At 36.2% G+C, this 72,089-nt stretch overlaps 1 protein-coding gene across 4 annotated transcripts; it reads left to right on the plus strand.

Moving 5' to 3' along the window:
* The first annotated feature begins 4,208 nt into the window (after window positions 1-4,208).
* Window positions 4,209-54,257, plus strand: LOC121969985 (mechanosensitive ion channel protein 2, chloroplastic-like). 4 transcript variants are annotated; one of them, XM_042520358.1, is made up of 14 exons: window positions 4,210-4,438; window positions 4,888-5,066; window positions 5,145-5,198; window positions 12,451-12,608; window positions 30,659-30,779; window positions 30,885-30,979; window positions 31,052-31,165; window positions 32,025-32,085; window positions 33,366-33,515; window positions 33,645-33,755; window positions 33,869-34,036; window positions 34,157-34,270; window positions 52,904-52,960; window positions 53,246-54,257. In XM_042520358.1, exons 2-14 carry the CDS (start codon window positions 4,992-4,994, stop codon window positions 53,999-54,001), a joined length of 2,034 nt encoding a protein of 677 aa, XP_042376292.1. In that variant the 5' UTR covers window positions 4,210-4,438; window positions 4,888-4,991; the 3' UTR covers window positions 54,002-54,257. The 4 variants fall into 4 exon arrangements, with proteins under 4 accessions (XP_042376289.1, XP_042376292.1, XP_042376290.1 ...); XM_042520355.1 differs by having other exon boundaries at window positions 4,209-4,438; window positions 30,885-31,165; XM_042520356.1 differs by lacking the exon at window positions 4,210-4,438 and adding an exon at window positions 4,587-4,710 and having other exon boundaries at window positions 30,885-31,165.
* The last annotated feature ends 17,832 nt before the right edge of the window (window positions 54,258-72,089 follow it).

The raw sequence follows: 72,089 nt of genomic DNA on the forward strand, positions 1-72,089 counted from the left end.
TTTTCTTGCTACTCTTGATGATATTAACTTAAACTTGTTTGGATGATTTATACTTAAGGTGAACTTATACTTGTTTCCATGAAATCTTGAAATGTTAAGTACTTATTTAATTAGAGAATTGTTAGTTATCATGAAATCTAGAGAATAAGATCCATATTTAATTTCCCTCTTAATTAGTACGCTTTATGCTTTAGCTAAACAAACATGTATCATGTTTCAAGTAATAGATAGTAAATGAATTTTAAATGCGTGAATGCTAGCATGTTCACATGGTTTGTTGTATGATTAAGTTTTGAATAAATAAGTTTTTCTTCCGCTGCAATGATTGCATATGCATGTATGTATGTTCGCGTAGCGCCACCCCTGACCATCAGTAGGGGATGGGCGGGCGTTACAATGTAGGTATGGGACGTACATAATAAAAATCTAACATGGTCATTGTATGAGTATGGATAACTAGGTTTTAATGATTATGCATGATATGGATTTTATGATAATTAATAATTATGCATGTTATGGATCTTTTGATAAATAATGATTGCGCATGTTATGAATTTTATTATGGGTTGAGTTATGCACCAGAGACCTAAGCCCGGGGAGCTCACCAAATCTACGTGGTTGAGTGTGGCTAGTATCCTTAGACTGGGAGCTTACCAAATCTACGTGGTTGAGTGTGACCGGTGTCCATAGCCCGGGTGCTCACCAAAACCTACTCAATTGAGTGTGACCAGTGTCCATAACCCAGGAGCTCACCAAAATCTACGTGATTGAGTGTGATCGGTGTCCATAGTCCGGGAGCTCACCAAAACTATACGATTGAGTGTGACCGGTGTCCATAGCCCTGGAGTTCACTAAAATCTATGCGGTTGAGTGTAACCGGTGTCCATAGTTCGGGAGCTCACCAAAATCTATGTGGTTGAGTGTGACTGGTGTCCATAGCCCGAGAGCTTACCAAATTCCATATGGTTGAGTGAGACCGGTGTCCTTAGCCCTGGAGCTCGCCTATCCCACGTCGTTATGCTTATATTTATGCTTATGTACATGCTCATGATTAAGTCTATTCTTATGTGTATGTTTATGTCATGCAAGTATGCTTATGTCGATGCTTACGGGCATGCTCATGTTCAAGTCTATTATTATGCCAAGTTCATTTACATGCTTATGTTTATGCTTTTATGCTTATGTAAATGTCTATGCTTATGTTCATGGTATGTTAGCAGGAAGGTCCCCAGTTACCTAGAATGTGATTTCCCATAGTACACTAGATTATAGGCGCTAACTATGACATAACACATTTTGAATATATTGAGTCTCTCAACTCACAGATTTTAACTTTTTTACAGACAATCGAGCGAATGAGACAAGAGACAGTGACTAGTGAGCCAGCTCGGGTCAATGGTAGTAAACCTGAAGACCTTCCAGTTTATTTTTCACATTATTATATGTTTTAAGAATCATTTATGCAACTTTGTTGAATTGAGAACCCACTATGAAAGTATGTGCAAGTGATATCCGCAGTTATATTTATATGAATGGTTATGAAAGAAAATGTAAACAAAAAAAAAAACTAGGGATGTTACAGGAAATGTTGGTGCAAAGGAAACCCAACCTATGTATACTGGAGATCCCAAGAACTAGGTTCAAAAGGATAATCTAATTGTACCGACAAAATTGCTCACTGTGGGGGAATGACCTAATGAACCAGTGAAGGATAGAGATTGAACACACGACTCTTAATAATCTAAGAAGAGTAATGTGAAATATTCTTAAGAGATGATCACCTATGTGAGAAAGAAATGGGGTCACTTCAAAGAGAATTGGAGGTACAATTCTCATAGAACCATGAGTGTTTATGACCAATAATGAACACACTCATGAGAACTGAGTTGTATCAGGGAAAGTTTTGGGTGAGATATGTCAATACTTACATAGACGCAGAACAGTTTAAGGACATCGTGTCTATTGTTAGCTAGTAAGCAAACAGATTTACACAAGGGAAGGTTCAAAGGGTAAAATCTACCTGTCCTATACTGTACTCAACTACTGAATGCTATCACATACCCTATCTCCATTCATGTAGGGGATTGTTGGATATATGTGAATGGAGAAGAGGTGGAAGAGGAAAGAAACTCTATTGTGAATATGACTTTAGTCTCACATTGGGAGTTTCAAGACATATATTAGTTGATTTATATTGATTTACATGCATTGATGATATGAACAAATGCATGAGGAGAGACTCTCTCTTCATGTATGGGTGCGTAGGGGGGAGGCTTTAAATCTAGGGCCCAGATTGCGCTGAACTAAGTTGACTCGTGTACGAGCATAACCTGCGTGTGCTGAATACCGGACTGATCGGGACAAAATTTACCCAAGTGGAATAAATAATATTTTGCCACATAAACCTCTTTACTGCTTATTTAAGTATGTAACAAATACATTAAATTAGAGATTAATGCTGAATGTAAACAGCCGAGTGAAACGTTGGCGTTTAACAACTCGGTGAGTAATGATCATTAATCGATCATTAACGCTGCCTATTGGTCTGAGCTCCTATATTAGGAGGTTGTGATCATAGGCTAAGGACACACACAAGGAAAAGTAGAAGCTCTCCACTTGCGTTCCCCCTCCTCCTCTGTAATCATCTCTTGCTTGGCGGAGTACTCGTGATAGCAGTCAGACACCTCTCAGTTTGTCGTGACCACCATTTCTTGGTGTGCATCATGGCTAACCGTTGTATTTTGGAAAACGGATGACCTGAGAAAATCTCGAAGCACAGTAGGAGATGGGGCAAATTTGTTTCAAGGAAACTACGTCCTTTGCATGCCTCAGTCCGCTTCGCCTGCTCCACTGCTTTGCATGCTCAGGCCGCTCTATTGCTAGGGCTGCTCTGCCTTTAGGCAGCCCTATTTTTCTCGCTCAACCGCTAACCCGATCGACTACTCTGCCCGACCGACCACTTGGCCTGGTCTGCTGCTCGACCGTATTACCAGCTCGACCACACTGCTTGGCCAGTTACTCAGTCAGATTTGCGACTCAACCTCACTACCCGCTCGATTGCACTGCATGGTCGGTCACTCGGTCAGACCTGTGACTCGACTGTATTGTCCGGATGGCTGATTTGCCGGCTCGGTCTCACTACCCGATCGGACACTCGACCAGATCTACAACTCGCCCGCACTGCCCACTTGACAGTTCTGCCACTTGGTCTCTCGGCCCGATCAACTGCTTTTCTCGCTCGGCCGATCTGCCCACTCAACCATTCTACTACTAGACTACTTTGCCCGCTCAGTCACTCTGTCAACTCTGCCACTTGACTGTTCTACTCGCTCAATCGCTTTACTTGCTTGGTTGTTGTGAAGTCTCTACTCATGGTAGAAACCAGCTGCAATTGGCAGCATGAGATTATCACTTTAAGTTATTTTAACAGATAAATTAAATTAAATTTAACTAATTCTTTAAAATTTTAACAGATTATTTAACATCATCAATAATGTAACGACTTAAATTTAGAATAAATATGAACTGGGTAAGGTCTTCAATGACTTTTCATTAAAACTGACTTAAAAAACTTAAAATATTAAAAATTATAAATAAATTAAAGATGTTATTAGGAGTGTAATATTAATTTGATATAAATCTAAATTTTTTGGGTTATGAATGACTTTTGTATAAAAGCGTTTGATGAAATAACTAAGCCATGATTATTATTTTTAGCCTTGATTCAGTTCGATTTATATAAGAAAAATGAATTTTTTATTTTAATTTAATCCCAATAGACGGGAATAATATTTTGAAAAAAGAAATCCGGATTAAAATGTGTGTAGTGCATAGGTATCCATAATAGTTTCAATAGCCATCTTGGCTGGAAAAGAAAAAATAGCATCTTTGCTCCAAAAATAGTCATAACAATTTAACATGCTCTAAAAATAAAATTATTATTATTTTTTACCTAGGGTCACCTTCTTAATCCGAATTCATCATCCTTAAAATTATTCAACATAAACTGAATATCCACAAAATTAACATTAATGGACTGGCCACCCCAGTATTTTTTTTAGTAAATCAATTAATACTGATAAATAACAATAATCTCAAGATAATTACAAAATTCCGAAAATTTTAATATTTTAAAAAGTATTAAAATTATTTTTATGAATTTTGAGGCCGTATAATTCACTCGTGCGAAACGGAGTACTCTCACGATCTCCACAAATTCAACGCGTGTCCGACGCAGAGGCAGTCATCGGCTTCGCCGCCCCTTCCCTTCCTTCCCCATTCTTCCAACTCGCAGCTTCTTTTGTCGTTTACCTTCCAGATTCGCCTACTCTTCAGCCCGTCTTCAATTCGCCACATGTTTATGGAGACCAATCGCTTTTGATTTCCTTTGGGAGCCAACCTACCTATTTGGACTCCATTTTTCTTTGATATTGTTCTGGTAAGATCCATCTCCATCTGTGTTTTTTATCTTTCATTTTCTTTGATCTCTCTCTCTCTCTTAAATTCTCTGAATTTGTCGCTACAATTTTTAAGTGTTAGGATGGAATAAACTTACTTCTGTTCAAAGTTTATCCGATGGAGATCTTATCTTTTTTCCTTTGTCATTCACAAGTGGAGATTATTGTGTGCGGCAGATAACTGTGAACCATATGTCGAAGTGATTTAAGATGCAACATTTTATTTAATTTTATGCTGGACACTGAAAAAAAGGTGAAAAACAGCTATGATTACATCTCAAGTAGATTTTATTCCCTATACAACATTCGTGCCCATATTCACTCGAATTTGTATGGATTCCAAATACATATTCCCTCTTTAATGTGTTTGTAAAATGCTTATCTTGATGAATAACATCTTACTATCTTTTTATTCTAATGCTTCTAACAGGGTTGAGGGTTTTAAGATAGATATATTTTGGTGATTCACCCTTTGAGAAGTTTTTGGCAAGTGGGATGAATTTTGTTTGCTAAAAAATTTACGTCCTTTGAAGAATGTCTCTTGGATCACCCTTAAATTTGTACGAGTTGAGCCTTGTCAAAAGATTAAGCCCACCTAAACAATTACTGGTAATATGAAGTTCGTGACATGCTTTATCTGCTTGGCCTTTTATTCTTCTTTGGTTTCTGAAGAACATTCTTCTATAGAGATTAAAAGCAAAGACATTGTGCCAACCAAAGACATTTCCTGGTTCTTCTCTGGTATGTAATAGTCTTTGAAAATATTATGCATGACTTTATTGATTCTGTTTGGCTTCTTCCTTTTTCCAATGACAATTACTTGTTAGATTCAATGCAATGTGAGCAAGGCCTTTCTTCAGACATTCAATTTTTTGTTCTTACCAAGCTGAGTAAGAGAAAAATAGTAGCTCATGAGTTCATGAACAGAACCATTAGTCAAATTAAGAGTTATGCTCATTTAATCGACCACTCATCAAAATTTCACAACATTATTCTATTTATTGGTTTTTTTTTTGTGAATTGATGACTCCTAGAAATTTGCAATTAATAATTTTAATCTAGTTATATAGGTTAATGTTCATGTGAATTATAAATTCATTCATTTGACTCTAGTACAAATTTTATTGACAATTTAGTTCATTGAAAATCTGTTAATTAAATGCTAAATTGTTTATCCACAATTAGGACCTTCTAATCACAACTACTTACACAACAATTGATCTTCTTGATCTCTTTATCTAGTTTCATTTGTTTCTCCAATGTTGTCATCAACTCCTCACAAAGTAATGACCACTTATGTAAAGTTAGACTTCAACATGAAGTGTTTAAACATTTGTCTCACAATTCAATTGTTATTTATCAACAAATATAAATCAAAATAATTAGGGTATCTTTAACATGCAAAATTATGAAAGAATTCTGAGTTTTGCCAATCTAAATTTAGAATCATTATTGCCTATTTCTTTGGAAGTAAAACTAGAAACATGTTGTAGTTCACATAAACATTATATGCCATCTAGTGTTACCTTAGGTATGCCATAGAATACTGATAATTTAGGTTCTCTTTGTTGAATGGGAGTGAAACATCAAGGGGTAAAAGCATGGTTTAGCCGTGTTGAGGTTTCGGTTCTAGATCGGAACAATACTGTTTCGGTATGCTATGCCAACATAATTTTGGTATTTTTTAAATATAAAATATATTAACTAAAAATAAAAATTTAATCTAAATATTTAAAAATAAAAGATATAAAAAATAAAACATAAAATAATTTTATTATATATATATATATTAAATTAATTGAATAATTTTATTAGGTTTTAATTAAGCATATTTAAATTATCTCATTTATAGCTATGAGTTGATTAAATTATTAAAGGCTAAGTTTATTATTAAGGCTAAGTAAAATTGCTTTTGCCGCCCCTATTTTGTGACAACCACGAGCACGCTAGCCCACACGACGCATCTAGACTCATTGTCGGCTCGTGTGACGCATCCAAACTTGTCTCTGCGCTCTCGCGATACATCATGACTAATCGCCAGGCTCGCGTGACGGGTCCAGACGCATCACCAGGCTCGAGCGACGGGTCCAGACGCATCATTAGGCTCGAGCGATGTGTCCGGACACGTCGTTGGGCTCGAGTGACACGTTCGGACGCATCGTTGGGCTCAAGCGACACGTTCGAATATGTCGTTGGGCTTGAGCGGCGTGTTCAGATGTGTCGTCATGCTCAAGCGACACGTTCGGATGCATCGTCGGGCTTGAGCGACATGTTTAAACACGTCATCGAGCTCGCACGAAGCGTTCGGACATGTCATCGGGCTTGTGCAAAGCGTACTGGCTAGGCTCGCTTGAAGCATCCGAAAGCATCGCTGGGCTCGTCTTACGCATCCAAACTCATCATTGGGCTTACACGAGAGTCTAGATGTGTCGTCGGGCTCGCGTGACATATTCGAATGTATTGTTGGGCTTGCGTGACACTTCCGGACTCATAGCCGAGCTCACGCGACGCTTTCGAAAGCGTCATCCGACTTGCATGGTGCTTTCGGACGCGTCATCGAGCTCGCACGACACTTCGAATGCGTCGTTAGGCTTGCGAAATGCTTCCGGACGCGTTGTCAGGCTAGCGCGACGTGTCGTGACATGCCGGCGTTGTGCCAATGCCGGTCTATAGGAACAAGATGTGAAATGAAATGAGATTTGAAACCATGGGTAAAAGATGTGAATAAGAACACTATAAGCCTATAAATAATCACCCTATAGATAAACCCTTTTTTATTTTCATTCTTGATTAACCTAAGGCTTTCACCTTTAGTCATATCCAAAACAATACTACCGAGATTTGTAAGATTAATTATATTGTATTCACAATAAACTGATTCTTAACATATTAGGGTTTTCAATCAACAAATGAGTAGATTAAATTATACTACATAGAACATGTAAGGATCATTTGATATCTAAGTTTAAAACAAAAGTGCATTAATTGCTAACAAGGTTTGAAAATGGATGTTTCTTTTTTGTTGCAATAATAACAACCACCACTAAGCTTTTATTTTACTATGTGAGGTTGGCTATGTAGATCTTCCTACGTTATTGGTTCGATCCCCTATGATACGATCATCTATATTTATCATTGTTAATTAAGTCCTTTTAGTCTTCCTCTTCATTTATTAATGCGTGTATTTATTATGATCTTACATTATCTAACGGGGCATTTATTATACGCAACTTAAATGTCCATATCATTTTAAATGTATCTGTTGGAGTTTTTCCTTAATAGGCACAACTTAAATTTTTTGTCTAATAGTCTCCTTTCTTATTCCTCATATGTCCACACATCCACTTTAACATCTTTATCTCTGCGACTTTCATCTTTTGCTCATGCACTCATTTCATAGCCCAACATTAAACTCTATATAACGTAGCAAGTTTAACTATCGTTTTATAAACCATTCTATTTGTATACTATATAAGACATCTTTATCAACCCCTCTATCATTTTGCAAAAATAATCTTAGATATTTACAGAGGCTGTGTAGATATACGATATACTTTTGTAACTTGCCATCTTTTAACTTAACATTTGCCTTGCTATATCTAATACTACTCAATTTAATTTCGATATATTTTCTCTTTACTTACTAAGCCTAAAATCTTTTACTTCCAATGTCTCTCGCTAAGATTTGAGCTTAGCATTTACATCATCAAGTGTTTTATCGACCAAAACAATATCATCTGCAAACAACTTGCATATGATAATTTATCTTGAATGTGTCCAATGATTCATTAATGACTAGTGTAAAAAGATATAGATTTAGAGTTGATCCTTGATGTAACCTATTTATATAAGAAACATTTCAATTAATCCGTTGGCAGTTTTCACTCTTGTCATTACATCCTCATACATCCCTTGCTTGTTTCAATATATCTACGTTAGCACATTTTTTTTTCTACAATTCTCTATATAATTTCTCTCGAAACTCTATCATTAAGTTTTTACTAGGTCAATGAATACCATGTGTAATTCTTGTTTTTCCCTAATATTATTAATCTAAATTGATTTTAGTCACTTTTGTATCGTTAATTTTTTTTCTACCATTCTTTCCCAAAGTTCATGGTATAGTTTGTTAGCTTCATGCCTATGTAATTCACACAATTTTATACTTTGTTTTTTTGTTAGTAATATAGGGACTAGAGTACTTACTTGGCTAGACATTTTCTTATTTTTTAAATAACTTCCTAATCCATTAATACCCTCCTTTTCCAAACACTTTCATAATCCAATTGCTTTTCTATTTTGTATCCCATTTAACATATGTTCCACTTATGAAGTTTGAATTCTTTAATACAATGACACCAACCAAGTCTTATCCCACTAGGTGGGGTTTCCCATATAGATCCTTTTACGTCATTGTATCCCTTATTATATCATCAACTATATGTAAATAAATTTTATTTTATTTTATTATTGCCAACCAAGTTTTTTTTCCTCTTCCTTGTTTGATGTGTATATTTGCCATAGTTTTATATTGCCTAAGTAGAGCATTTATTAGTTTAAGTACATATCCGCACCATCTTAAACGTATCTCTCTAGTTTTCCCTCGATAGGTGAAATCCTAACTTTCTCTCTAATGTCTCATTATTTCCTGTCCATTTTCATATGTTAACACATCCATCTTAACATCCTCATCAATTCTCATTTTTTGCTCGTGGTGGAGTCATAACCCCATTCAACTTCATATTACATAGCAGGTCTAATCACCGTTTTGTAGAATTTCACTTTAAGTTTTACTTGTACTTTACAATCATATAGAACACCGGATACTCTTCTCTATTTCAACCATTTTGCTTATATTTTATAAAGACATTTCTCTCAATTTTTTCATCATTTTACAAAAAAAAAAAATTATCCTAAATACTTAAACTTCTCAATTATACGTAACTCGTCATCTTTTATCTTTCACTTCCATTTCTGTCAAGCTTCGAGTTTAGCATTTACTCTTTCACGTGTCTCATCTACTAAAACAATATCATTTGAAAAAAATATACACAACAGTATCGTGTCTTGGTTAATGTAAAAATATAAGGACTTAGAGCTGATTCTTAATATAACCTTATATTTATGGGAAATACGTCGTTAGTGCGTCTAAGGCTTCACTCTTGTTATTGTATCCTCATACATATCCCAATATACTCTGTCTCTATGCTAATACCTCTCTTTTCTAGAATTTTTCATATAATTTTCCTTTAGATTCTATTATAAATTTTTTCTAGGTTAATGAATAACATGTGTAAATCTTACTTCTGTTCATGATATTTTCCAATTAGTTATTTCAGAAGGTGTATAAAAACTATTGTTGGCCTTCTAGACATAATCTAAATTGATTTTTCGTTATCGTGGTCTCCTTAGTTTATTTTTGTTACTCTTTCCCAAAATGTGATGGTATGATTTATTGATTTAATACCCCTATAGTTTACATAATTTTATACGTCTCTTTTATTTTTATTATATATGGGAACTAGAGTGCTTATCCTCATTAGATATTTTTTTTAATATCAAATTGAAAAAATTTATAAGCCATTCAATACCTTGCTTTTATATCTCTATCGGAATATCATCGGCTCAATTACTTTTTCATTTTGCATCCCATTTAAAGCTTGATCTACTTCTGAAGTATGGTTTAAATTCTCGTGTTATATTGGGCAACATGGGTGAAACATCATGTTTTGCTCATTGATCGGCATGGCGGTGGCATTGACACACCGTGCGCGAGGCCATGTGGCTATGTGGACTCCTTATACGAGGCTCACGGTCGCGCTGACACCTTGCACGAACACGTCGCGTGAGGCTTGCTGTCGCACAACCACTTAGACACCTTGTGAAATACCATGGTGGCCGCGCGTAGCTGTATTTTTTTTTTTCAATTTAAATTTCTTTACTTTATGTTTTTTTGTTTTAATTTTTTAACTATTAATTTTTTTGTTGTTTAATTCTTTTCCTTTTTAATTCTTTCTTTCTTCTTCCTAATATTTTTTTTTATCCTTAAATATATAATAAATCTTTTTAATTTTTTTTTCTTATTCCTTTTCTTTTTAAATACATAGGAAAAAATTTCCTCAAATCGATGAAAATAAATTAAATTCAATTTAAGTTAAACCTATTTGGTCCTAATCATTATGTCTACACTTTAGTTAATCCTAAATTAATTTTTACTCAATTTTATTTTTTTAAATATTATTTTAACATAATAAGTATTTATAGTAATCAAATATTATAATAATATTTTTAATTAATATATCTTATATGTATAAAAGTACCGTAACGACATTGACACGACATGATACGATCGTATTGTTTTAATCATAAATCGAAACATCGATATGATTCAAAATTTTAAATCATGTTATAAAATTTGAATTTTATGATAAAAATTTAAATTTCTATATTTTTTTGACCTACTTAAATTATCTAAGCTAAATTGGTTACCTAAACCTTCATTGAAAAGTTGATAAAACTACCAATTCCATGCTCTTTTATCTCCTCATCATTCAATAATACCCTATTGCATTCATGTTTAATGCATCTTATTTGGATATATCTCTTGTCTTCCTCTCTCTCATTTTAGCTATTCTCTTCTCCCTTCTTTTATATCCAGTTGACGATATAAGCATTCAAAAGTTTCATTCTTAGTTTTATTCACTCTTTCTTGTCTTTTTTGGCTAAGTGTATAGGTTATTCATTTTTCCTTCACTTACTTCTATATCACCAAGATCTTTTATTTAGTGCACCCCTTTTGACTTACTGAGTATACTCTTGACTATTATTTTTAATTTTAGTATAATTTTATCTCATGTCGTATTCGAGTCGCTAGGTGTTTCTCCTAATACCTATACTTCTACCCTCTCCTTAACTTCTACCATTTAATTCTAGGAGTCGTGCATATTTTTCTTCTATTTAAGACGCATATCAAATACTATTAACATATGTTGGTTAATTAATATATTTTCAGGATTATCTTACAATCTTTATAAATCTTTCAATGCTTCTTCCTAATTATTAGAAAGTCAATTTATGACTTATTATTCTCATTTTTATACGTGACCTAGTGTTCTTTTTTCTTGAAAAATATATTAACTAATATTTATTCTTTTGTGTGTCTCATAAAAAAAAAATAATAAGATTTAAAATATCATTAACAAATGCAAAATAATTCTACAAAATGCCCTTGAATGCAACAATGTGAGTTTTAATGAAGTTCTTTGTCATATGAATAAGCTACATAGCAAAACATATTTCTATAGAACTAATAAAATTAGGGAATATTCCTGAAACTAAATTAAAGAAAAGAAGACCTACTTTTGACAAGCAACCATAGACCTCACACTGAGATGTATGAATTCACTTTTAGATAGCTTTTAATTGAACACCAATGGTTTAGTCATAATTTTTTGTTCCTCATTCTATTAAGGATACCGTGGTGGTTCTAGTTTGCTTTTTGGGTTTCAGTACAGGTAGGGAAATCATAGAAAGAAAAGTCTCAACCTTACTCCCAACAAGTTCTAAAGTAGGTCATGGAAAGTTTTTATTAATCATTCTTTCTGAATCAAGCTGAGTTCAACTAGTCATCTATAGGTTAATCAGGTGTTGGTACTTTGGGGCATGGCTGAATCATTTTGTATTTCTTGTAGCTTTGGCTACTGAACTTATGGAAAGAAGTATCCTTGTTCTGGTTAAGGTAGCTAGGAGGGTACACTCCACGATTTAAATCTTGTGCTACTCGGTAGGGGTGAAACATTTCGTTCCTCCTACCGACCGACACTGACAAGTCCTGAGGCCTCAGGCATTGTGCGGGCCTAGCGGCCACTGCGACTCATGATGTGTGCTTTTGAAAATTTTCTCATTTGGGAAATATAAGTTTTTGTACTCCAAGAAACACTTAGTTCTAAATGTTCAAAGTCTTTTCCAATATCTCCATATCATTTTCATGCAGCGACAAGATGTATGGGATGGTCATGTTTCGTACCAGATATACAAGCCAATATTGCCTATTTCATACAAATTCCATCTCTTCAGATGTCAATCTTCTACACTGCCAAGCTCTGAGCATGTTTTCCCACTTCTGAGAAATGTGACATTAGCTTTTACTAGGTATGGTTTTTTATTGGCACTAAGTTTTTCTAAAAGATAATTTATGTATGAACTTCAGATTTTTTTTAACCTTCTACTTTGTCAACACAAGCTGATGACTTTGAAAAATATTATAGGTGTTTAATCTACACTAGGTAGCTTCTTCATGCACCATAGTTTTCATTTTGAGCAAGAGTCACTTTGCATCTTAGTTCTTTTCCTACAGTGTCAATTATGTGGGAAAACATGCTGTTAGAGTTAGGATTTTTTTATTAGAAAAATCTAATCTATAAAAGAGGTTAAGATCCCATGTATTTGACAATTTTCAATTTCCAACATGGTATCAAACCAAACCCTACCCTTCTCTTCAAACCCTATTCATCACTTCAAATTCTAGCCATTTCTTCTATCACAACCATTGAAGGACTACTAACCCTAGCCTCCTCTGCCCTTGTTGATCAGCATTGACAGTCCTTTCTTGCTATTGTTGCGAGTAAGCTTCCCACTTTTCTCTCATTTTCACCATACATTTTTTGCTCTTGATCGACCATCATTGCCATTTTTTCCCTATTACCCGTCTTTATAACTGGATTTTTTTTTCCTATTGCTCGGCTTTCATTGCTGATTTTCCCTGTCTCTCTCACCAATATTTCTGTAAGTTTTGACTTATAAAAATATTAGAAATTGTAGAAACAACTACTACTGCACTGTTAAAAGCTCTTGATCGTGATAGTTTATGATGCAACTATTGTAAAAAGACATGCCATACTTGTAAATGGAGTTGAAAGCTTCATGGAAAAGCTCCCAACCAATAGTGGAGACCTAAAAGAGAATAGATAAGTATTAATAGTTCGATGCATATGACATACACAACAAAATAAAATAGCACCAAAGGAGTCAGGTGGATTCACCATGAAGAGGTTGAGAAGCTTGAGACATTTATTCATTGGTGCATTTTGGATTGTTTCCATCCTCCATTGGATTATATAACTTTTTTCATTTGGATCATGCATTCAAAAGCTAGCGTTTATATGATCCACTCACTAAGTGTCCTTTCCACATATTCCCTCTCTAATAAGAAAATATCCACAACTTATGGAATACTGTAGCAGATTTAGAAGATGTTAAAATAAGTCCATTATTGATCTTAAGAAATGTTCATACTCTGATTATGCGTAGACCTTATCTCTATCCAAAAATTTACTTGAGATTTATGTTGCAATGGGATTATTTATCATAGTTATTAGTTATTGTTATTGTGAATTTCAGAATAAGGATTCAGGAAAGATGATTGGACTAAAGAAAGGAATGAGTTCTACTATTTTGAAATGTTGGGTTAATCAAACATTACTGTGTAAACATGCTAATTACACATGTGCCTTTTCCATTAAGTAATACAAGTCATTTTCCATTTTATCTCATTCACAGTGATTTGGGTTCTTTTACACTAATGTTTCTGGATAAAATGGTTCGTGTTAATCATTAATGATTGTACTTGTGTTGTTACTTGATTACTTAAATAAATCTGATGTTACTAATGTTCTCTTAATTTCTCCCAATTTTTTGTTCCGTGACCTATTTAGGGTCTTTGTCAAAAGGGTTTAAACAGATAATACTAGGGATTATTTTAATTAGGTCTTAACTCATTATCAAAAAGAAGGGATAGTACTTGAGTCATCTTGTGTACACCATAATAAAACATGGTTATATAAAGAAAAAAAATTGTCTTCTTCTATTGTCAACTTGAGTCCTTTTATTCTAGAAAAGCTACGCAAATCTTGTTTTTGGGGAAGCATTTCTGGCTACCGTTTATATTATAAATCATTTTCCATCCTTAGTTTAAGAGTTCAATGAAAATACTCTCAACATTCTATCCAAACATACACATCACAAAAGATCTCGTCCCTTGAATATATGGGTGTCTGCCATTTGTTAATGTGCAGTCAAAACACAGGGAAACTAATCCAAGGGTGTTATAATATGTATCTGTAAGGTATTCTTCAACTACTAATGTTATCATCTTTCCAAAGAAGTTCTTGTAGGGCCGTTATGTGCGCTAGAGGGCGTGGTGGTGAATCGCTCTTTTAAAAACTTATTTTATCTTTTAGAATTAAAGTAAAATATGCTGCGGAAAAATAAGGTCCTAATGATCCATTAGGTGGATCGCTCTAAAAAATTTACCACTATTGACTATGCAAACTTTTCCGTTTCAGTTCATTTTGCTGACCGGATCTAATAAGTCTCATAGACAAACTTTTGGTCGCTTGATCACCAACCACTTTAGCAAACCGTAGCTTACTTCGGCCACATCAACAATCTGAAACTTATCTTTCTCCACATCTGTTGCCATGTTAGCAATCCGAGACTTATCTCTTGCCATGTCAGCACTTTGAAACTAATATTCCTCCACGCTAGCTGCCAAGTTAGCATTCCGATACTTATCTCTTGCACGTCAATATCTTAAGACTTATCTCCTTACCATGTCAGCTTTTCGAGCCTTATCTACTGCCATATTATCTGTTGGTTGATACTCGGAATATCGTACCGGTTCCTTTATACAAAATTTTTGTACAAGTCTTGAACCATTCCTAATAACCTATTGTGTTCTTTAGAAATTAAATTAGGAATTGCAAGTGGAACTTAACATTATTGATTCCAAATTTAACTTATCTGTTCTTAGAGGTTTAGATTTGGATCGCAAACGATACTTAACATTATTGATCCAAATCCACCCATGTTACAAATTCAATTAAATATTAATTTCAAAGATTGGCTTCCAGGTTAAACATGGCGAGGCACTAGGCCTTCTTGGGTATGGGAGCATCCACCACTTCCTAGACAAAGTCTTTCAACGAAATTTAATATTTAATTTCCTTATAGTAACCCTAGGTTTAACCAAAAGGAACAATCGAATCACAAGATCGAAAAAAAAAACAAAAGAACACAAACTCGAATCACAAATTCGAAACCTAGAATTACTAGCCTTTTGTGTTTGGTATTTCAAGATCTAAACAAAAAGATAAACTAGTTATGATGCGGAAACTAATAACTAATTATACCTTTTATAGCTTATAGACCTCACAATCTTTTGCCGTATTCCTCTTCTTATCTCGGACGTCGTGTGGGCGACGATCTACCGAGACAAGAATTCGCCCAAGCTTCCTTCTTCTCCAAGCAAGTTTCGGCCACCACAAAATCTCCAAGAAAAGATGAGGTCCGACCACCACCACCAAGCTCCAAGGGATGCTAGAAACAAAGCCTCCTATCTCTCCTTCTTCCTCTAACAAAATCCGGCCACAAACCAAAACCCTTGAGATGAAGATACCGCCGGCCAAGGAAGAAGAATAGGAGATGGAGAGGAAGAGAGGGGCCGGCCACCAACCAAGGAATAGAGGAACCAAAGAAGATAGATTGTTATAAGGTGAGACACCTCTACCCTCTCTTTTATATTCCTTGGTCTTGGCAAATAAGGAAAGTTTTATTAAAACTTTCTTATTCTCTTTGCCAATGAAAAGAAGGTTTAATAAAATTTTCCTTTCAAACTATGTATGGCCGACCACCTTAATCCCTCCAAATAAGGAAAGTTTTAAACACAAAATTAAAACTTCCTAATTTATTTCCAGAAATTTTAAATAAAATTTCTCTTTTGAAAATTCCCTTCATGGTTGGTCATAAAAGGAAACTTTTATAAATTAAAATTTCTCTATTAAAACATGTGGATGATTTACAAAAAGGAAAGTTTTCTCTAAAATTAAAATCTTCCTTTCAATCTACAAATAAGGAAAGATATCAAATCTTTTCTTTATCTTTTGTAGAAACTATAAAAGGAAAGATTTAATTTTAAAACTCTCTTTTAAAATCATGAGGATGGTTTCATAAAAGGAAAGTTTTATCAAAAATTAAAATCTTCCTTTTAACTACAAATAAGGAAAGATATCAAACCTTTCTCTTAATTTTTTGTAGAAAGCTATAAAAGGAAAGATTTATAATTTTAAAACTCTCTTTTAAAACCATGAGCATGGTTACAAAAAGGAAAGTTTTATCAAAAATTAAAATCTTCCTTTTAACTACAAATAAGGAAAGATATCAAACCTTTCTCTTAATCCTTTGTAGAAAGCTATAAAAGGAAAGATTTAAATTTTAAACTCTCTTTTAAAATCATGATTTCCACATAAGAAAGATTTTAAAAAATAAAATCCTTTTAATTTATTGTGGCCGACCACACCAAGCTTGGGTTCAATCTAGGGTCGGCCACCTTAAGGTGGGTAAGAAGGTGGGTATGTGTGGGTATAATATTTTTAAATAAGAGGCTATGACAGAGACCGAGAAGAGGAATTGGTTTTGGTCTCCCGATGAACTTGAGCTTCCCGTGTTCGCCCCGAACACACAACTCGAGTTCATCAATAATAACTCATACCACTAAAGAGTTATTATTGAACTACCGCACCAATCCCATATTACTATATGGTCTCTTTCTTATTATGAGTATGTTAATCTCCCTATGTTTAAGATATTGAATGCCCACTAATTAAATGAGTTACTGACAACTCTCTTTAATTAATATCTTAGTCCAAGAGTAGTACCACTCAACCTTATTGTCGTGTCGGACTAAGTCCACCTGTAGGGTTTAACATGACAATCCTTATGAGCTCCTCTTGGGGACATTATCAACCTAGATTACTAGGACATAGTTTCATTCTATAATCAACAACACACTATATAAATAATACCATTTCCCAACTTATTGGGCCTATTGATTTATCGAACTAAATCGCACCCTTTGATAAATCAAAGAAATGAATATTAAGTATATGTGCTTGTTATAATATCATGATTAAGAGCACATACTTTCCTAATAACAAAGGTCTTGTTCTTTTATTCAGTCAGTATAAAAAGAACTTACCTTAAATGGTCCAGCTCAATACACTCTCAGTGTACTAGTGTAATTTTATAGTCAAGATAAACTAATACCAAATTACACTACGACTATTCCAATGGTTTGTTCCTATCCATCTTAGTCGTGAGCAACTGTTTATAATTTATAAAGAACTGATAATATTATCTTACACCACACACAATGTTATCTACAATATAAATTAATTGAACAACTACACTTAGTATAAATGTAGACTATTGACCAATTTGATTCTTTATTTCAAAATAAATGTTTACAAAAAGCTAGGCTTTTAGTATACACTTTAACATCATCATGTTGAGAATTTATTCATGCCACATCAGCAACATTGCCACGTCATTTGCCATGTCAGCAAGTTTGTGTTAATCGAGTCATCCGATTATATTTTCCAATTGCCTCATTATTGTGGTTGACTAAAAATCTTTTTCGATTAATTGAAAATTTTAATTTATTTTTGCATCACAAAGTTAGCACAATAAGTATATGTATCATATAATTGATACTATGATAGTCAAAACTGTCTTTGACTTGACTTCGAAACTCCTATTTATTTCTTGGTCAGGTCAACACTTAGTTGTAAACTACCCATGTCTTAGAAATAAGATGTTTCTTCACCATCTTTTTCGCCAAAAGGTCCTCTCCTAGACTTACCTTGCCTGGAGCTTCTTATCTTTGCCAAATGTTTTGTTTTGCTGACCCATTTGGACTTTTACTTCTAGATGTTGGTTCGTTATTCCATCTCAACTTCCCATGCTTGGTGTTTAGTTCTCCTGACCCATTAGGGCTTCTCTTGTTAAGGGAGTTGCATTTGCACACTTAACACGGAAGTTAGATCTTTCAATGCTTAATTTTAAACCCTTTGTCATATGGCAGAGAATGAAATCTTTAGCCGTGTGGCTTAAAACGGACAATTTTTACTGTTCTGATTTAGTTAGGTAAATTTTCTTTATAAAAAATTACTTTGGTTGTTTCTTCAACTTTTAGAGTATTTTTATTATAGACTCTATAAGCTATATTGGTTGTGGAGTACCCTAAAAAGATTTTTGTTGTTGATTTTGATGAAAATTTATCTAAATAGTCTTTAGTGTTTAGTATATCGACTTTACACCCAAATACCTTTAAATAATTTAAGTTAGGAATTTTATTATAATATATTTCATAGGGGGTTTTATTGTAAAATTTATTAATTAATATTTTATTTTGTATATAACATGTTATGTTTATTGCTTCTGCCCAAAATTGGTTACTTAGCTTATATTCGTTTAACATGGTTCTAGTAGTTTATTGTAATGTTCTATTTTTTAGTTCTACTAGACCATTTTATTAGGGAGTTCTAGGACATAAATTCATGATTATATCCATTAGTTCGACAGAATTCGGTAAACTTATGATTTTCAAATTTCCCTATGATCACTTCTAAGTCTTTTAATTTTTGTATCTTTTTCATTTTCTATTAATTTGCAAAAATTATTAAAGGTTTCATCCTTAGTTTTTAGGAATTTTACTCAAGTAAATCTTGAGTAATCGTTAATTATTACTAAGCAGTATTGGTTTCTACTTAGTAACCGGGCCCATGTGAATCTAATAAGTCTAAGTGTAGGAGCTCAAGTATTGAGTTGGTTCGATTTAGGTTTGTTAGTTTATGAGTTGATTTAGTTTGTTTACCTTGTTGACAAGCATTATAAATTGTATTTTCTAAATTTTTTAATTTAGGTGAATCTTTAACTAAGTCATTTTGACTCATTTTGAAATGAGTCTAATGTGAGTGTGACCCAATCTTCTGTGCCCCAATTTGGTTTCCTCTTATTGTATCAAAAGATATTTTAGTGAGGAGGTTGGTAAGTCAATTGTGTAAATATTAGTTTTCCTAATTCCTTTAAGTATAATTTCAGGATTTTCGATATTTTTAATTATACATTTAGAATCAGAAAATGTTACTAAGTAACCAGAGTCACATAGTTGACTAATATTAAGTAAGTTAAACTTAAATTTCTCAACTAATAAGACCTTTCTAATAATGAAATCGGAATTTAATTCAATATTATCTATTCCGATTACCTTAAGTTTTCCGTTGTTGCCAAATGCAACTGACCTTAAGTTATTGAGTTTTAGCTTGGTGAACTTTAATCGACCTTCAGTCATATGTCTAGAACATCCACTATCCAACATCCATTGGTTTAAATCATTATGTTCCTACGCATAAAGTATTTGATTTGGATTCAATAAAAATGGATTATAAGATAGATAGATTGAATTCAATTCCTTAATTTTTCATCTCACCCTGTTTAAGTTGGCAATCATATTATACCTATGGGTGATCGTGAGATAGTTAATTATTTTTTAGTTTGATTTGATTTAGGTTTAATTTGAGTTTGATTGATTTAGGTTTAATTTTAATTTTAAATTTAATTTGGTTTAGGTCTAATTTTAATTTAAGTTTAATTTTAATTTTAAGTTGAGTTTAATTTTAATTTTACTATTTTAACCTAAATCCATCTCACCCTTTTTTAGATTATCAATCAGGAAACTTATGGGTTTTGTGAGATGATTATTTTAATCTTCAATTTAGATTAAAATCTAAGAATTGATTTACATTTGAGTTAGACTAAGGTTTAACAGTTAGTCAATTAAACATTTATTTCAATAATTGACTTTCAGGCTGTGGCGAGACACTAGTCTTCTTGGATATTGGAATAACAACCACTTCTAAACAAATCCTTTTAAAGAAATTAAATATTTAATTTTCTTTCTGAAAATCCTTGGTCTAACTAAACAAATGTTGATCAAGCCTAAGTTTTTATCTATCCTAATCTATGCAGGTATAAGAAAAATAGTAAATCAAGCATCAATCAGGTTTATCTAATGAAAATGGTCTTTCTATTGGCTCCTCCTGGATTATAGCCTCGATAAGGTCTATCAAGGTAGTAGATTTGATCCTTGGGGATCCAATATTAATTAAGTCCAACTTGATTAATTAAGTTGGACTTGGGGATCCATGCTTGGACTACTTTTCTATTTGTTCGATTAACAAGAGACAAATAGGATTTAAATTTACGTTTGACTTTATATCCAAGTCCGGATCGGTTGTATACGACCCTTTGTTTTCCAAGAATTAGGTCAAGGTTCTTTGAACCAAAGTGAACCGTTCCAATGAGTCTCTAAGTTCCTTAACTTGTCTTTTCACGTTAGAATTTTCTTCCTCAAGGTGTTCGACTTGAGTTGAAGTTCTATCTTGAGCCGATTCAGTCAACGAGCTTGGGTTAGTTACTTCCTTGAGGGCTTTGATCTCCTCTTGAAGTGACTTACCGGAGGTTGGACTTAGCTAACTTTTTCGACAAGTAGGAAATTAAGTTACGCGATCTAATTAAAGAGATACTTACATTGGTTTGGGAACTTTTTGAACCGGATACGGATTCGTGACTTCGCTCGGACTCAACTTTCAATTCTGTCTCGGACTCGGATTCGATGACTTGCTCTCTGGTCGGAAGTGCGAGGAAGATTGTCTGTTCGAGATCTCCATTGGAGTCTTTCGATGTGATTCATCCCATGTTGCTTGTAGCACATTCGTTTTTAGTTGTTTCTTCGGTTCCTTTTGGTTTGGACAATTCGCCTTGATGTGTGCCTTCTTGTTACAACCATAGCAAGTGACTTCAGATTTCGTTTTCGAGTTTGGGCTTGGTTGCGTCGTATTTGACTGGATTACCTTTTTGATCTCGTGTTTTGTGAAATCCTTTTTCTTGTACAATTGTCGTACAAGGTTGACGAGTTCGGCGGTGATCTTGTCGTCGTCTTCGGAGTCTGATTCATCTTCGGGCTCGGGTTTGGTTCGACGCTTGATTTTTGGTTCCCGCTTTCTGCTTATACGTGCAACCAAAGAAATCCTTTCTCTACCGGCAGTGCATTAGTTTGTTTGTGAAGTTCAAATTCCGAAAATAGCTTGTTTAATTTAATTAATGAAAGATCTTTAGATACTTTGTAAGCATTTACCATGGATATCTACAAAGTATTCCTTGGAAAGATATTAAGTTCGTACTTGATAATGTCGTGGTTTTCCATTTTCTGCCCGATCGCGTGAAGTCTGTTGAGTAGATTTTGGATTCGAACGTGTAGTTGACTTGCCGATTCGCCATCATGCATTTTGATGTTATACAATTTATTAAGAATTAAATCTCTTACTTACCTTAGTGTTGGAGGTGCCTTTGTGCAGCTTGATTCGCTTTTGCCATAACTCCTGGGCACTGTTGAAGGGACCGACTCGGTTCAATTCTTCTTTGGTTAATCCACATTGGAGGGTATGGGTTACTTTGGCGTTGACCTTGATCTTCTTCCAGTTTTCGCACGAAATTGGTTTTCCATTGTCGCTGAGTGGAAGCGCGAAGCCGGTTTAGATGATAATCCATCTTTCGACTTGCGTTTTGAGGTGATACTCCATTCGGCTCTTCTAGTAGCTGAAATCCTCACCGGAGAATAGTGGTGGCCATGCAGTGTTGTAGTCTTCTTGGTGGGCCATTTAGAAAAAGTCTCTTGTAAAGAAAAAACAATGAAACTTATTCCAAGACTCAGTCTTGGATTAGTAGTATGGTAGGAAAATAAGGTAACAAATCGGCTCGATGTTGCACCAATTTTGAGAAAATATTCAATGAATCAACAAATTTATTAGGAGAGGTTATTAGACCAATCCTGACTTATAGCAAAAATTTAACGAATGAAAAAGCGACGAAAAAATGCTCGAATGATAGTTGTACCGATTCAAAGCGGCCCCACTCTTATACTAATTGTAGGATTGGGATGTGCTAGGGGTTGAATAGTGTTCGCGGCTTTCACACTTTTTGGAAAACAGATAATAACACGCAGAGGAAATAAAGAGATAAACAAAACGACACAAGTTGGTTTTACTTAGTTCGGAGCACGACTCCTATTTTGAGTGTTTACTTTGGGCAATTCACTATCAATCTGTCAAATTACAAAGACAAGTACAATCAATTACAATGGAATAGATTAAGTGCTATGACAGTAAACTATACCGACGCCTTGAGAGAGTTGTAGATGGGAGCTTTCGGTCGTCGGAGTAGTGTTACGGCTTCGTGAATTTATCTTTGGAGCAGCGCGCAATCGAGAGATCATAAGAATTCGTTTTCTTGAGCATATGGTCGAGGAGTCCTTTTTTGGACTATTGAAGGGGCCTTCAACTCCAATAAAGGCGTCTTGAACTCCAATAAAGGCGCCTTCAACTAGGATAGTTATCTCAAAATACTCGATGTCGAAAACCTCCGTTGTATGCGCTGTTTATCCATCCGAAGGCACCTTTAACTCATGGAAGACACCTTTCATTCAGCATCTAAGGCGCCTTCAAGCGCCTGGAAGGCGCCTTCGCGCCTTTTTGCGTGGGCTTTCGGCCAAGCCTTCGGAGGCGCCTCCAACACCTTCGGAAGCGCCTTGAGCTTCATCCGAGCCTTTTATGTCCTTATTGTTCCCTTAACGGGGAATGCACCCTCACCTACTCCTCTTAGGAGAAATTACCTTTTGCCAGATCGGTCGTCCAGATCGTCTGGACTTTTGCTCAACATCCGAGGTTTCAGGATTTTTTCGCTAGACGTCTGATCCCGGGCCTAGCTAGTCTTCCGCCTGTCCAGGACTTCCACCTAGAATCTGCGATCCTAGGACTTCGCCTGACGTCCTCGACCTGCTAAGACTTCGCCTAGTTCTCGGACTAGGATTTCGTTGTCTAGGACTTTCCTTTGCCTAAGATCACTTAGAACTTTCCTGCACACTTAGTTCAACTTGTTAGATCACAAGACAACTTAACTTTGAACTCCTTTGCCATTATCAAAACACAAGTTCGATCGTTTGGTGCTCCCTGCACCAACAGGTATGATTGAAATACGTGCTTCATGAGATTTATAAAGATCGTTGGGGCATTTGTCACCTCGAATGGCATCACCAGGAACTTATAATGCCCATAACGGGTCCGAAATCTTGTCTTATGCACATCTGCTTCCTTTACCCTCAACTGATGATACCCTGACTGAAGATCTATCTTTGAGAATATCGAAGCTCCTTGCAACTGGTCAAATAAATTTTCGATCCTTGGAAATGGGTATTTATTTTTCACTATCACTATGTTCAGCTCTTGATAGTCGATATAGAGTCTCATGCTTCCTTTTTTCTTCTTTACAAAAAGCACTGGTGCTCCCCTTGGGAAGAAACTGGGGTAAATAAATCCCTTATTTAACAACTTTTGAATTTGATCTTTCAGTTCTTTTATTTCTGTAGGTGCTAGCCGATACAGTACCTTACCTTGCATAAATACAAGAGATAATGTGCGGAATTTGTCTATTCTTGATTGCCTCAAAGGTAAACAGTTTCCCTCCGGGGGGTCAGATCTGTCGGAAATCCGAACATACTCCGCGGCAGATAGGTCTCCTTGTCGGAGACTCATGAACTCCCTCTTCATCTTTGACTGCATGCCTGCTGTGAAGTGTTTCTCGTAGAACATCTTTTTCAACCCCTCCCATGTTAAGGTGTTCAAGTCAACTGACTTCTTTGCTCCTTCTCACCATAATGAAGCATCCTTCTTTAGTAAATAGGTGGTGCAATGCACCTTGTTTGCATCTGTTATATCAATAAACTTGAATATTGCTTCCAGTGCTCTAATCCATCCCTCTGCCTCGAATGGTTATGTAGTGCCAGAGAAATCCTTGGGATCCATCCTCCTGAAGCGTTCGTATATTGTTTCTAGTCAAATCCTGCGAGTAGTTTCAGCGTGTTGCTCTGACAGTCTCACCATACCTTCTAGCATACTGGTGCGCTAGTGTTTGAGGGAGGAGGCGGAGGAGGCAGTGCCTCATGCGTCGCCTCTGATGGAGGCGGAGGCGGTGGCGTCTCCTCATGCCTCCCCTCCTCCGACACTCTAGTCCTCCTCATGTACCACCTAGGGGGCATCTCTGTACATATCCAAACTGAAAAAAGAAACAACACAAAAATCACATGCATAAATGAGGGTCTTATCGTTAAGTTCTTGCATTTCCCAGAGTACTTATTTGAGCATAAAGAAAATATATACACTAAACTTTTAAACATATAAACATTGAGGCTTAACTTCTTGAGCTTCCCGTAACCGGCAGTAGGCACAACCCTTAGTCAGAACCGTTCACTCTGATATCAACTAAAACACACTCAAGTTTTTACCATTCATAACTATCTAGTCAAAATATGTGTCTAAACCGAGATCAGTTTTGACTCCAACCAAATTAAACATACATCATAATAATAGAATGAGGAAAAAGACACTCCAATGTAAAAGAAACAACCCAAATATAAAACAAGTCAGTACATGGACTCAGGACAATAGAAAGAACTTAAACCGTCTTCCTCAACAAAAATAAACAACTTAGGCTAAAGCAAACCAATGTCCTAATGTATATGGAACTTAGTCTTCTAGAAAAGTGTCATCGGGTGTGCACAGCCAAATACGAGCGAGCTCATCCATCAAGTCCCTCCGTCTTCTCATTACCTACACCATAGGATTTAGTGAGTCTAAAGATTCAACAAATTTAAACATTTTAAGAAATAAACATACATTTACATGGTTTTCAATATATATATATTTTTAAGTGAATTATTTGTATCATCCTATCATCTCACATCTATGTTTAGAAAATAGTGAAAGTCATTGTGAGATGAAGTAAGGTAACCTCTACTTAGCCTTCTTTATCATGAATTTCTATCAAGGCTAAGTGCTCCCTCTTAAGGTCTCAAATCAATCATTTTTCAAAGATTTGAATTATGATTTCAATGGTTGACTAACCCAAAATCCTCTAACCCTTGAGGATTGACTTTGACACCCAATAGAAATTCTTTCTAATTGGGTTTACCAAATACTCCTTAGGAATCCATTTCCTATCTATGGTCTTTGTCTTGGGTTGCCCCCTAACAATTAGACAATGATAGACTTTTTCATTGTTGGATTCCTTATACCCTAAACCCTTTTTGTTAAAATTTGCCCTTTGGCTCCCAATAATCATGTTTAGGGTTTTAGAGCCATTTTCAAATTTTTTAAGGGTATTGGTAAGGTATTCTACCTTTTCCCTTAAGGCCTTATTTTCTTCTAATAAACATGAATCATTTGAATTTAAAGAAGAAGCATGCATATCATTGTCCTTAGAACACATGAATTTTAATTTTTCTTCAAGCATGTAAATATCATGTTTCAAAGACTTATTTTTCCTTTTAGCCTTAAACAAATCATCATTTGTACTTGTAATAATTTTAATTAAAACATGAGGAGGTAGATTATGTACCTTACTTACCGAGAAGTCCGAATCAGAAGTTTGAGCTCCCTTCTTCATCTTCACTTGAGCTCCTTCCTTCTTGTCTTTCGGATGAGGTGGAGGTAATGTCATCAACTCCCATTAATGCAAAGTGGGAGACATGATGTTCTTCTTCCTCCGATGATGATGGATCATCCCATGTAGCCTTTAGGTTTTTAACCTTCTTCCCCTTTTCTTTTGACTTCTTCTCTTCCTTCTTATTTTCTTCTTTCTTCTTCAACAGAGGACAATCATCCCTCATGTGTCTTTTTCCTTGGGAATTATAGCAAATGACCTTCCTATTTCTACTCTTGCCCCTTGAACTTCTCCTAGCATGTGATTTGTTTGTAGAAAAAGATTTAAATGTTTTTCTCATCTTCCTTACCTTATATGTCTCTTGATCGCTATCCATTGAGGCACTTGACTCCTCGGAATCGGAAGATGATGGAGATGGAGCTTTCTTCTTCTTCCCCTTTTCTTTGTTTGCCACAAGGGCTACTTCTCTTGATCTTTCTCCATCTAGCCCTTCAACTCGTGTCTCATGAAGCTCCATCGTGGAAAAGAATTCATCTAGAGAGCTCTTCTCTAGGTCCTTTGAAATATAGAATGAGTCTACAATTGAGCTCCATGTTGAGTTTCTTGGGAAAGCATTGATGGCTTTTATTATGATGATTGGTTTGTAAGTGTCTCTCCTACACTTGTTAGTCCATTTAAAATTTCCTTGATTCTAGAATGCAAAATTGATACCTTTTCTCCTTTTTCAAGCTTGATATTGATGAGTTGAGCTCGAAGGAGGTCTCTTCTTGCTAATTTTGCTTCCGATGTTCCTTCATAAAGCTCCACTAGTTTCTCCCACAAGTCCTTTGCGCTTGTGTAGTTTCCAATCCTAGTCACTTCTTGTTGGGGAAGAACAATTTAAAATTTTCTTAATTCTAGAATGTAAAATTGATACCTTTTCTCCTTTTTCAAGCTTGATATTAGTGAGTTGAGTTCGAAGGAGGTCTCTTCTTGCTAATTTTGCTTCCGATGTTCCTTCATAAAGCTCCACTAGTTTCTCCCACAAGTCCTTGGCGCTTGTGTAGTTTCGAATCCTAGTCACTTCTTGTTGGGGAAGAACATTTAGTAGGTGATGCATTGCCTTTGAGTTTGCTAAATGCTCTTCCTTTTGCTTCTTGGTCCATTTTGTTATGTCGATTGTCTCATTGCGTTCATCCTTAAGTGATTCAAAACCACTTCTCATGATTAGCATTATAACAAAATCGGTATCGAAAAATATTTCCATTCTTTTCTTCTACCAAGAGAAATCTCCTTCGAATTTGGGTGGATGAATACTTGAGCTGACCATTTGATGATGTTGCTCTTCTTGGCGATTAGTCTGATCAAGAGCGTCCTCGCTCTGATACCACTTGTAAGTGATCGATGGTCGGCTTGAAAGAGAGTTGGATAGCTAGGTCACCCCCAAATCGATTGCTTCTCCTACAAAGTTAGTGCGCAAGCGGAAATACAATTAACTAATGAAAATAATAACGAAAGAATACCAAATCGCTAACAAGCTCGATGTAACGTGGTTCGGAGATTGCTTGCTCCTACTCCACGACGTATCCTTGAGGTGGACGAACCCTTGATCCTTCGGTGGATCAATCCCCGGCAATCTCCGGCTAGAGCTTTCTCCTTCTCGGTGGAGCAAATCTCTCACAAAGGATCTCTTTCTCTTTACAATGATGAAGTTTAGGTTTGGGAGGAAGAGAGTAGATTTGGAAGCTTTGGGCAAAGACTAGGAGTTATTCAATAAGCATGAGTAACCTTCTTCAAGCCCCAAAACTTCCTATAAATAAAAGGAGAGAGTTGATCATCACATCAACTCAACCCCGACATCAGTCGACTGGTCCATGCACAGTCGACTGATGTAGCCGTTAGACACGGCCAACGACTCTCTGCAGAAGCCATCCTTTGCCAACGGCCATATACCAGTCGACTGGTCATGGGACTAGTCGACTGGTCCCCTTAGCCGAAGAGCACATAAGCATTCTGTGCTTTCTGTGAAATTGGATCAGTCGACTGGTCCATTACATTCTCACACACTCATCCTTTCCGGAGTCACTTTTGAAGTCCTCTTCCTCGGCCTTTGTCCCTCAGATGCACCCGAGCCTGCGGCTCCTCTCTGTGCCATCCTTCACGTTGTCTTGAAGTTCACTTCCCTCGGCTCCACTCCATTGCTTCTCGTCCAGCGGTCACTCGGATGTCTTCCATACCATCCTTCACCGATTCTAGGATCTGAGCCCTTGGATGAGCTTTCCAATCTTGGCCGCACCAAGTTCCTCACGTGTTTCACCAAGTCCTGCAAGACTCAAACACATATCAAACACATATGAAAGCCTAACTTAAACTCTTTGACACACACATCAAAACCATGATCATACCGATCAAACTTGGGTCGATTGCACCAACAGATATTGTATGTGCCAAGTATGATTTTAAATCTTGTACTACGTTGAGCGAAACATGTTATTCAGACAAATTATCGAAACTTGATACTGTTCAACTCAGACAATCCAATATCTTTTTGTTCAAAGACTGAAGCTATGACACAACTCAAAATTTTGAACCTTAGTGTCCAATGGTATAATGATATGTTTCAATTGTTTCGCGTTGTACGGTATGAGATTTCAAATCATGTTGTATAGTAGACTTAGAAATAAGGACTTTACATTTAATTTATCAGCCCAGTAGGTGCAATTTTCATTTTCTATATCTATAATTAGGGGGCACTTTATCATGAAAACCCTTTTTTTATTTATTCACAATATGGAGATCTTGCGATGAGCATATACTTATATTTTCAACAATTCTTATATATACAGCAAATGTTCTATGGTGCCAGATTTGACTGTATTTCAATCCCTTTTTTGATTTTTTGCACAGACAGGCATTACTCAGAAAATATATAGTGTGTCTCCCACATCAAAAAAATCACAAAAGCCTCTCCTATACTATACAACCAAAAAAAGAAAGAAAGCAAAAGCAAAAGCCTCTCCTATAAGACAATTATACCCCACCCCCCACCAAAAAAAAAATAGTAAAGAAATTTAACAAGAGTATCCATATCTTAAGAAGGGGAGCCTTGGTGCAACGGTAAAGCTGTTGTCATGTGACCAAAAAGGTCACGGGTTCAAATCCTGGAAACAGTCTCTTGCAAAAAGCAGGGTAAGGCTGCGTACAATGGATCCTTCCCCGGGACCCCGCATAGCGGGAGCTTCGTGCACCGGACTACCCTTTATCCATATCTCAAGATCAATTCACAGTCCTTCAAGAGAACACCCATATTCAATTGCCAAATAACATTTAAACACATGAATAGCAGTTGCAACCTTCTTGATAGAACTAACAACCTACAAACAATTGGACAGACCCGAGATTAGCACGGGAATAGGTTTAGGAGATAGCAGCAGCTCAACAAATTTCTTTTGTTTCAGAATTTTAACACTTGTGTTCATGAATATTTACTTTTGGTTGAATTTGGACTTCTTTGGTTGCTTCATGGATTCTAGTATTTCTTTTCTAATTTTGGGATTCCTTTTTTACTTTTTATTAATGAATTGTGTTTCCGAATGGACAAGATGGAAACATAATGTTTTTTATGTTGAATATTACCTTGCTATTAGTTATTCTTAAGAAATTAAACTAATGATTTCTTTAACTTTTCTTTTCCACTTTCTTCTAATACTTGTTTCTTTTCTTGTATTTCGTTTATTATATGACCAAAGTGAAAAATTCTCCTTAATTTAAATAAATTCTTGTCTTATATTAAAAATTTGGTCATATCAATTGTGTTGTTGTTTCTCATTGATTTTTATCAAGACAGTTTAATTTCTTTGATATATATGTTGCACAACTTCTATTATAACCATGGTTTAAAATTTTGTTCCATGTCGAGTGAAACAGGTGAAATTTCATTCCGCTCGGCATTGGAACCACAACTAGAACTGGTATAGAGGCTGGAATTGACACCATGGACCTCTATAGGGTTGCAGGCATACTTTGGTGACTTAGGTTAAAATTTTAAATGTTTAGGTTAATAATTTTCATTAACTCCTACATATAAATAGGATAACCTAAATAGACTTAATAAAACTCTAATAAAATTATCTTATTAATTTAATATATATATATATATATATATATATATATATATATATTTATTTATTTATTTTAATTTAAAAAATATATACTAAAATTTTTGTTTTATTTATTTATTTATCATATAGAAGAGCAGCGATCTCATATTTTTTTCTTTTTAAAAAAGTATTTTTTTTTAATTTTTAATTAATATATTTTATATTTTTAAAATACTGAAACTATTCGGCATGACACAATACCAAAATCATATTGTTCCGGTTAGAGATCGAAACCCGGACATGGGTCAAATTTCAAAGCATGACTATAACTATTCTTTTGTCAAAAGTATATTTATGGTCATATGTATTGATTGATAAGACATCATTTTTGGGAGCGGTATTCTATTCAACACTTTTATTGCCATAAAATATTCTTTTCAAGGTCATTTTTGAATAACATATTTTCTGCATTTAGCTTAGTCTTAAACGTTAAAAAGATTATGCTAGGTTTAGCCATATCTGTGTTTTCCTTTAGGAAGTCTGAACTTTAGATATTTAGTTTCTTAGCTTTTTTACTAAATGCCCTTGCTAACGTAGATTGTTGCTGATAACTTGTTTTGATTGGTATGCTTTTTAGATCTAACAGCATCTCATTGATTTTTCCTTAGTTGTAGCTACGGTTAGAGTTTAGAAGAAATTTTTTAAGCCTGATTGGCTATGTTTGTCTCATAGGTCTTGCAATTCTTATCTTGGAAGTCCTCTATATATTCAGATAATCCCTGCTATTGGGATCATTGCTTTTGCTCTATGGTTTCTTGGGCCATTGATGCGTTATCTGAGAAGCCATTTTCGTGTAAGAATTATGGATGATTTTTGTCTCTCTCTCTTTTCCTTTCTATATTATCTTTTTTCTACAAATTTTTATACTACTATGTTTTTTTATTAATGCTGTTAACAGAATGACACTAACTGGAAAAAGAGTAGAGCATACCATATTTCCACCTCGTATGTTCAACCACTGTTGCTTTGGTCTGGAACCATTATTCTCTGCAGGTTTGCTGAATTACTTGTAAAAAAGGCATCCTTATTCTTTTCTCATTTTAATCAAAAGCTGTACCCTTGCAGCATTCTTGATCGTGTAGTTCTACCCTTAGAAGCAAGCCAAGCAGTTAAAATACGTTTTCTGAACTTTGTTAAGTCTTTATCAACAGTGTTGACAGTTGCCTATTGTCTGTCAAGGTGAGTACACAGTTTTATGAGAATTGCTATACATGATATTGCAATTGGATTGCTGTTGCAGCTCCTGCTGGTACATATTATTTGACTTGCATGATTGTGTAGACACATTGTGTTTTCTTTCCTTTTGTGAGTAAACTGGACAAGGCCAAAAGTTGAATTCAGGAACGTTGAATTAAAATATAGAAGTCTCAGTTTTTATTTCTAGTTTGCATCTTAAGGAATTAGAAGGTACATATTAGTAAATTGTAAATTGTAAATTTGTAAGTGATCTCAAATAGTTGGAGATGGGGTAAAGTTGATTGTCTTACCATTTACTTCAAATTAGCGTTACTCAAGAGTAAAGGAAGCAATTTATATATTTATGTTAATCTCCTTGAAGCCGGAACAGTAAAGTTGCTGCCATGTGACCTTGAGGTCACGAGTTCAAGTTGCGGAGAAAAGCCTTTTGCAAAATGCAAAGTACTAGATTTGATTGACTCAACCTCCCCGACCTCCCTATATAAGTTGATTTAATATTTTTTTTAACACAAGTGAGATTCAAACCCCACGTTGATTGGCTAACCACTTATCCTAGAAGATTAATCTATTTAGAAGAAGACCAAAATATATATTTATGATGTTAACAATGGGTTATTGTGATATTCTGTATTTTTTTTATTGATTAGAGAGGATATTCAACAAACAGATCTGGTTCTTTGTTGAAAGAAAGGATAATAGTCCCAAGGATTGTATCATTTCTCAAGCTTACTTTTCTTGTCTGCTTGTCATTTTGTTGAATAGCCTGTAACAATTGTATAAAGAACATGGCTGAAAATTCTACAGAAATGATAAACGGCACTTATTTTACTTAGTTTTTCAGCTTGATTCAGCAGTCACAAAAATTCTTCATGGAAACTACTGGGGCTGATGATACAAGAAAAGTATGCTTTTTTCCATTCAATTTGCTACTGAAATTCATTTTGAGATTCTTTAAAATGAGGATTTCCATAGAGATTTACTAAAAAGACTGGTTTGCTGTGTTTAATGTTACATAGTCTGAATTTAGTTCTGAACTTCATTCTAAAGTTCATAGAACCCATGGAGAGCCACTTTAACATAGTAGGTGCGCTTTAAATTTTTCTATGTTATGTATTTTAAACAGGTTTTGGTATTGCAACCCTCGCAATATATATGCATGCATGAATGCATGAATGCATGATATTGTTGTCTGTAGATAATGTATAGTAGTTTAAAGATTGATGTGAAACTTCCATAATTGTATTGATGGATCTGTGTAATTCATGCAAACTTAACACTTATCTTTTCTCCTTGTTCAGTTACAACAAAATGTAAAAAGGACTTTCTCTATGTTCGGAGGACTGATTAATCATTGATATCCTGGATGATTATGGGAAATGATCCCTATTGTTTAAAATACCCTAGTAATGTCAAACCCCAAAACTCTTATTAAGGCTCCACAAATATATTTCTGATTCTAGTCACCATGGTTGGTGAATGCACAACCAAGTTTTACCATGTTTCTATGTAAAAATACGAACAGTTTTGTTTCCATAGTGTCTTAACATGGAGTTTATAAAAAGAGGAGCTCTAACTCAAGTTTGTATGAAAAAGGTCCTCTTAGTGCTTCTGCATATAATATATTAAAAAAATCATAGGTATTAGTTTGCAATACTATCCCTTTGTCCAGAAAAAGTAATATATAGGGATACGATGACTTCTGGTAAACCTTTAGAAGCTACATCAGAAATCATCTTCTTCCTAGGGAAGCAGTTCATTGGAAAAATTCTCTCAACTACCAAAAAAGAGACATAGGAAATCATGTTCTTCCTAGGGAAACAGCTTACATGAGAATGTTATAAAAAATCACCGTTTTCCTTTTTTTTGTTCTTTACAGTCTCATTTTTGAGAGTTCAGTAGATTCTATAGTTGCACGATTTGAATTGATAGAGCGGAAGCTGCAAGCAAATATTGTAAAAAACATATTAGCTTATTTAATATTGTTAATGATTTGAATATAACCTTGCATAATGCTCAATGGAGAGAGAAAATCCCAAATAGTTCATACAGAACGCTTGGCTTGAAACTATGGCTAATAATGAGATAGTTCCATTGTTTGAGAATAACCTTAGTCTATCTTTTAGCTTGCTTATTCTTTTTAAGTTGTGTAAATATTTTGTAATGTTGAATTTGTATTGTCCAGATGGGGTTTGAATTTGCTGGAAGGGCTATTTATACTGCAGTGTGGGTTGCTTCTGTTTCTTTATTCATGGAGTTGCTTGGCTTTTCCACCCAGAAATGGATCACTGCTGGTGGTCTTGGGACAGTGCTGTTGACTCTTGCTGGTCGTGAAGTATGTTTGGAACTTGCATCTTTGTTATTCGTTTTTCTTAATTTGGAAGTTTATCTTGGATCTTGGAAATGATTGAAGTACAAAGTAATTGTTGTGCGAAATATCGAGTTTAAAAGTGTTTATTTGCAGATATTCACAAATTTTCTTTCAAGTGTAATGATACATGCAACACGACCATTTGTGGTGAATGAGTGGATTCAGACAAAGATTGAGGGCTATGAGGTTTCTGGTACTGTGGAGGTTAGTTACACAAAGTTGTATGAAGACTGAAATAGTTGCCTATATGCAATTGATATGGCTTATTATCAAGAGTTGTGTCCAATATCATATTTGATGTTGGGACAAATGTGCAGCATGTTGGCTGGTGGTCTCCGACTATCATAAGAGGTGATGATCGTGAAGCAGTTCATATTCCAAACCATAAATTCACTGTTAATGTTGTGAGAAATCTGAGTCAGAAGTCACATTGGCGTATTAAAACCCATCTTGCCATCAGCCATTTGGATGTTAACAAAATCAGTGTGAGTAAAAAGGAGCTTTTGTAATTTAGTAATGATTTGTTGTTAATATTGCCTCTACTTAATGTTGGAAGAGTTTTTTTTTTACTAAGTTCTATTTTATTCTTTAAATTTTTTTGGCAGAACATTGTAGCAGATATGCGAAAAGTTTTAGCAAAGAATCCTCAAATTGAACAGCAAAGGTTGCATAGAAGAGTATTTTTGGACAACATGGACCCAGAAAATCAAGCACTTCTGGTGAGAATCCTCAAGTGACAAATTTTTGTTTTAATTTGAATTCATTGAGTTTACCTAATTGTGTAATTAGTATAAAGGATTTATGTCTCGGTTTCAGTTGGTGTTGGTTAAATGAGCTGATGGAAATTAGGAATCTTATTTTAATTTAAAAACTTCCATACATTTTAATTGTTTATCTTGGTAGATCTTTTTTGTTTAGTAGAGTAAGATATTTAATGTAGTATTTGGTAGAGGTCTTGTTGTTTTAAGGTTTTTTTTGGTATAGTTTATGTATAATTTAATTTGGTATGTTTCTAAGCATGTTTGGGTTAGAGTCATTATATTGAAAGAGACTCTAATTTCCATGTTATGTCCACGTTTTTTAATGATATTTTTCTTGGTGAATTTTTGTTTTGTAGAAAATGGTATCAAAGTTGAACTCAATGTATTCTTCATGGTAGTTGCTCAAATTAATCACAAAGTCTTGAGTGCTTGCCATACTTTGTGAATCCAACAGAAGAATAATCAAAGTAGAAAAGAACCTTCTAATTGTTTATCTTGGTAGATCTTTTTTGTTTAGTAGAGTAAGATATTTAATGTAGTATTTGGTAGAGGTCTTGTTGTTTTAAGGTTTTTTTTGGTATAGTTTATGTATAATTTAATTTGGTATGTTTCTAAGCATGTTTGGGTTAGAGTCATTATATTGAAAGAGACTCTAATTTCCATGTTATGTCCACGTTTTTTAATGATATTTTTCTTGGTGAATTTTTGTTTTGTAGAAAATGGTATCAAAGTTGAACTCAATGTATTCTTCATGGTAGTTGCTCAAATTAATCACAAAGTCTTGAGTGCTTGCCATACTTTGTGAATCCAACAGAAGAATAATCAAAGTAGAAAAGAACCTTCTAATTGTTTATCTTGGTAGATCTTTTTTGTTTAGTAGAGTAAGATATTTAATGTAGTATTTGGTAGAGGTCTTGTTGTTTTAAGGTTTTTTTTGGTATAGTTTATGTATAATTTAATTTGGTATGTTTCTAAGCATGTTTGGGTTAGAGTCATTATATTGAAAGAGACTCTAATTTCCATGTTATGTCCACGTTTTTTAATGATATTTTTCTTGGTGAATTTTTGTTTTGTAGAAAATGGTATCAAAGTTGAACTCAATGTATTCTTCATGGTAGTTGCTCAAATTAATCACAAAGTCTTGAGTGCTTGCCATACTTTGTGAATCCAACAGAAGAATAATCAAAGTAGAAAAGAACCTTCTCTTATCTTGTGTGTGACATCTACACCCATGCTCATGGCAGCTACCTTTGTTGTGGATGTTAATTGTGCTTATATATTTAGTGTGTAACACATTACTCCCTTTAGGTACTCCTTTTTTAGCGTTATTGCCTTCAAGTGAGGGTTATAGCTGTGATACTCTTATCATGCTTGTGTAGTATTGTCTCCTGCACCGGTGGATTTTGTTTACCACCTTCATCCCACCAATGTAATGTCACCACCATTGCCTAGTTGCCATAGTAGGCTTAACTCTCCTACATGACCTATTGCCTTAACGGGAGAAACACCCTAGCATTACTCACAAAAAAAGATACTTTACATTTATTGTTGAGCAATGACATTGTTTTGATCATCAACAATAGGAAAACCCTTGATATCTCTTCCTCCTTTCTTGTTGGTTTAATAATCCTCCATGATCCTTTTTGAAACCCTACGCCCCCCTCTCTTTTCCCTCTTGCTAAAGACTTGTTGCCTCTTTCTCTTCCTTGAGCCACTATGTTAGGTCAATGATCTAGTGTTTTACCACATGTGAGCCTTCCATTTATTGCCTCTTTATCTAACTAGTAGCTTCTATCTTCCGAACAAGCCTGTTATCCACTAAGAACCTTGGTGTGTTCACTATTTGCATGTCCAACTAATCGCCACCAACCATTCATGTTTGGTACTTCTTAGTCATTGGCTGGCCACATCTAGTTGCATCACAACCACTCTTTGCTCAACTTCAATATGCAAGTCACAAGTTCATTCCATGGTGATGCAATGAATTTTTTTTTCTTTGCAGGACGTGAATGACGAAGCTTCTCCTCATGATGTGGCTGGATCTGTATGGATGAACACGTGTGAGAGAGCAGTGGGAACAAAACACCTTCGGTGCTTAGGTCATGATGGCCACAAAGCTAAGGCCACGAATTGTGGAGAGAGAGAGAGAGAGAGAGAGAGAGATGGATTCCTTGACATCGGTTAGTAGTGGTGCAAAGGGTCTCTGTGGTGAAGATCTTCAACGAAACCTCGAGAAGCAAAATGGCAACCATTTTGATCGATTATTTGTCTTCCCTAGGGGGTTCCTTTGCTCTCCTAAGGCGGTAGCGAATTCTCATTGTTAATGGAGGTGAATGGCAAGGCAAGAGGAAACATCTTTGAGTTTGATGTTTCGGCTGCCCTGCCATTCTTTTCTTTTCACTGGGAGGCTTGGACCGTGATCTTGCCAATAAGAATTTTGAATCTATGGTTATGATTTCAGTTGCATAATCAAAACCCTAACTAATCAAGTGGTCGGGTGTGGTGTGCCTAAGGAGATATATAGAATGGGCTTTCACTCGTTGCCCCCTCCTGCCGCCACTAGCCTCTAGAGGTGTATATAAAGAGTTTTCTTCATTCTCAATGTCTTTTTCTTGAGTTCCCACTAATGCGCTAAAATGATGCGGTGAAAATCTATTGCATCGCGGGTAGGGGTGTAGACGAGATAAGCCAAGCCAAGCCAAGACAAGCTTAGTTGTGCTCAAGCTTGTTTATTAAACATCTTATTGAGCTCGAGCCGAACTCAAGCGTGTTCATGAACATTTTTCAAGATTTTAATTGAGCTCAACTATCAATGTTGTTTTTCTTATAATTTATGTTAAATTTTTATCTATTCATGAAGTTTATACTATTTCTTATTTTTAACATATTATGAATATTAGGTTTCGAAAAACCTAAAAAAATTTATAAAATTGTGTATGAATATTTTTCATATATATTTTTGGCAATTACATTTTATATAAATTAATAAATATATGCATTCATAAATTATTCATATACATTATTCATGAACATTGACGATCCGAGTTCACTAATATTCAAGATTGTTTATTGTATATATCCTTTTACAATTAAACAAATATAAACGAGCTTTATCGAATTGAACACTAAGCTTTTTCATGAATGTCATTTACAATCTTAATTGCTGGACATTGTTCACGAAACTTCTCTGTGATGAGGTCGAATCTGCATGGATTAACATGTGTCAAAGGGTGTCAGGAATCATTCTGGTGAGGTCTCATTGTGTCATGGAAGAAAAAAACCCAGTAAAAATGAAGAGGAAGAATGTAAGGTTAGTGATTCATACTAGAGATTTCACAATCGTACCGTTGCCAATCTTGTATAGAGGATCCTACTCTAAAATCCTTATAGGTTATTGGACTTGTGGATTACAAGATGTGGGTCATGTGTGGATTATACCTAATTATACCTCATGCAACTGTATTGGAGTCTGGTCATGTAGGCTGGATGCTGAGTTGGAAGAGGATCATTATCCCAGGGTATCACGTGGGAAAAAAATAAAAAAGGAAGTGACCACTATTCAATAATTAGTTATATTTTAGATCTTTTGTAAGATTCGATTCAGTCTAAGAAAAACATAAGAATAGGATTTAGTGCAGGGTGATCAAATTTAATACAAGAACTTTCAATTGAGACTAAGAACTTGATTTTGCCTCATTGATTGATATCTTACGGAAATTTTGATAGTTAGTCTACATTTAATTTCTCTCATATCATTCATACCTTCATATCATATTCATGGAAAAATAATATAGAATCATACTGATAGTTTTTTTATTATCTATATGTAGTTTAAACATCATTCTTTATTTAAAATAATGCAAAAAAGAAAAAAATATTTTCTTCATTATGCCCTAGTGCATCTTTCTATTCTACTTAGGTATTTATTTGTCAAAAACCTTTGATCAACATGTTGAAAGAAAACACCTTTACTCGTATTGTTGTAAGAGATATAGATGCTAGGTGCAAAGGTTTACAGCTATTGTTATAAGAGATATAGATGTTAGGTGCAAAGGTCTCAAGACAAGGTTAAATTTAAGAAAATTTGGACAACCTTGACCCTTTTTTTTCAAATAATGAAAATGAAGATATATAGTCTTTAAGTAAAAGCATCCATGAGGCTGAAAGATAACTTACAAGACTTAGTGTAATAAGATACACATTAAATGACTTGTATGATAATTAGAGTTTCATCAATGTCATTTCCATGATGATCCTTACTATGATTCAACTCACATCTTATCTAGTCACTCAAGTTATAAATTTGCATAGGTAGATAAACATCCTTCCCATCAAAAAGAGTTGTCTATTTATTATCTAAATGAGCTTGTACATGACATGGTATGTGATGGACCTCATGAACATCGCTTATCTTATTCTTCATGGGCATGGTTATATGATCTCTCCCTTACACAATGAAAGGGGGAATACATGTACCTTAAAATACTGAGAACATTAAACTTGGCCAAAGCTAATCCTTCTAAATCTAAACTGAGAAAATAATGAAGAAAACCTTTGAGAACCTCACATTAATCTATCCTAGAAAATAAGTGAAAGATCTAGGAGCGACGCCAACCCAGTGCCCTAGGAAACAACAACAAAAGGCTCTTTTCCTAGAGTCATCCTTGTGAAAGAGTCCAAAGATAAATTTAAAATAGTGATGATTTAGTTCATCTTTAACTTTAGGAGAAAATTAAAGTACTCAAAATGATTTCGATTAGAACAAGAGATAGTTCCTACCTTACCTAGTGTTTCTACACTACATAACCTTTAAATGAGCCATTATATTTAACCCTAGAAGAATCTCTTGATAACTTACCCTTGTAAGAGACATCTAGTGACACTAAGCATGCCATTAATGGTATTTAGTGACATATCTTCTGGGATAGAAGAGATCCCACCTCTAAGGGGCATTGAACATGCATTAATCGTGGCCTACTTTCTCAATTGATAGACTATCCTAAGAGAATAAAAAAAAACTAATTTTAGGTAACATAAGGACAAATTAGGAATATGAGTCTCTCTTTTACTAATTGATAACTTTGTTTGTAACTTTGTTCATAATCATTTTTTTATAAGAAAAAATATCATATCATACGTCAAGAGAACACAAAATGGTCTATATTGGCTATGCATAATTGACACAATATCAGATCAGAGTACACCCCTAAAGACCTATATATATGTATACTCACACTCCTGAATATCCCCTCAACATTCAATTGCTCAGCCTCAAAGATACATTTGTTTCTAGCTCTCCATACATAGTGTATTAACGAAGATAAAGTCAAGTACCGAGCCTTCGTTAATACCCTATTCCCACAATAGCATCTCCCAAACACCCTTAAAGTCCGTTTGAAAGTGGACATCTCTTGCCATATATAAAACCAATCGTTGACCCTCTATAACTTAGCAATAGGGGGACACCCAAAAAACAAATGCTCCTATGTCTCCAATACCTGTTGACAAAATGTACACTACCTATCCTCCAAGTACTCCTGATTGTCTTTAGTGTGAAGACGCTCCAAGGCCATCATCCAGCAAGTGGTAGAGTGACGAGACTACAAGTACGTCTTCCACACCGTTCATACCCATACCTTCTTTGGACTGGGATGTCTAAAGAAGTCATATGCCCAAGCCACTCCACTATCTTGTGCGAACCAAGTTGCCCGTCTTTGTCTAGCAGCAGTCGACGAACACACATCCGAAAGAATTCCATCCCGTATTAGTAGTAACCTCTTAATCAAGGGGGAGTATGTAGAGGCTACTTCCCAAGAGCACACATTTGTACGCCTTAGATACATGTGGTGGACCCATTTAATCCCAAGAGTATCTGCTTTCACCTTAATCTGCCAAAGCACCTTTAGCTAGTAGAGCTAAGTTCCATCTCTTTAACTCTCGGAAACCCAAGTCTGCTTTCTCCTTTGATTTACACATATTAGCCCAAGATACTGGATGGTGCTTAGATATCCACATAAAAGACCTGCAAATGCTATAGATACCATCTATGACTCCAAGAGGCACAGGCAAGGACATAAAACATTTCACACCTTGAAGCACCGAGGAAATAAGTTGCGCCTTGCTCGTATAAGATAGAGTGTGTCTTGGCCATCCATTAACACGCCGAACTAAGGAGTCAAGGAGAGGGCTCTAGTCCGAAATCCGAAGCCACTCAACTGGAAGAGGAACTCCAAGATATCTAGATGGTATAGCTCCTTCCCGAAAACCTATGCTGGACAACAACCTCATGCCCCGATCCTTAACTCCAGCCAAGTAGATGCAGGATTTTAGCTTGTTAACCCAAAGACTAGCTGTTTCCTCAAATTCATACAAATAGGTAGATAATACGACAATCGAATTCTCATCACCCTTATTGAATAAGAGGACATCATCAACATAAGCTAGGTGAGTTAGCCCTAGGGGCACACATTGAGGATGGAATCTAAAGGTCGAGCTAACTCTGCACTACTGAATTTATCTCCCAAAATACATATTCCAAATGGATATGGTGACAATGGATCTCCTTGTCGTAGCCCTTAGTTCCCGGAATAACCTAAAAGTCCCTCCATTAATGACAAGTGAGTATGAGGTAGTGGTCACTCACACATTCCGTAATCCAATCTATAAACCTCCCTAGAAATTACAACCCAAGAAGAGCCTCCTTTAGGAAATCCCAGACCAAGTCAAATGCCTTTTGCCGATCAATCTTCATAATGCACCTTGGAGACAATCATTTTTGGTTATATTTCCCGAAATGATCTTGGTCAAGTTGATGCTATCTTTAATGAGTCGGCCCTTTACAAATGCAGCTTGTGACTGATGTAAAAACTTGTCCATAATATTTGCTAGATGACCTATCAATAACTTTAAGATGACTTTGTAGAAGACTGTACAACAGAAGATAAGTCTATAATCTATCACTTTACTGGCATGGGAAGACTTCGGGACTAGAGAAATCAAAGTATGGTTCCATTTCTTAAGTAGCTTCCTACTGTTGAAGATTCGAGGACTACATTAGAAAAATCCCCTCCAACATTGTCCCAAGCTTGCTCAAAAAACCTTGATCCATAGCCATCTGAGTATGTCAAAGAGTGCCTCCTTGATCTCCTCAACTGTCTCACGGTGGACTAGTTGTTCATGCTATGTCGTTTGAATAAATTGACCAAATTGCAAGCAAGATGTTGGGAATTCAGTCCTGTCCACTTGTGTGCCAAGTTGGTTTTGAAAATAATTAATAAATGCTCCAACAACCTCCCTAAAAGATTAAGTAAGATTGCCATCCTCCCTCTCCATCACTATGAATACATTGCGTTGGTTATTTCTTTTTACAAGCGTATGAAAAAATGAGGAGTTATGGTCCACTCTAGCTTGGCATGTTGCAGTTAGAAACTGTGTGAGCAACCTATTGAATTTCTTTGTAATTGGCATCCATAGTGCCACAAGACAGTCAAGCTTTTTGAGCCTCCTCCAATCTTAGTGCAACTGCTGCTCATGCCGAAATGTGCTGAAAGTGCACGACATTCAAAGCTTTCAAGTCTAATTTCAGAAGTTTTAGAATTTACACAATTCCGTACTCCATTTTTTCTTGGCCAATCTATTGCTTGTAGGTTGTCCACTTGGTGTTAACCATCTCCAAGAAGGTGCTCTGCTTGGCCCACATATTGAAAAACTTGAATGACTTAAGAATTTGAATGCCACTATTTAGAATAGAGACGGTGTTGACCGAATGATCTGATAGACAGCCTGGAGGTGTGAAGCTAGCAAAACTCAATAACTCAGCCTCGACTAACATTTATTCGCTAAAGCTCAATCAAGTTTACTACACATGTGACCGTTGGACCATGTGTATCTACATCCTGTCCAATCACTCCAACAAAATTCTGGAATTCAGTAAGACTGCTTTGTGAGAGAGGGAGTCCTCCATACTTATCCTCTATTAATAGATAAGTATTGAAATCCCTTACGATAACCCAAGGTAAAGCTATATCATCTGATAGACGCTGTAGGCTTTTCCATAATGGTCTCCTTCCAATCGTAGTCAATCTGCCATACACAAAAGTGATAGCTATGGGTCTGTGTGTCACTTTGCAGTGTTGGCGCTACTCGGAATTCTGTTCTGTTTCCCCTATATAAAAATTTGTACAAGCACAGAACTTTTCCTAGCAACCCATGTGCTTTTCAGAAGTTAAATTTGGATTGCAAACGAAATTTAACATTATTAATCCAAGTTCAACCCATGTGTTCATCAGAAGTTAAACCATATTACAGAAGTTGATTAAATATCTATTTCAAGATTGACTTCTAGGTCGTTGGCAAGACACTCAGCCTTCTTGGGTATGAGATCATCCACTATTTCTTAAGAAATTGAATATTTAAACTCCTTATAGTAACCCTAGGTTAAACTACAGAGACCTCAATCAAAGCACAAGATCGTTAGCCTCTTGTGTTGGTACTTCAGGATCCATACAAAGGAAAAATAAACTAGTACACAGCGCAAACAATTAACTAGTTATACCCTTCTTTGTAGCTTAAAGACCTCTTGATCTTCTGCTGTATTCCTCTCTTCCTCTTGGACGTCGTGTGAGCGACGATCTACCAAGACGCAAAAATCACCTAAGTCCTTCTTTCTTCCAAGACTTTCGGCCATTGGATCAAAGCTAGGAACACCACCTCTTGTTCTTCTTTCTTCCTTGCAACCCGCCGCCCACAAGATGGTTGAAGCCTCTTGATGCCGCCGACCTAGGTGAGAAAGCAAGGGGAGAATAAGAATATGAGGGGGTCGGCCACAAGGAGAATAATAGAGGAATAGAAATTGTATAGTGAAAGGGCCCATCAAAAGATCTCGCCGGAAGGGCCTTAGTGAAAGGATCTGCTAGGTTATCTTCTGATGCAATCTTGGCGACAACAACTTCTCCTCGCTTTACGATGTCTCGTATCAAGTGGTACTTGCGCTCAATGAGTTTACTTGCCTTATGAGTTCGTGGTTCCTTCGAGTTTGCTACTGCACCACTATTATCACAATAAATTGTGATAATTTTGGGCAAACCAGGAATCACATCTAAGTCCATCAAGAAGTTTCTGAGCTATACAGTTTCTTTGGCTGCCTCAGAGGCTGCCACATACTCAGCTTCTATGGTGGAGTTCGAAACGCATTTATGCTTAACACTCCTCCATGCTATGGCTCCACCTCCCAAAGTAAACACATTACCCTGAGGTCGACTTACTGTTGCCCCTATCTGATTGGAAGTCTGAATCCGTGTAACCCACAGGGAGCAAATCATCTGCCTGGTAAACTAGCATATAATCTCTAGTTCCTTTCAGGTACTTCAATATATGCTTTACGGCAGTCCAATGTCCTTGTCCTGGGTTACTTTAATATCCGCTAACCATGCCCACTGCAAAACAGATATCCGGTCTCGTACATAGCATCTCATACATTAGGCTTCCTACAGCCGAAGCATAAGGAATTGCCTTCATGTCCTCTATTTCCTTTGATGTTTTAGAAGATATCTCTTTAGATAAAGTTACTCCATGCTGAAAAGGTAGAAAACGTTTCTTGGAGTTTTGCATGCTAAAACGAGCTAGAATAGTATCGATGTATGAAGCTTGGGATGAACACAACATTCTTTTCTTGCGATCTCTTATTACTTTGATTCCAAGAATATGTCCACATTCTCCCAAATCCTTCATATCAAACTGCTTGGACAACCATACCCTTACGTCTGACAACACTTTGACATTGCTGCCAATGAGCAAAATGCCATCTACGTATAGTACAAGAAATACCACCACGTTTTCGTTACTCTTCTTGTATACACAATACTCATCCGTACACTGAATAAATCCATAAGACTGGATCACTTCATTAAACCGGATGTTCCAAGATCTCGAAGCTTGCTTTGGTCCATAGATCGCTTACATACAAGATGCTCTTTGGCCTTCACAATGAATCCCTCTGGTTGCTTTATATGGATATTTTCTTCAAGACTTCCATTAAGGAAAGTTGTTTTGACATCCATTTGCCAAATCTCATAATCCATATTAGCGGCAATAGATAAAAGAATCCGGATAGACTTAAACATGGCTACCGACGAAATGGTTTCCTCATAATCGATTCCCTCTTTCTAAGTATACCCTTTTGCAACAAGCCTTGATTTGAAGGTTTTCACCTTCCTGCCCCTCTTTTTCTTTTGTAGACCTAATTACATTCAATGGCTTTTACACCATTTGGTAGTTCTACAAGCTCCCAGACCTGTTTAGAGTACATAGATTCTATTTCAGAGTTTATTGCACTTTGCCAAGATGCTGCATCTTTATCTTGGAGTACTTCATCATATATCCAGGGATCAGGTTCATGTTCACCAGGGATCAAGTCCGAAGATTCTCCCAAAAACATGAATCTATCAGGTTGTCTAACAACCCTCCTACTACGACGAGACATTACTTGTAATTGTGCATCATTTGTGACACGTGTTGCAGTTTCTTGTGGTATCTCATCTTGTACCGTTGGTACTAAAGTAGAGGTGTCTTTTTTTATTTTCTCCAGAATAATTTTACTCATGGGCTTGTGGTGCATTACATAGTCCTCTTTTAAAAATCGGGCATTAGTGCTAATAATGATCTTCTGATCTTTAGGACTATAAAATAAATCACCTTTCGTTCCTTTAGGATAACCCACAAACAAGTGAACTTCTGTACGTGATTCCAACTTATTAGCGTCTCCCTTCAGCACATGTGCTGGACTACCCCAAATCCGAATATGTTTTAGACTAGGCTTACGTCATTCCACAATTCTGTGGAAGTAGAGGTTACTGACTTAGAAGGTACTAAGTTCAGAATGTATACCGCCGTTTTCAGAGCATATCTCCAAAACGAATTTGGTAATTCTGAATAACTCATCATTGATCTAACCATTTCCATAAGAGTCTTATTCCTTTGTTCCGCCACACCATTCTGTTGAGGTGTACCAGGTGCAGACAATTGAGATTGAATCTCGACCTCTGATAAGTAACTCCTAAACTCTCCTAAGAGGTACTCTCCACCACGATCATACTGTAGTGTCTTGATACTTTTACCATGACGTTTCTCCACATTAGCCTTGTAATCTTTGAACTTATCAAAGGACTCAGACTTGCGGCGCATCAAGTAAATGTACCCATATCTTGAATAGTCGTCTATAAAAGAGACAAAATATTTGAAACTACCTCTTTCCTAGATAGTCATAGACCCACACAATTCAGAATGAACCAATTCCAACACTTCTTTGGCTCTATATCCCTTTGCCTTAAAAGACCTTTTAGTCATTTTTCCTTCTAAGTAAGACTCACAGGTCGGAAAGTTTTCCACTACCAATGAACCCAGAGGTCCATCGGCTATTAGTATTTGAATTCTACTAAAGTTAATATGCCCAAGCCTATTATGCCAAAGATATGTTTGGTTTATTTCCAAAAGTTGCTTTCTCTTATTAGAATTAGAAGATGTGTTATTAATTTTCATTTGTTGTATCGTGGGAGTTATTGGATTTAGAGTATACAAATTGCTAACTAACGTACCAGAACAGATAACTACCCTATTTTTCTTGACAACTACTTTGTCATCAAAAGAAACAGAATATCCATCCATAAATAGTTTAGAAACTGAAATCAAGTTCTTTTTAAAACATGGTACGTAAAGACAATTTCTCAAAATCAATGTTTTATTTCTATCAAAAGATAAATAAACATCTCCCACTGCAACAGTCGTCACATTTCTAGCATTGTCCATGTAGACGGTAATCTCCCCTTCATGTAGTCGTCGAGTTTCCTGGAACCCTGCAATGAATTACAGACATGATCAGTGACTCCCATATCTACATACCAGGTACCGGTAGATAACACCACTAAAAATGTTTCAACCACTAGAGAATAAGATATACCTTTATTGTTCTCCTTTTTGCGAGGACAGTCCACTTTCCAATGTCCAGATTGCTTGCATGTGAAGCACTTGCCCTTCGGCTTCTTCACACCTGCATGCACCCCAGTCCCTAGAGATCGATTCACTTTCTTTGTTGAACCAACTTGTTTCTTTTTCTTCTTTCTGCCTTTCGGCTTAGAAGCAGAAACATTTTCAGCAATGTGAATTTAAGAACTTTGACGAAATAGCTCTTCTGCTGCTTGAAGTTCTGTCAGAAGTTCCGCCAACGAATAAATCCTTTTGTTCATGTTGTAGTTCAGACGGAACTGTTCAAAACTTTTAGGCAGCGTTTGGAGAATGATATCGACCTGGTTTCCCCATCGATTTCTGCTCCAAGGACTTCCATCTCATTCAAAAGAGCCATTATTTTGAGGATATGATCCCTCACGGGTGTCCCCTCAGTCATGGTGGTCGTCATCAAGTTTCTCATAGCCTCTTGCTTAGCAGCCTGATTCTGGTGTCCAAAGAGTTCCTTGAGATTGCGCATCATGTCATAAGCGGTAGGCATGACCTGATGTTGATGTTGCAGCACATTTGATATAGAAGCCAAAATGTAACACCGCGCTATCTCATCTGCCCTGACCCATTTCTTATGATATTCAATCTCCTCTTCACTAGAATCGCTATTAGGCAGACTTGGACAGATCTTAAAAAGTACGAACTTGTAACCTTTAGCAGTTAAGACAATGTCCAAGTTTCGTTTTCAATCAATATAATTGGGACCAGTAAGTTTGTTTTCTTTCAATATAACAGCAAAAGGATTGAAAGCCATTTGAAATCCTAAGAATCACAAAATATTTGGTCAAAACTTTAGAATTTAAAATAATATTGATTCCTCAAACAATATCATTCAAATTCACCAACACCTCAAAACACCATGAATTTTGTATGCCACGATAGTGTGGACGTATACAAATTCAAACATTTGTAATAGGGAGTTTTACCCATTAATTTTATTATCTTGTCAACCTAATTTTATGACAAATAAAATTAATAGTTGATTTTTCTTCGGTCACATAAATAATAGCAGTGACTCCGATGGGGAGGATACTATTAAATGCGCCTAAGTGTATACCATTACTTGATACTTAGTCCATTAAATAGGATTATGCCCCTTTAGATGGAGAAGATCACACAAAACTAAATAATTTCCTATAATCATCCATAAAGGGAGTTTGATCTAGTGATCCGCAAACAAACTCATCCGATGTGGAGGAAGACACTCAAAGCCAACGCGCAAGTTTGAATGCATCACTTACAAACCAGTAATGAAGACCGTGAAATTTAAATAATTTCTCTCCCACTTAGTTATTTAAAACGTGGAATTTTAACATGCACACACACAGCACATATAAATAACATAAAAGGCAATAAATATAAAAAATAATTTTTTAACTATTATGGCCTCATCCATAGCTGTCCTTCGTGCGCACCAACCCTAGCCGCCACCAACGGGTCAAGTCGTCGCGTCTATCTTGCTTCGTTTTTCGCTGCACTTCTGATTCTCAAATAGCACGACGCCTCGCAAGGATATGATCCGCGACAAAAATAAAATTTTACATTTATCGATCCTATATTCCCCAAGGGAATGTACATGTAATCTAGATCGAACAGAATGTAAAATTCTAAAACTAATACAGCTCTTGCTGTATTTAATAATTATAATCATGCACGCCCTCGACATGCCCGATGGTCCAAATCACACACAAACACAATTGGGCCATAATAGTTGGAACTAGGATGCCTACAACCATAGAGTTAATCTATTTGCACATCCTACTATTATCCTGCCTAAATTTATGTATGAAAAACGCATAATTTAACTGAAAACCAAACACACAGAGGTAGAAAACTAGCTCTGATACTAATTGTTGGCACTACTCGGAATTCTTTTTTGTTTCCCTTGTATAAAAATTTGTACAAGCACAGAACTTTTCCTAGCAACCCATGTGCTTTTCAGAAGTTAAACTTGGATTGCAAACAAAACTTAACATTATTAATCCAAGTTCAACCCATGTGTTCATCAGAAGTTAAACCATATTACAGAAGTTGATTAAATATCTATTTCAAGGATTGACTTCTAGGTCGTTGACGAGACACTCAGCCTTCTTGGGTTTGAGATCATCCACTACTTCCTAGTCAAAGCCTTTTAAAGAAATTGAATATTTAAACTCCTTATAGTAAACCCTAGGTTAAACTACAGAGACCTCAATCAAAGCACAAGATCGTTAGACTCTTGTGTTGGTACTTCAGGATCCATACAAAGGAAAAATAAACTAGTACACAGCGGAAACAATTAACTAGTTATACCCTTCTTTATAGCTTAAAGACCTCTTGATCTTCTGCTGTATTCCTCTCTTCCTCTTGGACGTCGTGTGAGCGACAATCTACCAAGACGCAAAAACCACCCAAGACCTTCTTTCTTCCAAGACTTTCGGCCACCAAGGGATCAAAGTTAGGAACACCATCTCTTGTTCTTCTTTCTTCCTTGCAACCCGCCGGCCCCAAGATGGTTGAAGCCTCTTGATGCCGCCGGCCTTAGGTGAGAAAGCAAGGGGAGAATAAGAATATGAGGGGGTCGGCCACAAGGAGAGTAGAAGAGAAATATAAATTGTGTAGATGATTATTACCTCTAAGGCACCATCTATCCTCTTTTATAATCCTTGGTAATGACTAAAAAGGAAAGATTTTAACAACAATTAAAATCTCTCTTTTAAATTTCCTATTGTGGATGACTACAAAAGGAAAGTTTTAAAATTAAAAATCTCTCTTTTAAACATTGTAGATGACTACAAAAAGGAAAGATTTTTAAAATTAAAACCTCATTTAAATCATGGTTAAAAAAAAGAAAAATTTTAATAAAAATAAAATCTCTCTTTTAAACCATTCTAGATGGCTACAAAAGGAAAGATTTTTTAAACTTAAAACTCTCTTTTAAAACCATGTGGATGACTTCAAAAAAGAAAAGTTTTTAAAATTTAAAATTTCTCTTTTAAAACATTGTAGATGGCTATAAAAAGAAAGATTTAAAAAAAAATTAAAAACTCACTTTTAAACCCATCTTGGCCGGCCCCTTGCTTGGGTACCAAGCAAGGATGTGGCCGGCCATAAGGATGACTTGGGTGAATGCGAGGCTTTATACATAGAGGCTACAACAGGGACCTAAAGGAGGAATTGATTTTGGTCTCTTGATGAGCTTGAGCTTCTTGTGTTCGATCCGAACACCCAACTCAAGTTCATTAATAAAAACTCATACCACTAAAGAGTTATTATTGAACTACCGCACCAATCGCATATTACATTATGGGTTCCTTATGATGAGTGCGTTAATCTCCCTGTGTTTAAGATATCGAATGTCCATTAATTAAATGAGTTACTGACAACTAACTTAATTAACATCTAGCTCCAAGAGTAGTACCACTCAACTTCATTGTCATGTCGGAACTAAGTCCACCTGTAAGGTTTATATGACAATCCTTATGAGCTCCTCAAGGGGACATCATCATCCTAATAAATATGACACAGTTTCCTTCTATAATAAATAACACACCATATAAATAATATTATTTCCTAACTATCGGACCTATTGATTTAATGAATAAATCTCACCCTTTGATAAATTAAAGAAATAAATACTAAGTACATATGCTTGTTATTATATCGGGATTAAGAGTATGCACATCCATAATAATAGAGGTTCTGTTCTTTTATGTAGTCAGTATAAAAGGAACAACCTTAAATGGTCGTGCTCTATACACACATAGTATACTAGTGTAATTTTATAGTCAAGATAAACTAGTACCAAATTAACTACAATCATTTCAATGGTTTGCCTCAATCTATCTTGGTTGTGAGATTCTATTTATAATCTATAAGGAACTGATAACATGATATTCTGTGTGACACCACTCACCATGTTATCTGCAATATAAATTAAATGAACAATTGCATTTAACTAAATGCAGACATTTGACCAATGTGATTCTCATTTCAAAATAAATGTTTATACAAAAAGCTAGACTTTTAGTATACATTCTAACATGCAGGTCACTTTACAATGCACAAATTAGTCATGTCATTCCTGCACCTCAAGTTCGATCCTTTGTTCATCCCATATCAAAAATATCCTACTCCGAATATCCAGTTGTTCCATCTGGAATTGCTGAAACTGCCTCATTTCAATTTCTGATAATAATTTAGTTTCCAACCGTCTTAACACTATCAATTTGTTGTTACAAAGGAAGTTTTTCACTCCCTTGTGTTTGAGGCCTTTATTGAGGCCTCGTATATTCCAGCTAGCAATCTTCATTCTTGTTGTCGGGCGACTTGCTCCCGCTCACGTTGTATCCTCCTACTAAGTTCAGTATCAAAAGGAAGACCCTCCCCTCAGTAACAGTTCTAGTACTGTTGTATCTGCTGCTGCTTTTTGTTTTCCCTTGCTTACCATCTCTTTTTGCTTGCCTAAAGGTTTTATGGCACTCATAGCCCTGCTCGTGCTCCTGGTTATAGGGGCTGTATTTTGGAATTCCTCCATTTTTGAACACAGTTTTTGAGCCTGTGCCAGTTTACACTGCTGCAATAGTTTGTGAACATGTGCTAGTTTACACTATTGTAAAAGTTTCTGCCAATGCCAATCCATATTGATGTTTCCTGCTTCCTTTATTTCTTCCATATTGCTGAACCACCCCTTTCTCAGTTACAATTGCTTTGCCTTTATTCAGATGAGCTCCATTTTGATGAGGCTTCAATACTTCCCTCTGATTTGCAATTTGGCCAATCTCCTATTGCCCCAAACTGATTTGAGGAGTGTCAGGCAATGTGGCCTCTCGATTGAGCTGGTGGACTCCCAAAATAGGTACAATTTCCTTGCCTTTACTCAGATGGAGACTGCGATGTTTCTCTCTGATTAGCTATTTGGCCAACCTCCTGCTGTCCAAAGAATTTCTGGCAATGTGGCCTCTGGTATGAGCCGGTAGACTCCCGAACCATTGATAAAAATGAGGGTATCCCCATGTGGTCCGGAAATCAGCTTAGTTGAATTACCACACAGAATCATGCTGATCAGCGTGCTTACAGTGCTCTTGATAATGACCCATGTGCTGGCATTGTTCACAGAACTTAAATTTTGATTCGAATTGAAGAGGAACAGCTACCTCAATACCTCTGGTAGTGTGACGGGGATAGAATCTAGTGGTTCTTTGGTGACGGATGTCTACTTTCACAAGCACTCGGGCAAAATTAATTCATCCTCTTTGCCTCGTCACCTGGTCTGTATAGAGCGGCCTGCCAAGTAGCAAAGCTATTTTGCTCAGAGCCCGCACTGTCTTAGCATTCTAGCGGGAGATTAAAAATTTGAACCCATATCGGCAGCCATTGGAGCTCCTCCTGCCAAAAAAAGAAACCTGTGGGTAATGGTTTCTGGTATAGCGGGCAACCTAATGGGATGCATCGACAATCATGTAACACTTTGTCACAATCCTCCGCATTAGCCACAGTTTTATGTAGCTGAACTTCGTATTTGACACTCCACCTGTTTGCCATGCTATTGATGGCCATCCAACCTGGGAAACGTCCTACGAAACACCCTACTAAGCAGTTTCCAATAGCATCTTCAATTGTGTCTACATCTTCAGTGCAACACTCCTAGGTCTCGATTGAACAAAGTGTAATGTGTTTTCTTCATTGAAAAGTCTGTTGGACGAGAACAGATTAGTCCATATAGCAGACTCCACTTAATGGGATAAAGTATAAATGAGTATATAGTAGGGGATTGAACTCAATAACATAGGAGGATCCATATAGCGGACTCCACTTAATGGGATAAAGTATTATTTGTTGTTGTTGTTGTAGAAGAGATGACTAAAAAAAGGAAGATAAGAGGAGATTCATGGGTTTCTTACTAATTTGAAGGACTACTAAGGAAAGTGAAGAAATCATACTAAGAGTGGGAGAGACACTTTTTTTGCAAGTATGAAAATGATAAAGAGTTTGTTTAGAGGCAAGTTCTCCATGGTTGGATAAAATAATGCAAATTTGAAATTTTATTTTAATTTATAGAGGGTTATTTATTTAGAGTTTTTTTAGAATAATGAATTATTAAAGGTGCTTTTATCTTGGGTAATATCTTCCTAGAGAATACAGGATTTATCTCAAACTCAATTGAGTCCTTTTAGGATAGAGATTGTTTCTTTTGTAGAATATTTGCAATTTATTTTAAATTTGTATGGGTTAGTTAGCCTTTTAAAAGTTTCCATTTCCTTTATGCTAATCAAATTTGTGATATATATATATATATATATATATATATATAAGGGGTTATTCTGCACACCGCGTTTGTGGGCGACTGCTGGGCGACTCTCATTGAGTCCAAGCACCCGGTCGCTCGAGGCGCTCGGGAGGGTTCCGGGCGTCCGAACTCAATGAGAGTCGCCCATGATCGCCCACGAAAGGGGTGTGCAGGATATATATATACATATATATTTTCATTTTGAGGGTTCCATTTTGGTGTTGCATTGACTAACACTTTTGATGTTTGTCAACCAATTTTCTTTATCGCTTTCTAGTATATTTGTCGCTCTATACTTTTATCTTCTTTTGCAGATTCTTATTTCATGCTTTGTCAAGACTTCACACTTTGAAGAGTATCTCTGTGTAAAGGTACACATGTACTCATCCCTTTCAATTATGACTTGAGTGTTTGTAGTGTTTTCTTTTTGAGTATTTTGTGATTTTCTTTTATTGAAAAATAGAAGCACGTAATGTTAGCTATGATAAATATCCACTTAAATAGAAACACTTAAACATCTTCTCTCTGAACCAACCTACTTTCATCTGCTCTAGTACCTGATCCTAATGTTAAGTCGCCTAGCTCCATTTCATATTTTGCTATTCAGTTCCTCTATTACACCTGATACTAACAAAATTGTGTTTTTCTATAAAAAGGAAGCTGTTTTACTCGATCTTCTTAGAGTCATAAGCCATCACAGGGCTAGGCTTGCTACTCCTATTCGTACTGTCCAGAAAATATATGGCGATTCAGAGATAGAGAACATTCCTTTTGCAGAAAGTGTTTTTAGACGTTCTGCTGCAGTTAATCGTCCATTTCTTTTGATTGATTCTGAATCAAGAATCAATGGCGATGACAAAGCCAAACTACGTGCAACACCACGTGTAAATGAAGACCAAAGCAGCAAGACAAACACGCCATCGGAACCAAAATATAACTCAACTGCTGAAAGTGCAACATCAGATGACTTTGATAAGAACCAAGAGAAGGTGGCATATCCTGAAGATGTTTCGCCTAAAAGCAACAAGGACTTTACAGCTTCACTGCACTCTAATTTTCCCTCCAGTTCACAGATGGAAAGTTTGGATTCCTTACATACAGCTTCTAAAGCAGGCAACCAAAAACCTACCATGATGGAGTCTACCCATGAACAAATTGACGTTAAGAGTGAAAGTGGGGTTCAAGCAGTCAAACAAGTTGCCAGACCTGCCTATGAAGATAACATTGTCCTTGGTGTTGCTCTTGAGGGATCTAAACGCACCTTACCTATTGAAGAAGGAATAGGTCCATCGTCCACACAATTAGAGGCAAATGAGTTTGCAGCTGAACGCAATGCGAGTATGTCTGCAACATCCTCCAAGGAGAGCAAGGGTTCAACTCCGATGGTTGATCAGAAGGATCAAGACAGCTAAGTAATGTTTTTTAATGCTGTCAAGGTGGTTTTCATTTTTTTAGAAAATAAAGGCACGGTGTTTGCTGAAAGGATGGCTGAAACAATTTAATGGGATGAAATCGTTGCTATTATAGTTGTACAGGACGTACATCCTACGACATTAAATGATTTCCTTTGGAGATTTGGGCCCTTTGGTTCATCAACCAGAACCTGTTTGGTATATCATGTAGTAACAAATATGATCATTCTGAGTTTGGGCACGTTGATGTCTAAAATTGTTGAACACAACTTGCCCGTAAGATCATGTTGTAGATCCGATCATAATTATAAAATTTATAGTAGAAATAAAATGCATACATGAGGGTTTCAAACAAAATGATAAAGGAGAATTAGGAATAAATATCTTTTTTAGAATGAACATGTTGACAGATCAAATGTTTAAAATGATACAAGCACATGGATTTAGAGCCTTGAACATATACTCACATTTGACATTCTTTGAATTTGAGTAAATGTTCATGGTGTGGGATCTGATGTGAGCATGTCCAATAAGGAATATAAAAATCACTTTTAATTTTATACACTTATCCAAAAAAATATTATCAAATAAAGTGTTTTGGGAAATTTGTGATTAAATGTTAATAAAGTAACCACTTTTTCGTGTTCTAACAATAAATAAATTTGAGGGACTGGATGAAACAAGATCTGGCATACATAATTAATAAAGGCCATACCATATACTCATGTTCAGTTAAGCCTAAATTCATATTGGTACATCACATAAAGCAAGCTGTTTCACTTGAATCAACTTAAGGTAGCAACTTGACTTAAATCTGACTTGAAACTTTTTTGTTTTGAGGTTTATGTAGTTTAAATTTATTTTTGAATTTGATATTGTTCTGCAGTTTAGAATGCAGTTGCCTCATAACCAGTCAATTGGCTTTAGGTTCAATTTAATTAACACCATGTTATAGTTGACAGAAAGTTAAAGTTTAGAAATGAGACTTTCAATATGCTTTTGGTGATGTTAACTTGTGTATTGATTGTGATCCATATGGTAGATTAGAAATACAATTTAATGATTGATTTAATTGTGTTTAGTGTATCTTTTTAGTTTGTGATAAAAAAATAATTAATCAGGTTGGGTAACGTCGAGTCTGAGTGATCGGTCTGATCTCATGGAAGTTTTTTTTATCGATCATCAGGGTAAATCGGGAAGCACTTGCAATGGACAGTCCTGAAGTCCAGTATCTTTTAGTTGCAAATCTCATTTGGAGAATTTTTTTTTACAAATATGTCGTAGTTGAGAATCGAACTGTGAATATTTAGGAGACAACTAAATATCCTTACTACTGCACCAAAGCTCAGGGCTTTTTAGTTTGTGATAAAGGGAGAAGGGAAAGCGGTTAAGTTAGAAACATTATCTAAATCAAAACAAACACAATAGCAACATGAGAAATTTTACTTGGCTTGAAATCCTCAAGTTTCTACTTTACAATCTATGTTTCAATACGACTTCATCACTTTTCTATTTATCAGACACCTAAAGTTGGAGAAAACTCTTACAGATCCGTTCTAACAAACAAAACAAGAGCAATAATGGTAAGGGAAATACAACAAAAATAAACTTAAATAACTTACTGAAATGAAGTTGTTGTAAATTGCTTTGGCTTGCTCTATGTAGCTTCTGGGATGAACACCAATAATAGTCACGAAGTAGATGTTGGATGTGGGAAAGATATTAATTCTGAAGTCTCCTCCGAAGCCCTTTTTATAATTCTTGGATCATGTTTTGGACGCTCATAGCTCGTTGTTATACAACGGTCCTTTCTTTGTTGTTTATCCGATATCCCCGATTACCCACACCAACTTTCAATCGATCGGACTTCTTCCATGTCAACTTCTCCGTCTAAATACATTGCGCACATTGATGGCCAAAAATAGCAAGTCCACGTCTATTGCCGAATAATAAAAAATTGATCCAATGGAAATTATAAATCTCGTCATAATTATGAAACAGGTTATCTACATAATTAAAAATGGTGAGAATCATCCATTTGTGGGAGAAAATCAGTTTTAAAAAGTAATTCTAGGATTTCGATTTTATCATGATAATTATTAATACTTTACATACTATTCATTTTATTCCTAATATTGATACACATGGAGGTAGTCTATCGTGAGATCACTGGTATAGATTTTTAGAATTATATCGGTATGTCTACCTAAACACGATGTCTACTTTTAAGATAGCTTTACTAAAATGATCGTTTTTATAGGGAGGCTCTTATCATGATACCCCCATAGTCCCCTAGGTGCGATTTCTTATTTTGTGGCATTGAATTGGGATAAACCCATTAAATTCTATGATAGCCAATGGTGCTCTCATGAGGTCTTGAACTATCGTGAATAACCCCTTAAATCTTGGTCCTTGTAGTTCGGAGAATTGGGTTCACCTAAGACGTCACGTCTCATGGGATATGAAGATGCACGATTAGTATTATAATCATGTATGCACAATAAGGCCGGATCATGGATCAACATATCATATAATAAAAGAAAGATGAATAAATATTAAAGTAATATTAACAACGTATCGCGCTACTCCCTCTTCCTAGAATCAAGAGACTACTCCATAAAGATGGAGGTACAAGCAAAAGACATGAAGGAAAGCATTTTTCAACTCAAATCAAAGAGAAAAGAGAAGAAAGCTAAGCCGTAGTATTCGTGGTTATCTTTGACTTGATCTCCAAGATCCTTGGTCAATGGAATCTCGATGGCTCTTTGGAAACAACTCTCTGCTAGGGTTCCTTGTATCAAGGAGACCCTCTTAGGAAAGGGGAGAACCCCTTGATCCCTAGACGCCTTAAACAAGTGGCTCTTGGTTCCTTTATAGCCTCGAAGGATATTAAAACTAACAAACTTTTCTAACAAATTTGGGACACTTTCGTAGGATACAAAATCTCCATAAAAATAGGAGGCACCGCCACATGTGCATGGAAATTATATTTTGGGGCCTAAAACTTGGATGTTACGGTTTCCACCCTATGCCAAATTGTAAATCTTAGAACAAGTTTTGATTTTATAAGTTGTGGGCTCCATGGTTTGATGTGTGTAAATTATACCTATTTTAAGCATCGTTTAACATATATCTTGTTGCATTTCACGAGCATGATTTACAATTATCACATCCTATTTCATTATTATATCATACTTATACTTTTTTGGTTCGAAGATCTACTCTTTTCATATTTTCATTGATAGAATACATTTTAGAGAAAAAACACGGAGCATAATGGACAAGATTGGGGTGAAAGAGGCAAAGCGCGGTCGTGCCTATAAGGCACGGTCATGACATCATCAGCCAACTATGGCCGTGCCAAATGGTACAACCATGTCATTTGGAGGCTCTAACATCTTCCATGATTTGGCCATGCCTACAAGGCACAACCGTGCCTCTCCAATAACAACAATTATGCTAGGCCATGCCTCCCAGTCACGACTATGCCTTACATCTCCTAAAGTAACATGTTTTATGGCCAGACCATGCCTCACAAGCACGACCGTGCCTCTTTATAGCTATTTCCATGGTCAGGTTGTGCCCATAAAGCACGATTGTGCCTTACATTTACCAAAAGAGCAGAAGGCAGTGGAGTTTCTGTCATGGACATGCCTTATAGGCATGACTATGCCTTTTCAGCAATGGCAATTATGCCATGGTCATGCCTTATGGGCATGGTTGTGCCCTCTTCAACAGTAGATTTTATGACACCACCATGAAGGCACGATCATTCCTTCTTCTAGTGGGTTTTATACCATGGTTGTATCATAACACAGCCGTGTGGCGTAAAAACAAGGTTGTACCCTATTATAAAAGGGTGTAGAATCCCCCTTTGAGGGATAACATGGGTTTGGGGCTTCACCCCTTTCCTTAGGGGAAGGCTTTTTCTTTGTGGGGAGCCTTAGATCTACAATCTAAGAGCCTCCATGATGATCCATCCACCTCCCAAGCAAGAAAACATCCTGAAGACATCGACAATCTCCACACTAAGCATTTCTTTCATATATTTGATTTGTTCTTCTTTCTCCATGAAGTAGACCTCTGAATTTTAGGATGTAGGGAGTAACTATGATGTGATACTGATGTATGAACGATATTTTGATTATTTCCCTATTCTATGATATGTTTGTGGTTTGTTCTATTGTGTTGTGCTTTGTTTGTGTTTGATTAAATGTTTGTGTGGTGAATGCATATGGATGTAAAGGATATGCTACCTCTTTACTTAATAATATTAATCTAACATTAAGAAGTAAATGAGAGAACTCTAGACAGTAGAACCATAGAGCCCTTAGTGACAAAGGGTATCCCTTTAAGTAGATTTTCTAGAATTTCTTCTTTACTTAATGGTGTTAGGAATTGGTGTAAACACTCATGTGTAACCTTAACAAGTTCATGCCAGTAATTTGATTAGAATCCCTACAAGAATATAAGTATGGAGGTAAGAAGATAAACAATATATAGGGACATTAACTAGTATTATAGTGAAACCGAAATTCTAGAATCATCTTCCAAATTTCAACTTCTTCCTTTGATTGCTTGTCTTCCATTGACATTCTCTACTCTAAGTCCTCTCTCTCAAACTTCTCTCTCTTGCTATCTCTATTTCTATCTCTTTTACATTCATGACTAACACAACTTTTGATTATCTAGATAACTTAGTTAGTGCTTAATCAATAGTCCCTGTGGATTTGATATTTTATTATTTGATGACTTAACTACGCACTTGCGGTTTTGACAACATAGCTTAATCCAAATCAAAAGTTATGTCCATTTGAAGTTTGGTTTTTTGTTTTTGTCTCATGACAACAACGAACATGCACGTGTATGCTAACACGGTCTAGCCGTGTTCCACTTAAGATGCTCCAATTTGATGCTTTTTGAGTTCTGCTTCTTTCTGGATGATCCACGACCATGTTGGTGTTAGAGTGTATACTAAAAACCTAGTTTTTGTAAACATTTATTTTTGAAATAAAAGAATCACATTGGTCAAATGTCTACATTTATTTACTAAGTGTAGTTGTTCAATTAATTTATATTGTAGATAACATGGTGTGTGGTGTCACACACAGAAGATCATGTTATCAGTTCTTTATAAATTATAAACAGTTGCTCATGACTAAGATGGAAAGGAACAAACTGTTGGAATAGTCGTAGTGTAATTAAGTATTAGTTTATCTTGGCTAATAAATTACACTAGTATACTCTGAGTGTATTGAGTAAGACCATTTAAGGTAAGTTCTTTTTATACTGACTTAATAAAAGAACAAGACCTTAGTTATTATGGAAGTGTGTGCTCTTAATCCTAATATAATAACAAGCACATATATTTAGTATTTATTTCTTTAACTTATCAAAGGGTGAGATTTAGCTCGATAAATCAATAGGCCCGATAAGTTGGGAAATAATATTACTTATAGTGTGTGTTGTTGATTATAAAAGGAAACTGTGTCCTAGTAATCTAGGTTGACAATGTCCCATGGAGGAGCTTATAAGGATTGTCATGTTAAACCCTGCAGGTGGACTTAGTCCGACATGACGATGAAGTTGAGTGGTACTACTCTTGGACTAAGATATTAATTAAAGCGAGTTGTCAGTAACTCAATTAAATTAATGGACATTCGATATCTTAAACACAGGGAGACTAACACACTCATGATAAGAAGGAGCCCATAATGTAATTTGGGATTGGTGCGGTAGTGCAATAATAACTCTCTAGTAGAATGAGTTATTATTGATGAACTTAAGTTGTGTGTTCGGGGCGAACACGGGATACTCGAGTTCATCGAAAGGCCAAAACCAATTTCTCCTCTAGGTCCCTGTCGTAGCCTCATTAATGCCTCAAATCCACTCATGAAAAGCCCATCTTGGTGTCCAAGAGGAGGCCGGCCCATGGCTTGGTGACCAAGCCATAGGGCCCGGCCACTTCCTTCTCAAAGGGGCCGACCCTATGCTTGGTGCCTAAGCAAGTAGGGGTCGGCCACCATAATTTAAATTAAGAGGGGTGTTTTGAATTTTTAAAATATTCTCTTTGTAGATATCTACAAGTTTTAAATGAGAGATTTTAAAATTATAAAACTTTCCTTATTTGAATTAGGCCATATGGTTTAAAAGAAAGTTTAAAAGTTTTAAAACTTTCCTTTTTTTACCATCCTCATAGTTTTTATAAAGGGAGTTTTAAATTTGAAACTTTCCTTTTTTGTCACCGTGTTAAAAAAAGAAATTTTAAATGAGAAGTTTTAAATTTTAAAACTTGGTTTTAATTTTTAAAACTTTCTTTTTTAACATCCTCATTAGGAAATTAAAAGAGAGCTTGTAAAATTTTATAAGAGCTTTCTTTCTTTGCTTATAAATTTTTACAAAATATTTCCTTCCTCTTTTAAGGGCCAACCACCCTTGCTTGGTGCCCAAGCAAGGGGGCCGGCCATACTATCAATTAAAAGGAGAAAAGGAAAATTAAAAGGAGAAAAGGAAAAACAAGAGGAAGATTTTAATTTTTGGAAAAATCATTCCTTATTTGCCTTGGGCAAGTATTATAAAAGAAGGGGAGGAGAGGTCTCATGAGATATCAATTCTTATTCTCTTGTTGGTGCTCTCTCTTGTGGTCGGTCCTCTCTCCCTTCCCTTTCCCCTTGCTCTGTTTTGTTCCTTGGTGGTGGTGGTGGCCGAATATTAGAGAAGGAGGAGGAGTTTTGTGTGGTGTTCATCTTGGAGGATCGTCGCCCACACGTCGTCCAAGAGGAGGCGAGGAATACGGTAGAAGATCTCGAGGTTATTAGCATATAAAGAAGAGGTATAACTAGTAATTATTTTCCACATCATGTTAGTTCTTCTTTTTATGAATTCCAAACACAAGAGGCATATGATTTTAGAGTTTCGGATTTGTTTCAAAGTTGTGTTTCTTTTGTTTTGTTTTTCGGATTTATGATTCGATTGTTCTTTTCTGTTAAACCTAATGTTATTTTAGGTAATTAAATATTGAATTTCTATTAAAGGCTTTGTCGAGGCAGTGGTGGATGATCCTATACCTAAGAAGGCATAGTGACTCGCCATGTTTGACTTGGGAGCCGATTTTAGAAATAAATATTTAATCAACTTTATAACATAGGTGGATTTGAATCAATGATATTAAGTTTCGCTTGCGATCCAAATATAAACCATTAAGAACATATAAGTTAAATTTAGAATCAATAATGTTAAGTTCCGTTTGCGATTCCTAATTTAATTTCTAAAGAACACAATAGGTTGTTTAGGAAAGGTTCGACACTTGTACAAAATTTTTGTACAGTAGAACCGGTACGATCTTCTTAGGACCAACCAATAGTTGGGTAGTACAAGATGGTTGTAGATCATGTTGTGATGTGTATTCCTTTATCTTTTCATCTCCAAATTCACTCTAAACATCAAGATGTTCACGTCTTATCAATAAAAACAATTAAAAAAAAAAATACAAAGAGCAGTTCTTCATACAAAAAGATGAAAATAATACAAAAGCAATGAATGCATATAAAAATAATCTTACGTGATGAAACAAAATGCATACAAAATAACACCAAAAATTATGCATGAATTACACATATCAAATACCTATAGACTTGAACTTTTACTTATTCTCAAGCAAAATTTAGAATCTAAATCTATGTGTTTGAGCGATGCATTATCATCATCCTTAATAAATCAGTCTAATCCTATCATATAATTTCACTAATGAGCACAAATAAAAGAATTATCCTAATGTGGTCTAACTGTCTCTGTTCTCAATGGCTTATCTCTCAAGCTTCAGTTTCCAATTATAGTTAAGTCATCATCTAATTGTGTTCTTATGCCTTTGCCAATAGACACTTATTTGTCACATGCAAGGTTCATCCCCCCTCTCAAACACACACACACACACACACACACAAAGTTCTATGCACTGCCTACACAAGGTCTAAAGGAGTACTCAATATCAAGATAAACTAGTAGGTATTTTGTTAGTAACCTAACTCGGTTTCAAAGGAGTACCATATCATTTCTACCTATGATGACTATTTTTTATCCTTTATTTTATACTAAAAAAACAAATCTCTGCAACATACTTTTTTCTTTTTTTTTTTAAATTTTAATTTTTTCCAATGAGTACTACGATCTAAGTTTTTTCTCCATTAATCAAAATGCAGTGAGAGGTCATGAAAGAAAAATACTAGTCCAGTTCTATAAATCATAACTATTCTCAAATATATATCAATTTTCAAGATAAAGCAAAATGTGAAAAGAGATCCTAAATAAGTAGGCCAACATAAAAACTCTTATGACTAAACAATGCTTAAGTAATGTTACTACTGATAGAAGAAAATATCGCTAAGCATACTAGCATACTATCACAAAAAAAAAAAAATCTATCATGCTATAGTCATGTTATAAGAACAATCAAATAAAATGCATGATGGCATGGTAAATGATCAGTGTTATTCATGCATGCTTTTTAACACAATTTTGCCTATGTTTTGTGATATTTAATGAGCATGTTGGGTTTTTCGGGCCGCGAAAACCCCGAAAGCCCCAAAGCCAGCATCTAATTGTGTTCTTAGGACCAACCAATAGTTGGGTAGTACAAGATGGTTGTAGATCATGTTGTGATGTGTATTCCTTTATCTTTTCATCTCCAAATTCACTCTAAACATCAAGATGTTCACGTCTTATCAATAAAAACAATTAAAAAAAAAAAATACAAAGAGCAGTTCTTCATACAAAAAGATGAAAATAATACAAAAGCAATGAATGCATATAAAAATAATCTTACGTGATGAAACAAAATGCATACAAAATAACACCAAAAATTATGCATGAATTACACATATCAAATACCTATAGACTTGAACTTTTACTTATTCTCAAGCAAAATTTAGAATCTAAATCTATGTGCTTGAGCGATGCATTATCATCATCCTTAATAAATCAGTCTAATCCTATCATATAATTTCACTAATGAGCACAAATAAAAGAATTATCCTAATGTGGTCTAATTGTCTCTGTTCTCAATGGCTTATCTCTCAAGCTTCAGTTTCCAATTATAGTTAAGTCATCATCTAATTGTGTTCTTATGCCTTTGCCAATAGACACTTATTTGTCACATGCAAGGTTCCCCCCCCCCCCCCCCCCCTCTCAAACACACACACACACACACACACACACAAAGTTCTATGCACTGCCTACACAAGGTCTAAAGGAGTACTCAATATCAAGATAAACTAGTAGGTATTTTGTTAGTAACCTAACTCGGTTTCAAAGGAGTACCATATCATTTCTACCTATGATGACTATTTTTTATCCTTTATTTTATACTAAAAAAACAAATCTCTGCAACATACTTTTTTCTTTTTTTTTTTAAATTTTAATTTTTTCCAATGAGTACTACGATCTAAGTTTTTTCTCCATTAATCAAAATGCAGTGAGAGGTCATGAAAGAAAAATACTAGTCCAGTTCTATAAATCATAACTATTCTCAAATATATATCAATTTTCAAGATAAAGCAAAATGTGAAAAGAGATCCTAAATAAGTAGGCCAACATAAAAACTCTTATGACTAAACAATGCTTAAGTAATGTTACTACTGATAGAAGAAAATATCGCTAAGCATACTAGCATACTATCACAAAAAAAAAAAATCTATCATGCTATAGTCATGTTATAAGAACAATCAAATAAAATGCATGATGGCATGGTAAATGCTCAGTGTTATTCATGCATGCTTTTTAACACAATTTTGCCTATGTTTTGTGATATTTAATGAGCATGTTGGGTTTTTCGGGCCGCGAAAACCCCGAAAGCCCCAAAGCCAACATATCCGTGCAAAGAAAAATTTTGGAAATACGAATACGAGTTTCAAACTATGATCTACAGTAGATCTACAAAAGAAAAATATTTTATACCTTCGAAGCGAAGCCCTTCGCAATCCCGCAAGTCCAAGGTACGCCGGATCTCGAAGTTGTCAACGTAGACAACTCTCTAGTGATATCCACACGAACAAGAAGTGTTCTCTAACACTCAAGGATGGAGAAGAAGAGCACCACAAGTGTGCTAGCACTTTCTAGGGCTCTCGGGTAGGATTTAAAAGGGGAGAAAGGAGAGAAAGAAAAGGAATCTCACATACTCCTCTAGGTACCCTCCTTTGTGACCTTCACTTCACCCTTTCTCTTGGAACTCAACACATTCCTCTTCACCTTGCTTGAAACTCTCGGCTAAGAAGAGGAGAAGGAGGAGGAAGAGAGCTAAGGAGGAAGAAGCATTCAACACCAAATCAATACCACAAAAAAAATGAAACCTATTTCATTATGTGGCCAGCCACACATGGGTAACTCCCCATTTAATGTGGCCGGCCACATTAAATGGAGGATTGTAACCTCTTGATCTCCCTTGATGATGTGGAGATGATGTGGCAAGGTTAGTCATGCCATGTAGGATGAGTCAACCTTCATGATGTGGCAATACATCAAGTCAAACTTGATGTTTCAACTTCCATTTGGTCAAGTCAAAATTGACCATTTCTCTTCCTTGTTGAGTTAAAACCAACCTTTGGTTCAAGTTAATTTTAATTTAATGAATCTCAATTCATTAATTTAAATTAACTCAATGAATCAAATTTAAATTAGACTTATTCAACAATTGAATCTAACTCAATAAGTCTAATTTGAATTAATCCTAATCCAATCCTTGGTGCATCATATGAACCTAATCCAATTGGTTCATCATATGATCCTAATCTCCATCCACTTGTTCTTTGTGTGTGACCCAATAGGTTCTTGTAACGTTGGCAATGTTTCTAAACTCCTTTAGAAACATAAGCAATGAGCGGCATCTAGCAATACATCATTGCTACCCAAGTTACAAGAATGTTGAGATCCAACATCACCTTGTGACTACTAATTGTGACTCCTCACAATATGTGACATTATCCTTCTATCCTAAACATCTAGATTGATCAATGTGAGGCATAGACCGTGTCATCCTCTAATCAATCTAAATCTTGAACTTCAAGTAGACTCACTCGATCAAATGAGCTCAACATCTTATGTTGACTCATTTGGGCATGGCCATGCACTTCGTGGTCTAACTCTATCAAGAATACCGATGTCGCTCCCGTCATATGGGAGGGATAGATCCCATCTACATCACTCACATCCCTCTGCATAATTCGTTATATATCCTGTAATTGCCTTTATAGTCCACCCAGTTACGGGTGACGTTTGACGAAACCAAAGTACATAACTCCTTATGTAGGGAACCATGGTGACTTCAGGTCTAAGGACCAATAGTCATACTAATAGTCACATGAGAAAGTATATGACACTCATATAACGATCCATGATACTTTTTCATGGTGGGTCATTCAGTATACATTCTCCAATGCATACCCATGTGTCAACTTGATATCTCCATATCCATGACTTATGAGATCAAGTCATCGAGTTGACCTACATGCTAGTCTTATTGCATTAACATTGTCCCTGAATGTTAATACTCGACTAGGAATGATTTAGAGTAGTGTTCCCTATATCATCTCACTATCGATTCAACCAATCGATTGATATAGGTAAGAACCTTCTACTCAAGGATGTTATTATACTTAGTTTATTTGGCACCAATACAAGTAAGTATAATAACCAAACAAATGCCTTTACAATAAGTCCATAATACAATCATCAAATAATTGGCTGTAGGGCTCTAGCTAACAATCTCCCACTAGCACTAGTGCCAATCAGTGTAGGCTCTAAGCCCCAATGACCTAGTGTGACCATCATGCTTCCTCTGTGCCAAAGCCTTGGTCAAGGGATCTGCGATGTTAGCCTCTTTAGGTACTCTGCAAATCTTCACATCTCCTCTCTTGATGATCTCTCGAATGAGATGGAAGCGCCGTAGGATGTGTTTGGCCCGCTGGTGTGAGCGAGGTTCCTTCGCCTGTGCTATAGCTCCATTGTTGTCACAATAGAGCTCAATGGGGTCAGCAATGCTAGGAACCACCCCAAGTTCAGTGATGAACTTGCGGATCCAAACTGCCTCCTTTGCTGCCTCTAATGCAACAATGTACTCGGCTTCTGTTGTAGAATCAGCTACTGTGTCCTGCTTCGAACTCTTCCAGCTCACAGCACCACCATTAATGCAAAACACGAACCCCGACTGCGATCTATAGTCATCCTGGTCGGTCTGGAAGCTAGCATCACTGTAACCTTTTACAGCTAGCTCATCATTGCCTCCATATATCAAGAAATATTCTTTAGTCCTTCTTAAGTACTTAAGAATATTCTTGATCGCTATCCAGTGACTTTCACCTGGATCTGACTGGTATATGCTCGTCATGCTCAAAGTATACGAGACATCAGGTCGAGTACATAGCATGACGTATATGATCGATCCTATGGCTGAGGCATAAGGGATCTGATCCATGCGGTCTCTCTCCTCTCTAGAAGAGGGACCTTGAGTCTTTGAAAGACTCACGCCATGTGACATCGGCAGAAATCCCTTCTTGGAGTTCTGCATGGCAAACCGAAGGAGTACCTTGTCAATGTATGTACTCTGACTTAGGCCAAGCAATCTCTTAGATCTATCTCTATTGATCTGTATCCCAAGAATGCGGGATGCCTCACCTAAGTCCTTCATTGAGAAGCAACTCCCTAGCCATGTCTTGACAGACTGAAGTATATGGATGCCCTTCCCAATGAGCAGTATGTCATCCACATACAATATGAGGAAGACAACTATGCCCCCTACAACCTTCTTGTAGACACAAGGTTCATCTTCATTCTTGATGAAACCAAACTGTTTGATTGCATCATTGAATCGAAGATTCCAGGTCCGAGAAGCTTGCTTTAGTCCATAAATGGACCTATGCAGCTTGCATAATCTGCTAGTATGTTGTGGATCTACAAAACCCTCAGGTTGTGTTATGTACACATCCTCGAGTAGGTTTCCATTCAGAAATGCGGTTTTGACATCCATCTGCCATATCTCATAGTCATGGTGGGCTGCAATAGCAAGCATGATCCGAATGGACTTAAACATCGCTACTGGAGAAAAGGTTTCATCATAGTCAATACCATGAATCTGCTTGAAACCTTTAGCTACCAAGCGACCCTTATAGATAAGTCCATCCATGTCAGTTTTTCTCTTAAAAACCCACTTACACCCAATGGGTTTTACCCCTTCAGGTGGATCAACCAAAGTCCATACTTGGTTGGTGTACATGGATTCCATTTCGGATCTCATGGCCTCTAGCCATTTCTCGAAATCTGGTCTCATCACAGCTTCCTGATAGGTGGTAGGCTCATCATCTATGAGCACAACGTCATCATGGTCAGACAAGAGAAATGAGTATCTCTCAGGCTGACGACGTACCCTATCAGACCTGCGAAGAGGTATGTCTACTTGAACTGGTTGTTGTTCCTCAACTCTTCGTGGAACATCATCATCCACAACACTTTGTGGTTCCAGTTCAATTTCCATCGAGGCATCAGTGTTATTTTTCGCATCTTGAACTTCTTCAAGATCGAACGCTCCCACTAGTCTTTCTAGAAACAAAGTCCCTTTCTAGAAAGACCCCAGTCTTTGCCACAACTACCTTGTGCTGACTAGAAATGTAGAAGTAATATCCCTTAGTTTCCTTGGGATATCCAATAAAGTAGCACTTGTCGGATTTGGGCCCTAATTTGTCTGAGACTTGACGTCTAACGTAAGCCTCACAACCCCAAATCCTCATGAAAGACACCTGGGCATCTCTCCCAGTCCATATCCTATATGGTGTCTTTATCACGGCCTTGGATGGAACTCGGTTGAGTATAAAAGCTGCCGTGTCTAGAGCATAGCCCCAAAGGTATGTCGAAAGATCTGTGTGACTTATCATCGATCATACCATATCTAATAAGGTACGATTCCTCCTTTCGGATATACCATTCCACTGTAGTGTTCCAGGAGGAGTGAGTTGGGATAGAATCTCACACTCAGCTAGGTAGTCATGAAACTCATGGCTAAGGTATTCTCCACCTCGATCTGATCGAAGTATCTTAATACTCTTGCCAAGCTAGTTCTGTACTTCATTCTTGAATTCTTTGAACTTTTCAAAGGATTCTGACTTATGTGTCATCAAGTACACATAACCATATCTACTGAAGTCATCAGTAAATGTGATGAAGTATCTATAACCGCCTCTAGCAGCAACATTGAAAGTCACTCTATGTATGAGTCATAACAAATCAGTTGCTCTCTCGCTATGCCCACTAAAGGGAGTCTTGGTCATCTTGCCTCGTAGGCATGACTCGTATATCTCATATGATTCAAAATCAAATGAGTCCAGCAAACCATCCTTATGGTGCTCGGATAAGCGCTTGTCATTTATATGACCTAAGCGACAGTGTCAGAGATAGGTTTGGTTCAGGTCATTTGACTTGAACCTCTTGGTATTTATGTTATAGATAGGGCTCTCAAGGTCTAGAATATAGAGTCCGTTTATCAGAGGTGCACTACAATAAAACATTTCGTTTAAATAGACAGAACAACATTTGTTCTTTATTATAAATGAAAAACCTTTCTTGTCCAAACAAGAAACATATATAATGTTCTTAGTTAAAGCAGACACATAACAACAATCATCTAATTCTAGTACAAGCCCAGAGGGCAGAGATAGATGGTAAGTTCCTATAGCAATAGCAGCAACCCGTGCTCCATTGCCTACTCGTAGGTCTATCTCACCCTTCGTCAATGCCCTGCTATTTCTCAGCGCTTGTACATTAGTACAAATGTGCGAAGCACATCCGGTATCTAATACCCACGATGAAGAAATAGAGAGGTTGACTTCTATAACATGTATACCTGAAGTAGAAATCTTATTTCTCTTCTTCGTAAGATCTTCCAGGTATTCTTTGGAGTTCCTCTTCCAGTGCCTTGCTTGTCCTTGATATAGGTGACAAAGATGTTCAACCATATCGTAAGCGCCCATCAACTCATGTTGCTTCTGAAGCTCAGAGTTCATGGTCGCGAGCATAAGACAGGACACATCTAATGCGTCATCTTGATGCATCTTGTAAGCATCTCGGTCTGCTCGCGTGGTAGTGGCAGGAGGAGTCTCCAGAATGGGCTACTCCAGAACGTACAGTTTACGTTCTTGGGTGAGAACTATTCTCAGGTTCCTGTACCAGTCCAGGAAATTTGCTCCGTTGAGCTTGTCCTTCTTAAGGACAGATCACAGAGAGAAGGTGTTCGTATTCGACGTCATGGTAATCTACAACAGAAATAAATGCAGAAATAAATATCATATTCTTAATCATTTAATTAGGTCTTTAACTAAATGATGCTCCCACTGAATTCTATAATTCATGTGGAACAAGATCCACATCATACTAACCCTTGAGTTAGCTTTGGCTAATACGCCCAAGACTTAGTATGATCGGTAGGTAACGATTACCAATTACATCTCTATGCAACTCTTGTTTATAGGATCAATATCCGCATTTATATTAAAACTCGAGTTAGCTTTGGCTAATACGTCCGAGAGTTAATATATATGTGATTTTGACTTATCTTTCCAACCGTTGGAAGAATGCCTATAGTTATACTCGATCCAACCGAGTTAACTAAGAATACTCAATCTAATTGAGTTGTATTCACCCATGCGTTGATAGGCGGGACCAAGATTGTCCCTCCGTACCCTACCAAGATAGTATGTGTTGCTCTGCTTTGGCAGATTCAACAACAACATGCGATCGAGGTAGTGGTAGGTATCACGGCATGGTAGGCATTACAAGTTGACGTGTTTTAGATCTAATCTAAACGATGATGCGTATCATATACTCGATAGATCTAATCTAATCGAAGGGTGCATCATGTGCACGATTTAGATCTAATCTAATCGTAAGGCACTAATTAATTACTTAATTAACTAGCATGCATCACATACACACAAAACAATTAATTAAATAATTAATCAAATAATTTTGTGATTATGTCATGACCCTACTACGATCTTCTCAAGCCAATGAGATGATCGTATGGTCAACCTAAGGTCAACAGCTTCTCAAGCTCCTTCCTTTGACCACCTCGTGTTGCTCACGCCCTCCTCGTAACTCCGTCTCGAGTGGACCTTCCACCGCTTCAAAATTTACATTACATTTTGAAACTCAAGTTACATTCGAGTCTAAATCTAATTTACAACAAGAATAAAAAGAAAGGCACGACGCGCAGGTCGCAGAAGAATAAAAACATACAACACACACATCACATCATGGCACGCAGGCCGTATTATGAATTACAACACAAATTATCCAATCATATTGGGTCTTTGGGCCATGACTATCACAAAAATAATATATAATTCAAAATTATATATTTCTATAATTTTCTGTAATTTTTCTATAATTTTTTACAATTTTTACGAGTACAATTTCCCGGCGGTTCCGTTTAGCGGTTTTCGGGCGCAATCGCGGAACGAATCCCCTTGCGGGGCCAGGAGCAGCACCCCTACCCGTGATCTAACCATTGCGAGATTTCCATTGCGATCTAACAGCGCCTTAGCCCGCTGTCCCAAAAGGTTTTGGGGCGAAACTTGGCCGTTTTGGAAAAATCTTCCCGGTAGCGGAAGCCTATAAGCGCCGAAACACTTGTGCTTCGCTTCTACGAGAAAATTACCCATAAAAACTATAAAAAACCTAAATTTACAGAATATTACAGAACTGAAAAGTTTTCATAAAACACAAAATAAACTCATATTCATCTTTGCACGTGGCTCTGATACCACTGTTGGGTTTTTCGGGCCGCGAAAACCGTGTTTTCGCGTCGCGGAAACCCCGAAAGCCCTAAAGCCAACGGATCCGTGCAAAGAAAAATTTCGGAAATATGAATACGAGTTTCAAACTATGATCTACAGTAGATCTACAAAAGAAAAACATTTTATACCTTCGAAGCGAAGCCCTTCGCAATCCCGCAAGTCCAAGGTACGCCGGATGTCGAAGTTGTCAACGTAGACAACTCTCTAGTGATATCCACACGAACAAGAAGTGTTCTATAATACTCAAGGATAGAGAAGAAGAGCACCACAAGTGTGCTAGCACTTTCTAGGGCTCTCGGGTAGGATTTAAAAGGGGAGAAAGGAGAGAAAGAAAAGGAATCTCACATACTCCTCTAGGTACCCTCCTTTGTGACCTTCACTTCACCCTTTCTCTTGGAACTCAACACATTCCTCTTCACATTGCTTGAAACTCTCGGCCAAGAAGAGGAGAAGGAGGAGGAAGAGAGCTAAGGAGGAAGAAGCATTCAACACCAAATCAATACCACAAAAAAAATGAAACCCATTTCATTATGTGGCCGGCCACACATGGGTAACTCCCCATTTAATGTGGCCGGCCACATTAAATGGAGGATTGTAACCTCTTGATCTCCATTGATGATGTGGAGATGATGTGGCAAGGTTAGTCATGCCATGTAGGATGAGTCAACCTTCATGATGTGGCAATACATCAAGTCAAACTTGATGTTTCAACTTCCATTTGGTCAAGTCAAAATTGACCATTTCTCTTCCTTGTTGTGTTAAAACCAACCTTTGGTTCAAGTCAATTTTAATTTAATGAATCTCAATTCATTAATTTAAATTGACTCAATGAATCAAATTTAAATTAGACTTATTCAACAATTGAATCTAATTGAGTCTAACTCAATAAGTCTAATTTGAATTAATCCGAATCCAATCCTTGGTGCATCATATGAACCTAATCCTATTGGTTCATCATATGATCCTAATCTCCATCCACTTATTTTTTGTGTGTGACCCAATAGGTTCTTGTAACGTTGGCAATGTTTCTAAACTCCTTTAGAAACATAAGCAATGAGCGGCATCTAGCAATACATCATTGCTACCCAAGTTACAAGAATGTTGAGATCCAACATCACCTTGTGTGTAACACCCACTAAGCTTTTAAGATAAATAAGAGAATGATGAATTTTGCCTTAGAAAAATTATAAGAAGTGAGTTGAAGCAAAAAGAAATAAAGTGAAATAAAAAGAAGAGGAGGTCAAGGATTGAACCTT

Source organism: Zingiber officinale, chromosome 4A (genome assembly GCF_018446385.1).
Source record: "Zingiber officinale cultivar Zhangliang chromosome 4A, Zo_v1.1, whole genome shotgun sequence".
NCBI lineage: Eukaryota > Viridiplantae > Streptophyta > Magnoliopsida > Zingiberales > Zingiberaceae > Zingiber > Zingiber officinale.

Excerpts from the sequence above, each read along its gene's own strand:
- LOC121969985 (XM_042520355.1), top strand. The coding sequence starts at position 4,992 with ATGTCTCTTGGATCACCCTTAAATTTGTACGAGTTGAGCCTTGTCAAA. Across the intron at positions 12,609-30,658 it reads GTGACATTAGCTTTTACTAG|GTCTTGCAATTCTTATCTTG; the intron begins GTATGGTTTTTT and ends TTTGTCTCATAG. Across the intron at positions 34,037-34,156 it reads TGGATGTTAACAAAATCAGT|AACATTGTAGCAGATATGCG; the intron begins GTGAGTAAAAAG and ends TTTTTTTGGCAG.